The sequence below is a fragment of the Corvus moneduloides genome, chromosome 15 (genome assembly GCF_009650955.1).
Source record: "Corvus moneduloides isolate bCorMon1 chromosome 15, bCorMon1.pri, whole genome shotgun sequence".
Classification (NCBI taxonomy): domain Eukaryota; kingdom Metazoa; phylum Chordata; class Aves; order Passeriformes; family Corvidae; genus Corvus; species Corvus moneduloides.
In genome coordinates this window covers 9,272,952-9,332,983 of record NC_045490.1, presented here as the reverse complement: position 1 = coordinate 9,332,983, position 60,032 = coordinate 9,272,952, and the positions used below count along the sequence as shown (strand labels likewise).

Here is a 60,032-nt window from a genome sequence, read left to right as displayed (position 1 = left end):
TTTCCTGCCAGTGCTGGCCTCGGCAGCTCAACCACATGTCACCCCGGGAATAATTGCTGTTTGAGTACAGTCTGTGGGTGTGCACGAGCCTGAGAAAGCTCTGCCATGGAGTGAGTGTCCTGCTGAACCTCAGCAGGCTGAGGGCAAGAAGGAGGCAGGCTGGGTAGAGACGTCACAGTAATCGGTGGTGTGCAAAAGATTCAGTTTGGATTCATCTGAGCTACTTACGTAAGATGGTTGAATAATAAAAGGAAACAGCTGCAAATTGGGATGAATGTTTCTATCTGGGATAACCTCCCCCCTCTGTTTGAATATTAAAAGTGAAGCCTGGTAGGCTGAGCTTTCTGCTGTCCACGCTATTTCCAAAACATCCAGCAGTATAAGAAAACCCAGGTTTGGGTTGCTTTTGTGGTTTTTCTGGACACATGAGGTTGGGCTTGTGGACTTTTGTCTCGTGCTGTGCCCTGGGATGGGCTGGAGCTGTGGTGTGTCCCTGGCTTGGAGCAGCCACGTCTTTTGATGCCAATGGCCTCATTCAGCTCAGGTGGTGCAGGCACCTGACCCTCAGTAGCTGCACAGAGTGCCCGGGGGTTTGGTGACCTGGAAAAGAGGATGTTAAGGAGTGAGATAATTTTGTGACTATTTATTTAACTTTTGTCTGCAAGTAGATAAATGATATCTCATCTATGAAAGCCACTTATGTCTGACACCTTCTCTGCATGTCTGTAATTTTCATTGCTATATGGCATAACCCCAACACTTAGATGGAGTGGGACTTTTCCAAAGTGTTTTGCTTTGGCACATCTTTTTCCCTCACTGAAGCAGATGGAAATTTTGCTGTTGATTTCAGTATGAACAGAGTTTCAGTCTGGAAAACCCAGCAGTCTCCTGTGGCAATTGGGTCATGGCACGTGATGGGAGCTGTTCTGTGCCTGCCTAGGGAGGGACATATTTAAGGATGAGGCCAGTTCAGACTCACTGCGAGTCCCAATGACTTCAGAGCTGAACCTGGCCAGGAGCACTTCTCACAGCTGAAACCATATTCCTCATAATTTTGGAAAGGAGAATGCTGTGGAAACTTTTTGCCATTTGGAAATTAAGACAGAGCAGCCCCAATCAGCCCCTGATTTCTCATGGAAGTGAGTTCCTAATGCTTGTGTCCCTCCCTGTACCTGCCCTCTCCTACTTCTCTTACCCTCCTGTCACTTGTGAATCTATTGATCAATTTTATACAAATTGAGCAAACAATAAGAAAGCTCTGAGATACTGAAATGTTAAATGTTTATGAGGTCTGTTTATACCGGCTGAGAAACATTACAGCACCAGCTTACGCAGATGATACTCTGGAGTCCCCATATGTGATCAACCCCAGAAAAGACTGCTCCTGTTACACCTTTAAAATCAATCACCAGAAAAAAAGCAGAGAGATGCAGGCTTTATTAGTTTTGCTGTTCACAGACTAAATCACTGTGCTAAACCTCATGAAGAAGTTAATATTCTCAGTTCTAGCTTTCTGCAGGGGTGGGGGCAAGGTGTACAACAGTGGGAATCTGGTTTCTTCTAGGGGCTCTGCCAGATTCCTGGTCTGTAATGCCAGAACCTTTTCCTATGCCAAGCTAGGAAGCTGATGCTTTTGGATGCATACTTTGCAGTAACAGCAATTCCTCACACAAGGGATGCAGCTCCTGGTGAGCCCTTGCCTGCCCCCAGAGCTCTCTTCATGCCCATGGTTCCTGCTGGAAACTTACTGTGAGGACAAGGAAAACCTAGGGCTGAACTTCTGGAGCTCTGTAGCGGGAACCAGCCTTGCCAGCTTTTCCATTATGCTATTATTATATCGTCTCTTATTTCAGTAGATGTGAAACCTAAAAGGTAAAAGGATTCTGTTGGAAATGTGGTATTGGAGGGAAGCCCTTCCCCACCCAGCTCTGCTTACCAGGCCTCGGAGCAGAAGGGATCACAATTCACTTCTGACTCTGTTTTTTCCATGCAGTAATTCCCAAAGAAGTGTCCCTTCTTTAAGATGTCTTTCTTGCTTTTGGAATTTCACTGCTCCTTGCCTCACTCCTGGGACTATGAAACCAGTTTGTGGCTTTTCATTTTCCTAAGTTGAGTTTCAGCCAGTGCTGCTCATGGGGCTTTCCAAAGGTAGCCGAGGTGTGAGTTCTGCTGCGGCTCCATCCCAGCTGCCATAACACCATTCCTTCCCTGTCACTCCCTTTTTCTGGGGTTGGGTGTTTGGAGGACTGAAGGAACGAGAGACGTAGATTGGGAGGAGACCTCAAGCCCATCAGGTCTGTTCACACTTTCCATGAGCTTTCTGGGTTTGCCCAACCAGTCTGGCTCCCAGAACAGCTTTTTCTTCCCCTGTTTCAATAAGCTGGGAGCTGCAGCCATTTCCTTTGATTTTGTTGGAATTATTGTATGTGCTGGGTGCCTCACAGGTGTGTAACAATCCTTAAAGGCCAATTCTTGTGCAGTTTCCTTCACCAGCAGATCTCCACGTGCTCTGCAAAAAGGGTGGACATCGCTGCTCTGGTTTTCAGTAGGGAAACTGAGGGATGGAGAAAAAACATGTTTGTTTCAGAAAACATGTAGATGTGGCACCTGGGGACATGGTTTGGTGGTGGGCTTGGGAGTGCTGGTTAAAGGCTGGACTCAATGATCTCAGAACCTTCCAACCTAAACAATTTTGTGATTCTAGGCAGAGGCTGACCTGGGAAGAAAAGCACGGTCTCCTGCATGCTGATGGCGAACATCTCTCAAGCCACACTGCATGGCGTGTATGAATGTTCCCTGCTGGAATTCACAAGCCTCCTCTGTGTGGCGACATGGAGCTGGCAAGGCTGGCTCGATTCACCTTGTGCCCAGGGCTTGCTGCTCACTGAAGTCCTCAGCCACTTTTTAAATGCTGTCTGTCAGTCTTTCTTCATGGGCCGCCAAGCAGGGGTTTCTCATGTTGGGTCAATTCTTGATTGACAAGGTTTAACGGGACCTGGGTTATCAGCCAGAAATAAGGCTTTGCTTTTAGCAGGAGCAGGTGCCCCATCCATGACTGCAGTGACAGGGACACACAGGACTGGCACAGGCTGGGGATGGTGGTGGGAGGCTGGGCAAAGGCAGCAAAATACAGCCAAAATCCTTGGTCTTTTCACCTGCAGGACTATTAAGGCACAGCCTGAGCCCAGGTTGTGCTGCTCACTGACCTAGGGAAGGACTGATACAGCCACACAGCTGCATGTTCCTCTCATGGGGTTAAGTCAGGATTTTAAACCCCTCATTTCAAGCCATGTGAATATGTAACCTACAGTTACTCTTTTATATCCCAGCTTCTGTCTGTGATATGGGAACATCGTTTATCACTTCCACAGTGCTCTGGTTTTGCATGAACCCCCTGCACTTCAGCTGAGCCTTTTTCTGAGGAACAGGTTACCCAGTCCAGGCTGTCCCTGGGGCTGTGATGGCTCCTGGGGCAGCTCTAGCTCTGCATGTCTCCAGCTCTCCAGCACTAGGGTTTTATTCCATTTGCATTCCTCCCTGACTCAGCCTTTAAAAATCTTCCTTGCTACTGCACTGTGAACGGGTGAGATGACTGCATTTTACTCTAGTTCTCTTTTCATGTTGCATCTTGTTTTCATAACCAAATAAAATATCTGCTGCCACAAGCATCTTCTTTGGGGACACCGTGTTGTGTCCCCTCAGTGATACCCATGCCTTTCTCTGGGTGTGGACAGACAGCTTTGTTGTCCTGGCTTTTGTCTCACCTCCTCAGGCTGACCCCAGTAATGAGAAGTTAATTATTCCCAGAGGCAAAATGTGGGGTCAAAACTGCTGCTCCCCCCAGGTGTGACATGGCCATGACTGTCACCCCACAGAGCCATGGGGCGATGCCAGCAGGCAGGTCTGTGGTGATGCAGCTGGGGCTGCCGTCATCTGGTTTTCCTAAAAGAAATATATATATATGTCTATATAGGTATGTATATTTATATTCCTCAGTGTTTACCCAGGAGCAAGGAGATTTCCACTGCTGGAAATTCAGCTCACGCATTCCCCACTGCAGCAATCCAGCGCCGGTCACAGAGGAGCTGGGAGAGGAATGCTTCTTGCTAAAAATAAACACAGGAAGGCTGACTATCAAGACCTTTTTCTGCCTTTCATTGCCAGCTTAAAAGGCTCCAGCTCACATGATCCTTTCCCGCCAGGTGCTGGCAGCTGAGGGACGCTGCTCTCTGGCTCAGGTCTCTGCTTCCCGTGCTGCTGCAGTGCCATCCCCTGCCATCCCCTCTCCCCTTTGGTGGTCCCTGACATCGGGGATGGATGTAAACACCACTCCCAGTGCTGCTGCGGGGTTCCTTGGGCGAATGGAGCCATGGCAGTGTGTGCCTGTGCTTTGTGCTGCGCCGCAGGCCCCAAGATCAGGAGTGCTGAAGTGATGACACAAAACTGGCAGCTGAAACGTCCTCACTCCAGAGGATCTGGGACCTCTGCGCTGTCTTCCTGCACAGCCAAGGGATTTTTGTTTCATTTTTTACTGTAACTACCTTCTGTGGTCCATAAAGTATATTGTTTTCATTTAATTCTGGGAACATAATGAATTTCTGTGGGCTTGTTTCCTGTTCAGTGTAATATCTTTGCTAGATGTGAGGTTTATTTCACAAGCTAGTTATAAATTCGTTCAGACTCACAATTGTTTCATCTTGGGAGCAATCAATAAAAAGAAACATGAGGGAGATTTTAGACCCTTCACATCCACTGAAATTCAGGGATGTAAATCTGTCATCTGACTTTTTTTTTTCCCTGAGTGCTGAGTAATGTTGGAAAAATGTTAAACCTCATACTAGTACCTCAGTGTGCCTATGGAATGGCCAGAGTGTGAAATTCTCCCTTCTTTACCCCCAAAAGAGTCCTCAGCATAAAAAAGCTCATTGGGTATTGTGAAGAGGCAATGAAAAACTGCCAAAAATGGAGGGTGTAACAGTGTGAGGGTCTGTTCCTTGGAAAACCATCCTTCATGTCATGCCCTTGCCTCAGCGCAGTCTACTCCGCCTTATCACACTATCAAGTGGATAATATTTGTTTTTTCATCAGTTTCCTGACAACCTGGGATAAAAGCTAACCTCCCTGGAGCTAATCTGCAGCTGGCCTTTCTGTGCCTCCTAGCAGAAATACCCAGACTAAAGCTGACATCTGGCTATCAGCAAATAGATTTAGAGGAGCAGATATAGATTTAATTTTCTAGATTTATCCCCTTTATTTTTTTGCCAATAGTGAGAACCTGAGGAGCTGCTGATCACTCTTTTGAAAAGCTTGCCAAAAAAAAAAGCCTAATTTCTCTTCTCACTTGTGCAGGCCAGTTGCAGATTGCTGGTGGTGTCAGTCTGGCATAAATGAAAACAAAATCAGGCGCAGGCTCCCGAGGTCACCAAGAGCCACTTGGGGGACTCCCTGGCATCCTGGTGTTTTTAGACTCAGCCTGGGGATGCTGCTTGTGCCATCAGGTGCTGCTCAAGGGGGAATAAAACTATTGTAATCCAGCCCACTTCTCTTATGGCCATGCAAGTCATTGGTTTTCTCCTCAGCATTATGTTTCTAAAGCAGTTCACAGCCCTTTTATCCATGCAGATGTGTCTTATGTGTCAGTGGGCTGGGCTGGTGCTCGGGTACAACCATCTGGAGGCACATGGGCACTCGGGGCAGGAGCCTGGAGCTGGGAGGCAGCAGAAGCAGCCCCACAAATCTCCTGCAGATTTGCAGCACCCCATTCACTGCCCACAGGCTCCCCTTGTTGCCACAGGACCCACTGTGGTGCTGAGAGTTCCATTTTTCTTGTTGCATTCACACAGAGCTGCTAATAAATCAGAATTGCATTGAGCCTGGGCTGAATTTTATTTTGTTTGAAGGCCAGACCCCAGAAAGCCTTTTTTTTCCCCTGGAGGTTGTTTTGCTCTGGATTTGAGACAGTCATGGAGTGTGAAACAGCTACAACAGCCTGAGAAGTCGCTGTTCCCACTGTCTTGAGATGCTGTGATGACCAAGTGCTCTTCATCCATTCCAGTGCAGACTGAACTAAAGTCACATGGACCATTATTGATGCGGATGATTCGGTGGGTGAGGAGTTAATTTCATTTACAAGAGCAAATTCTACATCTAGTGTATTGCCAGCCCTGAGATGCTTTAATAATAAACCAGGTCTTGCCACTGAATTTAGGAATAATTTAGGACCTGGTGTCGTTACTTAAAAGTAAAAAATTCTTTTAGCAGCAGATGAATGAATTTGTTTTGATTTTGTATGTTTTTACTGCCTACTTCTCAGCTCAGTTTCAACTTCCCAGCCCTAAGGCTTAGTGATGGAGCAGCAATCTAAAGTCACAAGAACCAGGTGAAATGTGGATGTTCAGGGTTCAGTGTCTCTAAAATTTCCCAGCTCAGTTGTGTGGACAGCCTTAGGGGGTTTAGCTGAAATACAAAAAGAAAGGCTAGAGATATAAACCCCAATATTTAGCATCGGCTTTCCACCTCCTCAAGATCTTTCCTCCTCTGTGCTCACTCCTTCAGTGAGGTGCTGGGTGGGCTGAGGCAGAACAAGGCCCAGTGTGACCCCACTGCTGAGAGTGGGGCTCTGAGAAGGTGGAATGGGTGCAAGGGGAAGATGAAGATGGAGCTTCAGGCACAGGGTTTATTCTCCTTTGCCTACAATGTGTGCTCCATCTCCCGTGCTGCTCTGCTCCACCAGTGGAATGAGGGATGTCAGTGAGGCCAGGCTGCTCCTGTGTGTGCAAAGACATGGATTTACACCTCTTGTCTGGAGAGCTGTGGAGCAGACAGCCCCACTGAATGTAGATCCAGAATAACTGGGAGTGAGCCTTGGGTGTGAGCACAGATGTGGAATTCAATTCTTTTTTTCTTTTTGTTTGAAGCATTTATGATCTTGAGAGGAAAACTGACAAAAGACTTGCTCCTGATTTTATTTGTGTTGAGGAGATGTCCCAGCACACAAGCTGTCACGGAAACTCTGAGGAGCATGAAGCAGAGCTGGCTGCTGGGCTGCATCCCAACATCATCCCTGTGGTCACAAGTGGCTCCCACTGGGGACCTGTCCTGCTGTGGATGGGTGGGTGAGGGGCTGCAGCTCCACTCATCCCACCCAGCTGGTGAAAAGGGGCCTTGTGCAGCTGCACGCTCTCCCCTTGGTGCTGCTCCTGCCAGAGAGGTAACAGATTTGCTAGTTTGCTTAGAAGAAGTCCCTGATTAACTGGAGGCAACGGGAACCTCATGTGCCCACACAGGCAGAATTTGTTCTGTAGTAATTTGTGCTCAAATTAAAATCATCAAATAAACAAACTTGTTCCTTTTGGGGAATCCAGAGAAATCAAAAAGCAGTAAGGAAGCTCATTTGGATGAAAATTCAAACCCACCTTTGTGCTCAGCTCTGGCTGTGTTGGCTCCCCCTGTTCCATCTGCCAAAAAGGGTTAGAAATGCAAAGTGGATCCCAGGGCTTTGTTCTTCCCAGCAGTAAAGTCCATGAAATAGGTTTTCACCTGATGTTTTTCTACTTCCATTTCCAGATCTGTTCAAGACACACAGGAGGGAAGGTACATGACAAAATCACTGTGGTAACAGACCTGAGGCTGGTTCAGTTGGATGTTTCAGTGGAAATTTGGACTTGAATCCTTATTTCCCACTCTGATGTAAGCTTGTCTTCTGGTTGAGTTTTCTTTGGCATTTGCAGCCTTTTTTCTTTTTTTTTTTTTTAGTTTTTCTTATATTTTTGGCCTGTTTTGAGGAGGATTCTTTGTAACCTGAAAACCAAATCCCAGCCCACTGTTCTGTGAAGAGGCTCACACTTTGCAATCCAGGGGAGCTGCTGCTCTGCATCACATCTCCTGCCCATGGGCCACCCATGGGCTGCTCCTCCATGAGCATTTAGAGTTTACTCACAGAAAAAGTTCTCCCCACCTGTAATAATTAGCGCTCAATTAATGCCCAGAAGTGCAACGATGGGCACTTTCCCTTGCTATGCCGGTGATGGGTGCTATCCTGTCCCACACACCAGGGTCATGTCTGGCCCTACTGACATCATGGCAAAATCCTCATCCCCTGCGTGTATTTCATCCCCACTTTAATTTCTTACTATTTCTCATCCAATCCATTAATTTATTAATCTTCTTTATTCCCACTTCTCTTCTGCCCCTCAGTATGTTTGTTTTATGCATTTATGCCCCTGATCTGGTTGTGCAAATGACTCTTCTGTTTATAGCAGGTCCACAGTAAACCTGCTATAAACCATCAAACCTCCAGGTGAGGACATAGAAGCTTTGTATGGCAGCAGGAAATTCAGGTTCTTTTTCCCTCTCTCAGTGTCTGCCTCATTTATACCTCCAAATTTGTGATCTTGCCCTGAAAAAATCTGTAATGACTCATTGCCTCTCCTGGATCTACTGTCTATAACACAGTTAGTTATAACCAGTTAATTAACTGGAAAGTCTAATTACTTAAAATTCAGTCCTTTCCTGGGATTTTGCTGTTGCAGGAGAATGCCAAATAATAACTACGCTTTTCAATATACCCCTGTTTTATTTTTCTTGGGGAACATACAAAAGTTATGTGTAAATATTTCTTTCTCCAGCAAGCTCACTTTATTATCCCTTTTCCTTTAGCTTTCATTAAAAACTGCTCCCTCCCCTTCTTTAGTTTGAACATATAAATAAATAATGCTTGATTCAAACAACTTCAGCCATAAAAACCTCCTTGAAAAGAAACTCCGGCAACTACCACATCTGGAATAATAGTCAACATATTTTAGAAAGAGACCTCATTTTTCTCACACAGGATACTAAATCATGATGACTACATGTGCCAAAAATAACACAGTGGGATATGACTATGGGAGGACGTGAACCTATAATGAGGTTCAATAAAGTACTAATCTTATGGGGTAATGCAATCTGGTTTGCTTTTGCTTAAAGAAAAACCTCTCTGTGTGTGTGTGTGTGTGTGTTCATATACACTGGTGTGCCCACAACATTGCTGCCTCCACACCTTTCAGATTTGGGCCATGCATGGGGATGGGCAGCCCCAAGCTTGCAGAAAGGTTGGTGTTGGGGTTCAGGGAGCCCCACAGCCTAGAGCTTCAGGGACAATGGAGCTGGAAAAGGCACTGCCAGGGCATCATGGCAGGGCCTCAGCATTGTTGACACTACCCTGTGTTAACGTGGGCCACCTCTGGAGATGGGGATCTCAGCAATAACACAAGATGCCATGAGGGTTAAGGTTAGGGTTACAGTTGAGAGAGTCAAAGAGCCTACAGCTCCAGGAGCACTGGGGGTGGAAAAGGCATCGCAAGGCTATCCCGGCAGGACCCCATCATTGCTGCTCCTACATCTTTCTGATCTGCGCCAGCTGTGGTGATGGGGACCTGAGCCCCAACGCCAAGCTGCCATTAGGCTTAGGGTTAGGGTTAGGTTCAGAGTGTTTAATCCAGATTCTGGTGTCTTTTCAAGCTCTTTTCACTGTTCTGCAGTGCAAATAAATATTTCAAAGCTCACTAGCTCTTTCCCAAATTAGCCTTATTCCAAGAATGATTCCACCTGCCCTGTCATTTCAGTGGAAGGAAATCCAATGGGACAATGTACTTTTGTAAGAGAGCAAGAGCTTTACCATCTACTGAGCATCTCCAGAGGTGCTCAGTAGTTCAGCACATTTTCTTCAGGTTTGCCATTATCCCTTTTCCTCCAGTTCTTCTCCAGTTAGAAGGGGATGCCCTAACTATGGGACTGGATTTTAAAATAATCCCTGATTATTTTAAATAATAATTGGTAATGGGACACAGATGAAGATGACAACAGGAAGGAGAAATAGAGGAAAAAACTAACCAAAGAACAACTCTGAATTGCAGAAAACTCCTTCTAATGCTGAAAACCCATAGCCTGAAGTTGTTAAAGGGAAAGGGATAAAGTCTATTCCTTCAGGTGTTTTTTCTCTCTGTAGAGGAGGAAGACTGGCAGGAGGGGTTGTGTGCCCACTAAGAGGAGACAGGGTTTTTCCCCTTTTTTCTGGAAACTTATTTCCCTAGTAATATCCTCCACCAGCTTCATCTCCAGCATCCAGGGTCCAGCTGTGCAGTGGGCAGCATCTCTGGCCTGGAAAAGTGGTGCCAAGGTGGTTGCACACAAACCCAGGATAGAGGATCCCACCTTCCTCTTCCTCCCCTTCCCTTGCAGTTCTTGCAATCCCAATGGAGGAGGCACTCTACTTCTTTACTTCCAGCTGACGTGAAAACAGTAAAATAGCTTGGCCAGGGCCCCAGATCTCTGGAGCCTCGTTTAATGCATTAGTGGACATTTTAATCCCACACCATTCTTCCTTCCCTTCTTCAACTTTATCTGCAGGACACTGGTAGAAAATACATTCAGCACTTGGGTTTCTTGTGACACAAGAAGAGCATGACACATGGATACTTTGGCTCAGGGAATGCTGTCCCGGGTGGCTTTTATCAAACATAACATTTCCCCAGACATCTTGATCACCAATACAGTGCCAGCTCCTCTGAGCACCCAATTTACTATGCTGTAAATAAATCTAACTTCAACCGATAGATTTTTTGCCATGTAATCAGTCTGCTTTCATAAAAATTCCCTTCTCTTGCCATTCATTCACATGTGCCTTACAAATGTGCACACTGTATTGAATCAGATGTGTGGGAAATATATATTTTTTCCATATGGATCACAATATGCCATAAAAGGTTTTCCCCTGCCCCCCTCTCCCCTCCTCACAGTCTCTTGAGGACATATATCATAACAATTGAAATCTGATGAGAAAATGAAAAAAATGCTTGGTGTTCGTACCTTCCAAGTAGTTTTCCAGAGTCCTGCTGCTGAAAGGGACATAAATCATCAGCAGCACTCAAATAATGTTGTTACCTGAATATACAAAACAAAACACAACTTGTTTCTTGCTACTGGAAAGAGGAAAGTACTGCAGCCAAAAAAATGCCTTCAAATTGTCAGTCAGGCTATATTTAGCTGGAGAAGTTATCTGTGCTAGAAGGGATGGTAGCCAAAAAAAGGGGTGCAGCCCATTGCAGGCATCTACCTGGCATGAGGAAGGAAAGCTGGAACATTCCGGTGCTTTTCTAACCTGGATGATGTCCAAACGGGTGCTTACCCAAATCAGCAGCACTCAACCCTGGATGGACTTCCAGACATGCTGGTTCACTGGCAGCATCCCATGGGATAAAGCAGGGGCGAGTCCCCTGTCAGTAGCTGCAGAGGGCACACAAGGTACTCGGTCTGCCTGCTGCTGTCGGATTCTCTCTGAACCCTGGCACCAAGGAGAAGGGGACAGAGCAGCCAGCAGGACCCTTCTTCAGACTCATCGAATCTCCAAGGTGACAGCACTGAAGTTTTCCTGCAAGATCCTCCTAGCATTTGTCTGGACTAACCTGTCCTCTTGCCAGAATAAAACTAGTAAACCCAAAAGAAGTGAACCAGTAAGAAGTCTTTCACTAAGATTTCTCTTTTTTTTAAAATGTTATCTTTGTAACTGGAACATCTGAAAATGACAAACTGTCTCTGGATAGCTCTGCAGACAGAAAAATAGATGACAACTGTTATGAAAACATCATCCAAATCACTCACTTCCTGCCCCAAATTTTGAAGATATACTATGAATCAAAAACCAAAATGCCTTGAAAATATCCATCAGGTTACTGTATTTAAGGAATACTTTCCCAGAAACTATGCTCTGATCCAGGATATGCTGTCAGCTGGAAAAGAGGATAAAACCTGGCACTGAGTTATAATTTGTGAGTGACAGCAGCGTGCTCTGTGCAGCACCTCTGCTTTCCATCACACGCAGGTTTAGCATCCCTTGCTCCTGAATCTGTCCCCTCCAGCAAACACAGAGACACTGACTGGTTCAGGGTCTTGTTCTTATTTGGACAAAATCAGCAGCAGGACTGCAAATAAAATTTGTGTCTCCTGATCCCATCCTGCTAACTAGCTGCCTGTTCTTCCTCTGACATGGTGCAGAGCAGAAGAGAGGAAAATCAGTCTCCTTCCAGCAACCTACGGGTACCTCATGGCATCTCCTCTCCCCACTGTGAGCCACCTGCATCACCTTAGGGTGGCTCTTGAGAAGGAACAGGGTTTGTGCACGAGCAGGAGGATAAGGTGGCTTTCCTACGCCGCAGTAACTACTCCCAGCTTTCTGGCTCCATCTTCTGGAAGTGAGACAAAGTAGAGATTTCTCAAAGCCTGAGCTTGTATAAAGAGTTTATAACAACGCCCTACAATCTAGGCCCTGCAATATATCTGGCACAAATAAATCCCTTTCATAACATATGAAACTTGTAATTAATGTCTGCTAAATGCCTCTGCAAGAAAAGGAAAATATGAAAAGAGGACATGGCAGTGTTTAAGTGAAAGCCAAGCTGCAGGCAAGGAGCAGGAGATGAAGAATTTCAGGGCTAAACTGTGTAGAGTGACTATTTTTTTGATCGATCTGACAACAAAGCCTACAAAGAAACAGCGTTTTCTGTATCCTTTTTAAGTCATTCTCCAATTGGTATGGGATGATGGGAGATCCAAAGCATAAAAGTACTGTGGTCACTCAGTGGCCTTTCAGTTAGAAAAAAAAAAAGAAGAGAATGAGAGATTATTTCAGAGAGATTATTTCAGAGCTTGGCTGAGTGTCCTCAGCATGTGCAGGATGGGGCATCCCAAGTGCAAAAATCATCTGCCCAGGGTTTGTGGTGACATTTCCCCACCCAGTGTCGGGATGCTGCCTGAGGGATACAGAATGATCCATCTAGGATGCAGTAGATTTTCCACAGCTTTGTGCTCAGTGTCTGCCAAGCAGACTCCCCCTCCACTGGATGAATTTTGTTTTATGCTGCCAAATTTAGGTTCCTGTGCTTGGGCTCCCTTTGTCCATGGGTGCTGCTGCTGTGGTTATGTCTGGCAGACACTTGCCTGGGATGCTGCAGGTCTGGTGTACACAGACGGCAGTCAAGCACAGGCCCCAGGAGCACAGGTTTAAAAGTTTCTCATTGCTCTTTTTTTCTGGGGGTGCATTTTTCCTGCAAACCCTAAGCCCTGCAGATTCTCTTAGAGGTACTAATTAATTTCCTGTAACTACTGTAATTTCACAAGAGCATCTTTGCCCCTCTCAGAACTGCAGTGCCATACACAACCTGCCTCAGCAAAAAGGAGTTTTTGTAGAGTCACAGAATGCTTTGCATTGGAAGGGACCTTAAAGATCATCTTGTTCCAAGCCCCCTGCCCTGGGCAGGGACACCTTCCACTATCCGAGGTTGCTTCAAGCCCCATCCAACCTGGCCTTGAACACTTCCAGGGATGTGGCAGCCACAGCTTCTCTGGGCAACCTGTGCCAGGGCCTCACCATCTTCACAGGGAAGAATTTCCTTCTAGTGTCCAATATAAACCTACTCTCGGTTTAAAGCCATTCCCCCTTGTCCTATCACTGTCTGCCCGTGTAAAAAGTCACTCTCCATCATTTTGTTAAGTTCCCTTTAGGCACTGGAAGGCTCTAAGTCTCCCTGGAACTTTCTCTTCTCCAGGTTGAACAGCCCCAGCTCTCTCAGTCTGTGTCCAGAGCAGAGCTGCTCCAGCCCTCGGAGCATCTCCATGGCCTCCTCTGGACCTGCCCCACGTCCTTCTCATGCTGAGGACCCCAGGCCTGGATGCCGTATTCTGAACTTTTACTTATCTTCACGGGTAGAAGCCGTTTCTCCTCTCGGCTCCAGTTTAGCGTTGTGCCAGAGGGTGGTGCTCGATACAAGCTCTGCCTCCCTCCTCCCGCTGCCGCGGCGATCCCGGGCTGGACCTCGGGGTGGGGCGGAGGGACCGAGGCGGTTCCGCGGGGATGCGCCCGTTCCACCTTCGGCAGCACAAACAACTGCCCGGGATGAGCCATTTGGGGACTATTCCACCTAAACTCACCCTGACTGGAGATCTCTGAGTTTGGTCTTTAAAATCTTTCTAAAGTTTTTACTTAACTTTCTACAGTTTACTTGTCGTGATCTTCTGCCTCAGGCTAATGAAATTTAAGGATATATTACGTATTAAATATGTTTAGAATTATTATTTCGGGTTTGTAAACTCTTATGTGGTTAAAAAAATAAATAACACAGAATAGTTTGGGTTGAAAGGGAACATAAAGCTCACCTCATTCCAACCCCCCTGTCACAGGCTGGGACACCTGTCACTAGACCAGGTTGCTTGAAGCCGCATCCTGCTTCTGCAGGATCAAAATCTTGAGCAAAGCAGAATAAGTTCAAAGGCAGAAACAATTTTCCAAATTTCTGCTGAGAGAAAGATGGAAGAGGATCTGACTTTTGGGTCCAGCAGCCCTTTATTTCCCTTATCAGCAGCATTTCAGTGTCTCCATGTTCCATCACAGGCAAAAACTTCCTCATGGTCGTGCATCCTCATTATACCCATCAGTGTAATTAAGTAGATTATTAATGGTTATCCTATTTAAAAAGCAATTCTTACAGTGGAAAGATTGATGCCCTGAGCAAGCAGCAAAAGACTTCTATAGCTACAGTGCTGTTGCTTTAACTAGGCATTGATCCTGTGCCACGTGAAGAGAGTGAAGTGAAGAACATGAGCACTTATGCTCACTGGAAAAGCTGGAGAATTTAATTCTGAAATTCCCAGAGATACACCAAAAATGTGCACAATGAATTCCCAGCTGTTTCAAAAGGCTGAGGATACCTAATCCCACAGGCATCTTGTTAGTTTCACCTCCTTTCCCTACTTCCTTGCCTCTCCACATATAAATCTGTGCTTTTGGTGTGTGAGTTATGATTTTTAAGTGCTTATTTTGGCAATGTGTGGTGGTGGGATGTTCCAGCTTTGCCTGGAGGCAGGAGAGGGACTCCCTTGGAGATAGGTATAAATGTGAGAGATTTGGCCAAGAACTTCCCGGTAGAAATCTGCTATTCTCTGAAGCAGAACTCTTTAAGGAAAAAGCCAGGAAGCCAATTTGGACATCTGTATGGTTTTTGACTGAAATAATTGTAACCACGGGATAGTGACCTGAGCAAACAGCAAAGCAAACCGCAGATGATCTGATTAGTTTTCTGCTGTGGACATTTTATCTGTATGTTCAACACAGAATGAAAGACCATTCTTCAAAGCCCCCAGCGTCTTTGGGGAAATCTTCTGTCATTAGTCCCCATGGTGATGTCAGTCAAGCCATACCCCGGCTCCCGGGCAGAGAAATCCATACCTTGTCAAGCCAGCCCCTTATGTAGGCGAGGGTGAGTGGCTTTCCGCAGGATGCTGGCAGCAGATATGATTATACTGCTGAGCAGCATTCTCTTGCTGCTGGAAGGCACTTTGAAAGCCTCTCTATCTCTTTCCTTCCTCGGGGATTGAAGATCTTCCTTCTTCTTCTTCTAATGGCATTCCTAGGCAGATTTGGGAGTTTCTTAGTCTTGGAGGGACATAACTTTGTTGCTCTTAAAATGCAAATGAATTTAAACATTGATTTTGGTCATTATGAATAATAAAAAGAGGTGATAAAGTACAAATACTGCTTTTTTATATGTCTTTTCAGGACTTAAAAATCTGCGTTTGATTATAGCAAAGAGTTTTTAGTGTCTCTTAGGCGTGGCAATGTAACCCAGTCCAATGGGATGTGGTTGGACTCCAAATAGGTTTGTATGTTCTATGGGTACAGAGATTGAAGGTTATTCCCTTCCAGCACATCATGGGATGGTAATGACTCCATTAGGGGTTTAATAAATTTAAATAGCTTTCTAAATTCCCAGCAACCCTTTAGCTATGTGATATATTTTATATTTAACCTAGGCAGCAGTTGCAACATTTAAATGTTTTCAACATGCAGGATCTGAAAATGCTGTGGGATTATTTTGCTCCCCTGTCCTGCTTTTAATCTGCAAACTGTGTCAACGATGGACAAGAGAGAGGGAAAAGACTGGGTTTTATGGGCTGGCAGTCACAGACTACCTGGTATTCTTGGAGAATTAGCAGATCCTCCCCTATAGAGCCTTGCTCTCCCTTGAAGGTCATTATTTTGCTCTTTATCAACATAAGCTTCACTTTTTCCCTCCTAGTTTGCTTTCAGAGGCAATTATTACCAAATATTCAGGTTGGTGCATTTACCAGCTTGTTGTACAGTATCAGCCTCAGCAGTTTTCCACTTCAACTTTGCTCCCTTCATGTCCTCCATCGTGAACCTCAGCTTTGGAGGTCACCCGTTTTTCCTATCCTAGGAAATATTTGAGTGAGAAATGAATTATAGGCTCAAATTTCAGTGCCTTGAGAAGTAATTTGGTTCCAACTCGTCTCCAAAACCATGAGCCCATCTCCTTTGTGTGTGAGGGCAGGCTAGAGTTTGGTGTGGCCCCGGGAAGATCCCATTCTGACGGGCGCCATGACAATAAACATGTTAATTAAATTAATTAATTTAAAGGGGCAAAGGTTCAGTGGGCGGGTGGTGCTTTTGTATTTCCAAACCAGTTAACTCAGCTCAAATTCAAAGCTGACCAAGACAGATCTGCTTTGACTGGCAAACCCCAGTGCTCTGTGGAGCCACAGCCATGCTCTTTGTACGAGCCTGCCCCTGCCAAGCCTCGGTGGCTGGGATGAGGCATGGCCTTAGGTTAGCAGAAATGCAATAAGATATCAAATTAGTTGGGGCTCTCTGTCCTTTTTGAAATCACTGGGAGAATTGTGATGTGCCAGGGTGCAGAGTGCTATTCTTCCTATCTCTTAGCGCCATTGTATGCGGGTGAACAAAGCCAAGAGGTGTAATTTAAAGGTGCTGTGACCTCCCATGAGCAGCTCTCCCCATTGTGAGGCCGGTTTTGTTTTCTGTATGTGTTTTTTTTCTCCACTGAGATCTCCTGATCATAAATATGCATGAATAAAAGAGCCAGGGGAGAGGAGGGGAGGGGGAAGGGGGCTCATAACCAGCTTGGATAAAGTCCTTTTCTAAATTTTCCACTCTCGGCTTCCTGACATCGAATGAAATAAGGGACCACACTGCCGGATTAGCTCAGCCGGAGTTCCTATTTCCAATTGTAAAAGCAGAACCCTGGCATCATAACAATCATTATAATTATCACTTGCAGAGGGGTCTTATCATATAACAGCTTCTTTTTGTTCGGGATGGAGTGGGACCGAAGGAGGCTGGAGGAGATAATTCCAACCACAGGGGTTTGCGTCTTCATTCATCACTTTCCAAACAAGCCAGTGGAAAATTGAAGTCCCTGAGCAATTTACAGATTACAGCTCTCTCCTGGTACAGGGACATGTGTGCACACACACGCACCCGCTCCACACATCCGACAGAGACCAGGTACGCTGTGGGTGACCATCAGAAAGAAGGATAAAAAAATCCCCCCGCCCTCCTTTTCTGCTCCAAACTCGGGCAGAAACGGACGTAACCTTCCCTTTTAAGCCTAGCAACTCCAGCCTGGCCGCACAGCTCCTCCTGGATTAATCTTTCTTTTTTTTGGCTCAGTGAATTGTGGTCAAGGCCATTGTAACGTGAGTGCTGCCGGGGCGCGGATTGGCTGGAGGAGGCTCAGAGAGGCCCCTTTTCACAGGGGACTAATTGCTTTAGACCACCAGTATTTGGGAGCTACAGATGTCTTCCTTAATTTGCCTAGAGAGCACAATCGGCCCCATCTGTTGCATTTTTTTCCCCCCTCTGTCTCTCAAGTCGCCTTCTTCCCCCTGTCTGCAAAGGCCTAAATTGAAAACTCATCAAAAAGTAATACAAGAGCAGTTTGGCTGGGAAGCTGCTGCCGTGGGGCTTTGCCTTTAATAAAGGCCCCCCTGCTACTTTTACACATGGGTTGGGGAGCAGAGAAAGGAGGAGGAGGAAAGCAGAAACAACCTAGAAGGAGAAAAAAAAAGCTAAAAACTAACAGCCAGATGGGGATATTTGGAGGCTGGATAATTTGATGTGTCATGGCTGGAGGAGAACAAGGGGCAGCCCCTTGTTTTCTGTGTGTACACACAACAAAATAGATGACTTCTAGAGATGGGAAGGGAGAGGAGCCAGAGGCCGGCAGGAGATCTGCACATCCTGGTGTCGCTGGTGTGGGGGAGCGGTCAGTGCCCTGCAGTCTGTGACTTTCCCAGTGCACACCTCCAGGAACAGAGGGAGATGGAGAAGGGTCAGGAGAAGGGAAGGAGGAAGAAGAGTGGTGTGCCTTTGCCCTTCTGCAGAGACAGCAAGTTGTCTTGGCCTGGAGTTGTCTTGGACCATTAATAGGCTCTGGACTGGGGATGCTGCTCTGCACCTACCCATACCCAGGAAATCAGAAGAGGGTGTTGCTTTCTTCTTGCTTGGTCAGTGCTTCATGTCAAACTCAACTCTGGGCAGAAAGAGAGGACAAGCCTAAAAAAACCACTTAAAATATTAATTGGAAAGGTTGTGAGGGAAAATATGCCTCGTTTTTCTTCAAAATTCCCACCTTGGCCAGCTCAGGATGCACAGCTTATGAGAGCGTCATAAACCCCCACACTGCTTAATGCAAGTAGAAATGGTGTTTCCTTCTGGCAAATTTGGAGCTGGTGCTCTGAGGGGACATGGTGAAGTCACCAGCCAGCCCTGACCTGGTGTGCGCTTGGTCTCTGCCCCTGCAAAAAGCAGTGGATGTGCTCACAGCCTATCTGGGAGAGAGTAAATGTTACCCCATCAGTGACATGAATCAGGTGGGAATTTAAATCTCCTAGTCCCAGCCCAACAGCATAGCAAAAGGGACACCTGAAAACAACTGCCTGAGCTTGAAGGAACAGCCCATTTCAGCTCACCTGTGATTTATTCCACAGAATCATTGAACCACAGAATGGTTTGGGCTGGAAGGGACGTTAAAGATCATCTAGTCCCAGCACCCCTCCCATGGGCAAACACTAGACCATTTAGCACTGAAGATTTTTCTCTACTTCCTTCTCTTGCCTTAAAATAACTTTTTGGTGAAGTAAGTCTAAGGGAATGTGGCAGGCTGGTTGTTTGCTCTCCCTTATGCTAAAAGAGAAGTCCTCCAGTGATGGAGAAAGCCCCACACCTCCTCCTTCCACCCAGCCAGTGCCTGTGTTGACCGCCCCAGTGCCTTCTTTGCCAGGGATGGCTGCAGCAAAGGCAGGAAACATTTTGGTCTCCCACTGCAGAGGAAGGCAGGGAGCTGCCTGTGCAGGCAGCCCAGTGTGTGGCAGCTGTGCAGGTGAGAGGTGCTTCCTTACTGGGCTCTGTGCTGAAACCTGAGCCCGGGTGCCAGTGCTGTGGCCATCAGCACTTGATCAATCATTCCCATTTCCTGTCTGCTCATCAGGCATCTCCCCCTGAGTCCTTGGAAATGTTTTGTTTAGATGTCCAGTTGGGGAAGAAAAAAATGTCCATTTATCTTGAAGGACCCTTTGAAAACAATGCGAAAGAAATCACCACGGAAGTTTGGTACTACTGCTGGGAGTCCTGCAAGGACCAGCCTGTGGGCTTGGGACATGTGGGATGGACCCAGCAACTCCCACTCTGCTGTAGGATGACTGCCAGCCAGTGCCAACATCTATTCCCAGTTTGCTTACACCATCAGCAGCTTCTTCTTAGCAGAGGTTTCCTAAAAAGAAGGGAAAACAGTGCTAAACTTGCACCTGTGAGGCATGGGAAAAGCTGCTTGCACTGCTGGATAGTGGGATGCACAAAGAACCCCGCAGCCCCTGGGTTGGGCAGAGACGGGGAATGGGAATGGGAAACTATAGCTGGTTTCCATGTTCCATGCACTGCCATTCTGCTCGGGAGTGAGGGGAATACTGAAGGTTTATCTGTCTCAGTGGGGTGAATGAGGTCCCAGGTCCCCTTCAGTGCTGAGGGTTTTTTGGAGAAATACCTACCACAAGCAGCCTTTATTGCTGTCTTCTCTTTGTTTCCTTGTTGCTTTGTTTATTGCTTTCTGCTTTTCCTTTGATACCCCTGTTTAAGAACCATGTGACTATTGCTCCTCCTAAGGAAAAAAAAAGTCAGTTTATCAAACTGGGAAGGTCTTGAAGCATTGGTGGAGAACAAAGGCTGAAGTACTGGGGCTTCAGAGCCCAGGCTGCGTCCCAGGAGAGGAACCTCAGATGGAAAACCCACAAGCACGTCTCTGTGCTGGGGCTGATCACTTCCCGGGACAGCCCTCTCCTTGGGGAGAAGGTGTGAATGGCTTCCTTGAATAAGTCACTGGATAGCCTGGCCAGTCTCGGGCTGACTGCTGCTTCCCGTAGGTTGCTGTCTCGCTACTCAAAAACCAGATACTCTGTTGTGACATTTGCTTTTCCTCTGATGCATGGCAGAGAATAAAACAGCTGTGAGCAGGCCAGCTGTGCCGATGGGGAGCAGCAATGCTGCAGGCTGTGAGGTGAGAGGAGAGAGAGCCAGGCTGATGGACACCCCTCTTTCTGTCTGTGTTTCCTGTAAGGCTTAACATAAGGATCGGCAGTTGAAAACTCTCAGAAGAAATATGGCAATGATAAAAGGGAACTCTGGTTCTTCTTGTTGAGGCAGCCCAGAAACTGTTGAAGAGGCACTGGAAAAGCCATTGAGCTTTTGTCTAATAACTCCTGTGATAATAATTAGCTCAGCCAAAGCAGATTTTAAAGGGGTTTTAAAGTTCTTGTTCAGTGGCTTGAAAGAAAAAAGGCAACCAGAGTCTCCTCTCATCTGAACATCAATGTGAATCCCACAAAATCCCATTATTCCTCTTTTATATCAGCAGTTTGATCAGTTCAGCCTTTTCCCTCCCCAAGGCAACAACTTTCCCCCTTTGTGCCTGTTTCCCCCTCAGAATCTGAGCACCTCACCATGTACACACACCATGCCCAGAGCCTTGTTGTCCCCATCATGCCAGGAAATGAACAGGTGGAGGTAGAGGAGGGGAATCTGTCTGCAAGATCGCCCACATTCACCAGGATATTTATCTTAAAAGCAGAATGAATTTGATACATTTAAAAGTGAAATGCTCTCAGACTTTGCTTTAGCACCTGATGTTTGGTGCTAAAAACTTGATGGTCTAAAACTCACATCTTCATCCAGAGCTCAGTCTGCTTACAGTGGAAGGTAAAATTCTGCTAAAAATCAGTGCTTTGGGTGATTTTTAAAGGGAGCCAGTATGGAGGAATGGAAGAAGAAATGCTGACACCAGCCCAGATCTGTTGAGCAGAGACCTGTCAGTGCTTTGCATCTGCTGGAGACCTTCCACACATCCCCCTTCCCAGGCTGACTGAGATTTAGAGCAGCTCATGGGCAGCTCTAACCTGTGCTCACCAGACTAGGCAGGGAGCTCTGGCTGCATGGCTCCTCCACCCTCGCAGCTGATGCTCTGGAGAAGGCACCTCACTGGGACCTGTATCTACTGGGGACGTGCCAGGTTGGAAGCACTTAAAGACAAGGACTTAGAGGCAACCTGCTGCTCTTTGAACTCCTGAGGGACGCTAAGGCACCTTCCTCAGGAAAAATATGTAAATATGCAAAGATTCACAGCCACCAAAAGCTCTACCAGTACAACCAGGGCTGTGGGGCGTTTCAGCAATATTTGATGCAAGAGGAGGAGTGGGGACAGAGGCTGACCTCCAGCTGGGATATGGAAGCACATCCCCATGGCAGCTGTTTTCCCTTGTGACTGAGTATGATCTGAATACATCCTTCCCATGCAGGTTTTACACCAGACACTTTTTACACTAGACCCTCATTCCAGATTGACACAGCTTTAGACAGAAATATGGAGGCTAAACAGGCCATGAGAAGGGGTGACAGTCTTACATCATGTGCCATGGTGCCCAAAAATTTTTTCTGAGCTGGGAACTGGTGCTCTGTGCTCCCCAGTGTCTGTAGAGACCTGGACAAGCTGCAGTCCTGATGGCCAAGGAGCCTTCCTAGGTTTAATACCAATGCAAAGCACAATGATTTGGAGCTGAGCAATAACCTCTCCAGCAGGGAATACAAACTCTCCCCAGGCTGGAGCAGCTCAGGTTGCAATGCCTCAAGAAACAGTGAGTTCAAATACAAACAAATCGCATTTTCTTCACAAAATTTTCTCTTTGAGTGGACTAGAAATGGCATTGAACTGAAGGCAAGTTTTGCTAGTAAAATATACTAATAAACTGCTTTGGAGACTCATAAACTGTGTTGTGTTTTTTAATGGCAAATAATAAAGGAGTCTAATAAAAGTGTTGGGTTTTTAATGGCAATTTTTTAAGCGGCTGGAGCAGAGATCAGGAGTTCAGCCTCTTTCCTTGTTCTGTTTGTGGTATATTTATCTTCATGAAGAGAATGGTAGCAGGGGGATTTATTTTTCTGAATGAATGTCTCTAAGCCCCTCATACCTCCAGGGCTTATAGTAAGGTTGGATCCAATGACAGGAGAGTCAACATTATAAGCCCTTAGAGAGGGCTGAGTGCCTTGTAGATAGTCTCAAGTGGATGCGCTTTCAGTGTGCCGTTACCCCGGCTTACATTAGCGGCTGAAGAGACTTTGTCTGTCCCCGATGCCCTCGGGTGACCCGCGACCCCTGCGACTTCGCTCTGCCGAGATCTGACGCTCGCGTGAGCCCCCGGCCGAGGAAATGGAGAGGTGCATTGTGCCGCGGAGAAAGAGCAACACAAACACGGGGTGTTCTCAAAGGAAACAAAAACCCAGTGGAAAAAATCCCTCCCCAAACTGGCAGCGAGGGGCAGCCAGGGAGAAAGCGCAGGCACACGCGGTCTGGGCAAAGCCACCCCAGAAAACTCACTGCTGGGGGGTTCTTCAGCTAAGCTGGGACCTTCTGTCATGGAGTCTCTGCTGGATTTAGGAGTGACTGGGCAAGCTGAAGTGGGGTAATGGAAAATGGGTTTCCCTGTGGGTTCTGCATTTCCAAATATAAAAAACCTGTGGGTTTGCATTTGAGGTGTGCTTCCATGACAGAGATTCAGTGCGGAAATTCTGTGCTGTATCCAGATATCCCAAAGGAAAAGAGCAGAGCTCAGCCCTGCTTGTGTCTCTGCAGAACACGCTGAAACTTCATTTGGAGTTTCAAATGTCAAAAAGGGCTTGGAGCAGCCCAAGCCCCCATGCTGTGGAGGATGTCAAGCCCTGACCTGACCTCCTAGAGGGTGCAATCACCAACAGGTGGATCAGACGGCCAGGCTGGCACTGTCACTGGGTCTGGCACTGTCACTGGGTCTGGCACTGTCACTGGGTCTGGCACTGTCCCAGGGGCAGGGGATGGCGGTGGGGGTAGGTAGGATGGCTCAGGGGTTGTAAGCTGTTATGCACAGCCAATGCTTCACTTCTTAAGTGCCCAAGAGAGGCCACCCAGCCCCAAGCAGTGGCTCCCTGCAGGGAGAGATGCTTGTGCAAACAGCCACATCCCTCCGGGACCTTTGTGCCTGTTTGGGGTGTTGAGGGTCACCACCCTGCCTGGCCCCAAACCCATGCCCAGCTGCTGCTTTCTGCCTCACCGAGACAGCGACCTCATATCCTCATACAGCCTCTGACTACTGCACAGAGTGTCAGATCTGCCATAAATCAGGAGCCAGCAGTGATGGCATCGTGTTCCCATCTCCTCTCTTGAAATCTGGGCTTCCTCCACCTGTGTCCTCCATCCCCACTGGCTTTAGCCCCTGCTCAGATTCTGCACTTCGCAGCATCTCTGAGGGAAGCAGGATGTGCTCCATGCACTGCCTCTGTGGCACCGACGGGGACAGGGATGGGGAGGAGATGACAGTGCGACACCTTTTCATCACCTTAGAGAGGTGGGACATGCCCCCTCCCAGCCCACCCAGCGCATCCGAGCCTGGGCCATGCATGAGAGCATTTTCCAGATGCCAGTGTGCGTTTAAAGCTTAAAAAGATGAGCGGAAAAGCCCGTGTCATGGGTGCCTGAGCTAGAAGGAGAATTTCACCGTCGTGAGGGAGTGTATTGTCCCCAGAGCCGGCCAAGTGGATTTGCATGCTTAATTCCCACTAAGCATTTTTGGAGGAGTAATCCGAAAAAAATCTTCAACCTGCTGATAGCATAAATTTAATTGGGTGTCCCTCAGAAAAAGGCAGTGGGACTTCTAGCTCCCAAACGCGCAGACCAGGAGATGTGGTCGCCTGCCGTGACCGGGCTGGGTCCATCCCAGGCCAGAAGCCAGCGCTCACCATGCGCCGCTGGGGAAAGATCAGCGCGGCTGGGCACAGACGGGGAAGAAGAAGACTTTTATCCCATTGTTTTTCCCTGTGATTAATCCATCTAAAGTGCTCCTCTGAGCGTAGCCAAGGGCAGTGTAAGAAAGAAGCAGTTTGAGCTTTGTGGGGCTTTTTTCTTCTCCTTTTCTCCCCCCTTTCCAAGTGTGCTTTACAAACATCCTCTCCGCTCGCCCTCTGTATTTGCAAAACCGTCTCCCTCTGCCCATGGCTCCTGATGAAGTCCTTGCAGAGCTCCTTGTCCACCTCCAGTCTTTTCAGCACGTATTCAAATTAACCCTTTTGTCCCATTCACACCCCCTTTCTTTGGCGGATATTGTGGCTTTGCCAGCAGCGATCCAGCAGCGGCTATTCTAATGTAATTGCATTCTGGCAATGCCTTGAGAACCTGATCAAGATCATCCCGCAAGTTTAATCCCTCCAAATTACAAAATGTTTACTATCAATCACCTTTATGCAGCTTTATTTCGTGGGCTTTCTTCAAGGAGCGAGCGGGATGTGTGTGTTGCCAGAGATGCCCCTTCACGTCTCCAGCTGATCACCTCAATGGGACCAGAGTCAAATGGTCAAGGCCATATGCGTATGAAAGCCCGGGCTGTGCTGCCAGCTATTCTCTCTAGCTCTGCATGGATTTCACACTTTCTATCCTGTTAGGATGCCTACCATTTACTTTAGCGTTGATTTTTTTATTCCACTTCTACGTCCTGTGTCATCTGGGTTTAATCTAGTTAGCAGATTTTATGCCTAAAATTGCATTGTTAAAGGGAATTGTTTAAATGGGGACCGGTGAGGAACCCTGAAACCCTTGAAACCGGGGTGTCCCCCCGCCCAGCGCCGGCCACACATACCTCGACTGCTGCGGCCCTTGGCTTGGTGCGAGGGGCTCGGAGGTGGCTTTGCTTTCTTGAAAGCATCCATTGCTATTTTCAGAAGCACAAACAGATGCAAATGTCTCTGCAAACATTGCACAATGAGATGCAGGGAGAGGACAGCCTTTCAAAACCTCTGAATAGCCCTTCAAAGCAAGCCTAATTAGGGTAAGTAGAGGTAATAGGCCCACTTGCGTTTTTTACACTCGAATTTTTCCTCCCTCAAAGCCTGCAAGGCTCTTTTTCCCCTGTGGCTGGGGGGTGGTGGTGGTATATACCCTCTCCCATTTGTTTGCGCTAATAAATGTAGATATGAAAAGAAGGGGGAGAGGTAGGAAAGGGGGGAGGAGAGAAAAATAAATCATTTGAAAAGTCTCCTCTGTTAGTTTTTTTGGTGGCTTTTCCTGGTGAGATAGATAGTGGCAGAGCACGCAGCATCCTGGCTGGGGCCGGGTGTGGGGCAGGCACCAAAGCAGAGCCTGCAGCTCGTGTCATGTGGAACTTCAGTAAGTGAAAAAGAAAAGCAGAAGGTATGGGCTGAATACTTGGGTAAATCAGTAATAGAGCTAAAGGGCATATGCCTGTAGGGAATATGTTGGCATAAAAGAGCTTTAAGAGGGGCCATTCATACTGACAAAGGGAGATTTGAATTGCTGCCTTCACAATAGCATGAAAGGATGGGCTTGGGGTGTTCTGAAACAAAGTGGAAATCATACTGCCCTGAACGGCTCTAATAAGCTTTTAACTATTTTACATTATGGCATTACCTCTTTTTTTTTTTTTTTTTTTTCCCTTCTTCTTGTGAGCCGAGCGCCAGCCCCACTTAGAAGTGTGATTTATACTTTTTTCTTCATGGTAACTTTGGAGGAAAATAGTTGGGATCTGAAAGGCAGTAATTCAGCTTTTTCAAGACAAGGAGAGAGAAATGCCATCATTTCTGAATGTCCCAGAAATCACACCAGTGCTCCGAGCTCCCTGGCCGCCGCCGGCAGCACCCTCGCACGTCTTGGGCCAGGGATGCCGGCTCATGACACCAACCACCCGTCTAATTGTGCTCCTTAGCAGCCCTGCAATCAGGCAGATATCGCTGTGCACTAACACTCGGTTACTGCACTGTGCAACTCAGGTGGGCTTCACCGTGCACTCCAAAACAATGCAGATATTGCTTGGCAACCCGCCCCAACTTTCACCATCAGCAGAGGTTCGGCATCTCAGCCTGTGTTTGGGGGGACTCGGGGGGGCTGCAGCTCCCACCTCTCGCCTGGGAAGGAGGCAGTTGCCCGGCCTGTGTGTCGGGAGCCGCGCTGGCTTTGTGTGCGCTGGGGCTCCCTCCCCAAGCTCCCCCCAGATGGTGCGATCGCACGACTGCACTGTTAAAATAGAGCTCGTATAGACAATTAGCCAATTACTCACTCTGTCATTGCACTTTCTTCTTGTAACTGAGATGCAAACTGGACTATGTCTTCTTTGGTAGCTTCATTCATTGGCAGCATTATTTAATGACACTTTTGTCAGCTTTGGGTCTGCCCAAAGATTTCTGAACGTAGCTTTATGAACCCAGAAAGGGCGCCCCGTGGAGTGAAAGCGGACTTTGAACCTACAGACGATGCTAAAGACAATGAATTTCCCAAAGTCAGGGAAAGAAATCCAGAGCATGGCTACTACAGGGCATGTGGCTCAGTCCCTCATTGTCAGCAGTAGTGGCTATGGGGAGAATAGCCCAGTAGCCAAAGGGGCTTGAGCATATGGATGCATGGGCCACTTTCTCTGCTTCAATATCTCAGAAAAAATATCTCTGCACGTTCTGCTGGATCTTTTTAAACACACGAAGGTTGGACAGTTGGAACAGCTCTTTTGGACCAGATTACTCAAGATCCTGTCTAAGACTGGCCAAAATTAAGTTTTTTTGCTTTTACAGGTGTTTGACACAGCCACAGGACTAACACAGTGGAAATGGTAAGAGAGAGAGGTTTGGTTTTGCTCCCGGCATTTTTCAGGGAAGAGCAAACACTTACTGCCTAATGAAGGAAACTCCATCATTCTACATATGTTTCTTTGAAATGGGATAATGCTTTTATTATCCATAACTTTTTGGCAGCAAGCATCATTAGTGGCTCTTTCCTCTGAAGTTCAACCCCATACAGGTGCAGGGATGGCTCCCGGGCTATCTTTAAGAAAGAAGGAAGGAAGAGGAGAGAGAGAGGGAGAGAGGAAGGAAGGAAGGAAGGAAGGAAGGAAGGAAGGAAGGAAGGAAGGAAGGAAGGAAGGAAGGAAGGAAGGAAGGAAGGAAGGAAGGAAGGAAGGAAGGAAGGAAGGAAGGAAGGAAGGAAGGAAGGAAAAGAAAGAAAGAAAGAAAGAGAGAAAGAAAGAAAGAAAGAAAGAAAGAAAGAAAGAAAGAAAGAAAGAAAGAAAGAAAGAAAGAAAGAAAGAAGGAAGGAAGGAAAAAGAAAGAAAAAGAAAAAGAAAAAGAAAAAGAAAAAGAAAAAGAAAAAGAAAAAGAAAAAGAAAAAGAAAAAGAAAAAGAAAGAAAGAAAAAGAAAAAGAAAGAAAAAGAAAAAGAAAGAAAGAAAGAAAGAAAGAAAGAAAGAAAGAAAGAAAGAAAGAAAGAAAGAAAAAAAGAAAGAAAAGAACTGCCATCTGTTTCCTTCTTGAGGGTAGAGTTTCTGTGAGATTTATCTTGTGAGTCCTCCAAGCTTGATTAGAGTGAGGCATTCACTGGACATACACACTCACGCTCCAGTCCGGGGTGTACACAGCCACCACCACCTTCCCTCAGCTGACAATTCCCTTCCCTGCATCCCATATGGCTCCCTGCATCTCCCAGCATCCCAACAAGTGCTTCCCGGGAGAGCAGAGCAGGTGACAGCCTTGCTGGTGACAGGTAGCCCAGACCTTCCTTCCCTGGGACCACAGACCTCATTAGCTGCCACTTGATTTATCAAGAGGGCATTATGGCTTTGGAAGCTGGCATCTTTTTGGATTGCAAATAGGAGAGGAGGAAACTGTACCCTGTGAAAAGATTGATTAAATACTAATTAACCTCTTTTCTTAGATAATGAAAGCACTTCAGTGAGCTGGATAAACATGATGCGCATCAGTTGCTCTCCTGGCGAAGCAAGGGGTAATTGAGAGAGCAATATCCATTACTGGTGTTGTGACAGGAAGGGTTTTCCTTTCAGATTACAAAAGACTTGTTGCAGGAGAGATGGTACTCAAATAGGAAGGAACAAAAATGCCATATTCATCAGGAGTTAAATCCCTTCGGTTTGAATACTACTACCAGTGAAGCAGAGAAACTTCTGCATTTATATCTAGGGATTGTCAAGTGAAAAAGTAAAAAAGGCAAATCAAGGTCTTAGGCTTTGAAGGGAGGGATTGACTCAGCTGCTTGTAGTTGCTGGTCTTTATTGGCAAGGTCTGGCTTTTCTAGGGTCTGAGCACAGTAATGTATACATAAATATTGCCTATTTTCTGTGAGTTCCAGAGACCAAACTGGAAATCTACAGGGGAAGAAATGCTTTTTCTGGTCCATGTTAGATTTACGTCTGAAGGCTATGTCCCATTCTTCCACACAGATAGCAGCCTTTCCTAGAATGACATTGCTTCCTCAAACGTGAGTATTTTCAAGGAGATATCCAGGTGGGAAAGGTGTTTAGGGTAGTTTGATCAACTTTTACCTGAAACTAGTGATTTTCATTATTTCTGACCCTGCCTTTGAGACTCTCTTTTCTGTACATTATCCTGAAGGTCAACATGGGGAATCCAACATGAAAGTGATCATGCTGGGAACTTTGTCTTCCTCCATTTGAACATGCGCCTTCTCTGTTTGGCCTCATTTATCTAAACTGAAGTGTTCATCCAGGGCCCCCAGATCTCTTGGTCCCTACAACAGAGTCAGGGACAGACTTCTAAGTCCATGATGTCCCTGGCTATGTGTCTCTTCTCCTGCCACCTCCAATAAGTGGACTAACACCATCTTAGTTTTGGGATTTTGTATTTTCATGTTTGCAAATGTTGTCTTTTTTCAGGCTTGTCATCTCAATGGAAACTGCAAGCTGGAAAAACACGATGTTCTGCCAGGTTTGTGCTGGGCTATAGATGCCAGGTGCTGCCCTAGACAGTCCTGCTGGAGGTGCTCCTGGGTATGATTTTATAAAGATTGCTGACACCTGCCATACAGAGAGGACCAGAACAATTGGTTTGTTTGTAAAAATAAGTCAAATTAACTCCTACAGATGGAACTTAATCCATTATTTGTGCAACAAACCATTAAGGTCCGTAATCACCTTGGACTGACGTTAGACAGCTTTAAATGTTTTCCTAGAAGGCAATTTTGTGAAATCTTCAGGTTAAAGAAAAAGATTATCCTGGAATGTGCAGAATGTAATAATCCAAGAAAGAGACAGTGAAGTCCTGAGGACTCTGCCAAATCCCTGTTTGGGAAATAGAGGCATCAGTCCCCCTGCATCCTTCAATTTGTAACTAAGTACATCTCACAAGCATGAAGGAAGAGTGGAAGGGAGACCATGCACTGACACAGGCTGGTCCTTCCCTGAAGCACAATGAATCTCTTGGATTGAAAGCAAGGGATCAGGGGGCTGAATAGTGCAACAAAATGAATGAAAACAGAGCAGGGATGTTAGTGAGACACCTGAAGCATTTTTTTTCCGATTGTTTCAGGACACCAAATTTCTGGACTTGATTCCAACACTTCCATTTGGCAGAGTGCATACAAGACTGTGCCTGTGGACCCTTATTCATGATTATGCAAAGAATAAAGTTAATCTCTTCTCTAAAAGTCTTGCTTCCACAAGTTTTCACTCTGCAGAGCTGTGCTGTGTGTTCTGTCCTACTGACTTGTGTCAAAGTCCCACCGACCTTTGCCAAAGTCCTACTGGCAGTCAGTGAGTAAAACAAATGGGTAGGAGCTGAGTGAGAAGAGTTTCTTGTACTTGTGGAATTGTATGCATGGCATGGAGAAGGGTGGCATCTCTGTCCCAGCCTCTCTAATGTGATATTTCATTGTCCTTTTCAAACGATCAGAGTTTCCTAAGATTTTCTTTCATAAGCAGTAAGATGCTTTGCACAGCCAAATAGAGGCAAAAGTGGGAGACCTGAATAACAACAAGTGCTGTGCCATCAGCATTTCCACGCTGGCAGAGAAGAGCATTATCCATTGGGAAGAGTCTTTTCACTCTTGTCTAGTGGATCTTAAACTGGAAGACTGACAACTGAAAAATAACAGTGATGATAACAGAGGAGCATTGCTCGGCATGTGGAGCCTTGGTCTGCACCAGCAGTGCCTCACGTGAACCCTTTCCCATCTCTCCTGAGAGAACAGTAACCTCAGCATGGGGGAAACCTCTGTTTCCAGGGCCATGGCTATTTCACCCCTTCAGCTCAGCCTTACACTCCTGATTGCCCTGGGGATTAATAACAGGGCTGGGTCCCACAGGACTTTTAAAGCGATCTGTTGCTTCACCATGGCTCTGTGACACCTGTGGGATCTTCAGTAGTTTTTCACACTGACCATTAGGCCTCTTGGTTGAGGAGGAAGAGAGAACAGGCATTAGTTGTTCATAGGCACTGCTACCGTGCTAGTGGGCATAAACCCGGTTTTAACAAGGTATTTAATTTGTTAATCTAGACTTAAAAAGCTTCTAGCGGTGTTATCTGAAGACTATATAAATAAGAGGCAAATTATCAGCTTAAAGTATTTATGCAGCATTTTTGCATCTCTCTTCTGCTCACATACAGTGCAGACAGTAAATCTGCTTGGTCCTTAGCAGCTCTGCTCCTCCAGATGATTTCTTTTAGTTGCATATGCCACCAACAAAAAAAGCTCCTGAAAATTAGTTCTCACCTGCTTCTGCTCTGATAATCTCTACTTACTATACAAATCAGTCTTAATGGAGCATTTGAGCCCCAGAGATCTGTAATTATAATATTAAGTTTCATGTGGTCAGAGGTGGTAGTGCAGACTGTATTTCACAGACCATGTAGAGAGTAAAATCAAAATCTATGACAGATTGAGGCCCAATAATGAAAATCTTTCTGAGGATGCTCTTGTTCATAACTAAACCCTTAGCATCATTTGAGCCTCACCACAGCAGGGATGACACTAAATAGGGCACCACATGACATTGAAACTACAGAAAATACTTGTTATCTAAAACCTGTACAGAATTTTGGATTTGCAGTTATTTGCTCACTTGTTGAGCACAGGTAATTCACAGAGAATCTCCAGAGCTTCAAAACAGTTGGAAAAGGCTGAAACAGAGTAGTTCCAGCTGCTATGGGCCCTTCTCATCAGAGCACACAAGCAAGTTGGTAGGGGACTGTTTCCTCACAGTAAATCCCAGCAGAGAGAAAGTGGGATAATCCCAGCTGTGTTCCGAGAAAGTCTGTGCTGGATGTCTCCCAGCCAGCAGGGATTCCCTATCAATGGAGCCATCTCAGACTTTCTCTCCTAACTGAAGGGAAATTAAGAGCTACATAAGGACTTGCAGAACCTCCTGGCAGAGGGTCCCTAATGCTTGCATGCCCTGGAGGTGGTTGAATGGCTCCAACAGGGGTAAAGTGTTACCAACACCTATCAGCAGACATATGAAAAAATGCATACACCTACATGCAATGTGGTGCCAAGATTAAAAATCGAGATGCTGTTTCAGTTATTTCTGAAGTCCATAAGGATCTTGCCACTGGTTTCAGTGGGACTGAGATTGTTGCCTGTTTATGGATATTTTTTAACACAGAACTATCTGGTATTTCCAAAAAATTTGCTAATGCTTTCATCAGCCCTAGTATTTAATTCACACAGTTTTCCCCCTGCAGTAATGCAAGGAGATGATTTTAGCGCAATTAAGAATAGCCGCCTGCTTCCAGCTGGGGAAGCCTGTTCCAATTCACCAAACTATTCTTTTGATAAAAGTAAATACAAACCCCCTTGTTGTAAATGGGGGTGCAGGTTGTTGCTGCAGCCTCTGAATATGGGCATTCCATCTGTCCCGGCGGCAGATTTGTTCAACTATGTCTGAACCTATCACCGCTCCAGGGAAAAACTGTTCTCTGACTCATGTTAATGTATGAATCTAATTGTGTCCTCACACACTTTGCAGCTTTCATTGCCCATTAGGAACATTAACATCATACACTGAGTCCTGGTAGATGTATGGTCTTTATATACTGCATAATGTCCACAGATCTCTGCTGGCAGCTAAGAAAACACAAAAGAATAGAGGATATTTTGAAGTTTGGTGGAGTTTTTTTCTTCTTTGAGATTGAAGTCCAGTGTCTTGGGACCCAGTGACTTTAGATGACCTTCCGCCTCCATGGACTGTACTAAATTTCAGCCCCTGGAGGCTCCTGCATACAAAACCTCCTGGCTTTCAAGGGCAGGTGCAAGCAAAGCTTCACTGCGTCACAGATCAAGACCTGTTACTGCCAGAATTAGATTTCACAAATCTCTTTTATTTAACAGGACATCATTAAGGAACTGCCCTATGCTAGTTGATGGTGTCTTTAATTAATATAACTATTATGCTGCTATTAGGATTTCCAAAAAATAACACTTTTCAGCATTTTTAGTTACTGAGAAGCAGAGGTGGGTGTGTGTCTGTATAGACATGCATATGAAAATTGTGTTGAAGAAATATTTGTCTATATTGCAGGCTCAGGCACTCAGGAGGAAATGCTGACACTGAAGTGTCTGTGCAAACAATTCAGCTCTTCTCCTTCTAATTTTTGTGACAATTATATGATCCCAAATTATGTTTTTGATAGTATCTTCCCACAGGAGGGTTAACTTTCAGGCAGAGCTTTTGCCTGTGTGATGAACAGCTTCTCAGTGTTCTCTCTGATGCTTCCAGTGTTTGCTCTATGCCTTTTACCCCACACAGTGTATGATCTTGTCCTAAAGCATTCCTTCCTGGGCTTTTACTGCAGGCCTGAGCATCTGAGTACACTGAAAGCTCTGCGCAATTAAATCCTTAAATTCACTGATGATGTGAGATGGTGGTACCTCAATTTTACAGATGAGAAACTGAGGCACAGAGAAATGAAAGTCAATTCATTCCATAATCCTTGGCTGTCCCATCAGAGATCTGTAGGAACTTGTTTATTTGGGCTTGTACAATACCCTCTATCCATCTTTCCTCACAAACTCCCTGCTAACTGCACACACAGCTCCAATTCACCCATGTTTTGGAGATGGCTGTAGAGGCATGTCTGTGCTGCCTCATTTCCCCCATAAAACAAAACAAAGAGGATAAAACTTGTTTTAAAGGGTCTGTGTGCCCAGTGCAATATGGGAGCATTGAGCAATGCTAAAGAGAAGGGAGGATGAAGTCAGGAAGAGTAGAAGCCCTTCAGCAAGGTAGGATTTTGGGGGTCAGAGGGCTCCTGTTACACCCCATTGCAGGAGAAAGGAAAGTTTGGGATTTTGCAACAGTGGAGCAGATTTCCTGGAGACGAGGGTGCTCTTGACACCCTCAGTCTCTAGGTGAGAGCCAGAGCTGTGCCAGAGCTGGTGCCGAGGCCATGAGATGGCACATTTGGCCACCCTTTTTCCTCTCCCTGCCCGTGAGTGAACTGGGGGAGCCTCCATCCCACCTTGTGACTTGAGGAAAAGAGGTAGCTCATGCCAGTCAAGCTCTGCCAGTGTTGCAGGTTCAGGGAAAGTTACAAGCGCTGTACCCTGTTCAGGGGTGCAGCACCTTCTCCTTGCCCCAAAGCACCTGACACTTTCCAGCTCCTGCTGTGAACCACGGCAAGGAGAGCCTGAAACACCAGCACTGCTCCTGTTCCCTGCTTGCATCTCCTGAGCAGGGCTCTAATCCCTTCTCTAGGAGACTTGGGCGCCAGGTAGCCACATGTGTCCGTGGCCAGTGTGGTGTCGGAAGTGCTGGCTGCTGCCTTGGGGTGATCCCTTCCCTTCCACCCCAGCCTCCTTCTGAGGAGTGAACCCCTCGAGTTCAAGAAACAAAACCCCAGAAGCGCTGCTGAAATTCAGTACAAACGTTAAAAATTTTATTTACAGGGTAAAGTACGATTTCTTAAAAAAACCCAAACCAAAACAAAACCCCCACTTTGATAAGAGGTATAATAATAGAATAAAGCTCTTTATGTACAAAATACAATTTCATATGAATGAACATCTTGAATAAATTAAACCGCTTTCTGGTCCAGCCGCTGAATACCCCGTGTCTGCTCCCACTCAAAAGCAGGCCGGCCGCGCTGGGGGTCAGCATCTATAATGCATGAGCCTCTCCGCTGTCCGCCGGGTGCGGGGTCCCATCGGGGCTGGTGCTGGGACCCCCGGGAGGGGCTGAGCCGCCCCGGGGCAGGGCCGGAGAGACGCGCTGAGCCCCGCGCTGCGCCCCGGGCCGCATCGGCCCCTTAAGCCTTTTCATGGTATTGTCAGGGCGTTCAAACCAAATTTTCATGCTCGTTTTTCTTCGCTGGAGAGCTACAAATTGTAAAATTGACTTTTCACCTCGTCTGCGGCAGCAAATCTGTCGCTTTTCTTCTTTCCCAGTTTTTCGGAGTGGCGCGGGAGGCGAGGCGGGGGTCGGGGGGAAGGGGCCGGGGGGGAAGGAGAGTGATGAAAAGTGCAACGGGACAAGGCCCCCAACCTCTTCCCCCCCCACCTCCGCCGCCAGCCCTGGGCTGGGAGCGCCGGGCGGTGCGCGGGGGGCGCGGGGCGGTGCGCGCTAGCGGAGGGGCGCGCCCGGGCCGGCGGGCAGCCCGCGGAAGCCCCTTAGGCTGTCGGCAGGCGCGTAAGCGCAGTCCTCGGAGGTGGCGGGGCTGCTGGGGCCGGAGGCGGAGGCGCAGAGCGAAGGGGCGGACGGGGAGGCGCTGGACAACCAGGACCCCGCGTCGCTGCCGGGACTGGGGGGCGCGCCGACCCCGCGGAAGGCGGGGGGCGGCGGGAGGCACTGCTCGGCCAGGCGGAGGGTCTCGGAGAGGGCCCAGATGTAGTTGTAGGCGAAGCGCAGGGTCTCGATCTTGGTGAGCTTGGTGTCGTCGGGGAAGGTGGGCAGGACGCTGCGGAGCTCGTCCAGGGCGGCGTTGAGGTGGTGCATGCGGTTCCGCTCCCGGTCGTTGGCCTTGACCCGCCGGCTGCGCTTCAGCGTGTGCAGCAGCGCCTCGGTCCGCGCCCGCGCACGGCCGCGCCGTCTCCGCCGCTCCCGCGGAGCGCCGGGCTCCGCGCCGTCGCCACTGCTGGGCGCCTCGGCGGGCATCCTGCGGGAGAGAAGCCGGACCCCGTCACTGCCACGCGGGGCAGGGGAGGATGGAGGGGGGAGCGAAGGGGAAGGTGCGAAGCGGCCGGGGAAGGGGTGGGGGGGGGGGGGGGGGAAGGAAAAAAATAAATATAACGAAGGGGGTGGCGGTGCGGGTGCTTGGCAGGTGCCGGCGCTCCCGTACTCACATGGAAAGGCACTCCCGGGGATGCGGTTAAGCAATAACGGTATGAAAATACAGAGAGGAAAAAGCCGAGCCGGCCGCTATAGGGGAAGGCAGGGGACTCAGCGCCGAAAAAAAAAAAAAAAAGCGAAAAAAAAAGCCAAAGCCCGGGGAAAGGCGGGGCGGGGGGACACGCGACCGCGCGTGGCTTTGAAGTGCTGCGGGCTGCGATCCGCTCGTGTGAGCGGCGGCTTTGGCACACGACGGCGCGACCGCCCGTTCTTATAGCGGCGGGCGGACAATGGCCCCGTGGCCGCCCCGCGGGGCCGCGCCGAGGCGGCAGGTCGGCCCCGTGCGCCGCGCCCTCCGGAGCGTGCCCGCAATTACCGCGGGCGGCCGCGCATCTGCCGCGCCCCCGGGGGACGGGGGAGAGAGGGGGGGTCCCTCCGCTTTGTCCCCCCTGTGTGCGGGGAGGGAGGTGGCAGGACAAAGCGGGGCAGGGGGGTCGCGGCTCAGCGCGGGGGTGGAGGGGTCACCGTCCCGCTCCGGCCGGAGGGGCTCCAGTGTGAGTTTAAACCGCTGCGAGCAGGAGGTTTGGGGAAAGAAAAAGGTTAATCTGGACTTCCAGGGGATGAGCCGTGGGTTATTCCCCAGCCAGATGCGGATGGAAGATTTCGTCAGGTTTTCGTTGCACCTTGCGGTTTTTCTACATCCACCCGTCAAAGTGAAAATACTCTAGAATGGTAAAACTCAAAGCAGGTATTTCCCTCCTGCGTTTCTGAGGTGAATATCAACATGCACTTCGGCTTTCACGTGCTTCGCTTTGAAAAGGGTTTTGCAGGTGTTCAGAAAGTTAAAAGTTCCAAAGGACATTTATTTTATAAACCGGTGGTTGTAATCACAATATATATACACTGTATATAGATATACACACACTGCATATACAATGTACAGGTACAATTCTTCTCTGTCTGGATAAAAACAAAGAATTGTGCTCTTTTGATCGTAAAGTTTTTGCTGCCTCTGCTAATCCCCATTCAGTGCCAGGGTATCACTATCTAACATTTTGGGAAGCCGCAGTTTTGTAACTGGCTAAAAAGTTCCTCATTCTAACATCTGGCTCTTTGCATCCTGCTCTCCCTACTTCGAAGAAGCCCCATTGTCAGCACTCAGGTACTTGTGTCCCTGGAAGGTTTTCAGTTTCACGGCCCATCAATAGCCATTTTCAGGTGCCTATGCCTAAACTCACATGTATTTACCTGTTTTCCCCTTATGCAAAATGTGGATTGATTCCCCCTCCTTTGATTTTCTCCTATGCCTTTGATCTTCGGTAAACAGGGAATATTGACAGGCTAAATTATTGTCTATCTCTGCGTTTTAAATTCACAGCAACCATTCTTTACTTGAACCTGAGCGAGGAGTTTGCTATCAGTTATTTCTGCTTTGCACCCTCCTCGCTTTGCGATGACCCGCTACACCAGCAAACTGCCACAAACAACCTTCTTTGTGCCAAGACGATCACGCACAGAAGTGAGCAATCCAAAAAGCCCTGGGTGATGAATATTAACGAGTCTCAAACTAGAAGTAGTTTGGCAGCGGCCGAGCTTGCAGGATCAGCTCTCTTTCTGCTTTTTTACATCTTTATACGCTTGCAGACCAGGGGTGTGCAATATACCCACGGACGGCAGGCGACGGGGGCCTGGCTGTTCCCGGGAGGGACTGGGCTCTCTCAATCACCGACCTGCAATCACGCTGATGTTTTTAGGGCCTCTGCATACATAAGTGACTTTCTGCACTAAGCAGTTCCACTTCACTGAGTTACTCATGTCCTTAAGTGACGGCACAATTAGAGGCCTCTGTCAGCAGGCAGAGACCGACAGTGGTGTTGCTAGCACTAACCAGAAAGCCAGAAGGGACCAAAATTTAAAGGTTATGGAAGCATATGGCAAAAAGTGTTCAACTTTTGTTACTGTGCATTTTATATATTGTGATATAAACTCTAGTGTTGTCTGCAACACTTTTATTGTCTTTTGTTTAGGTGTCTTTGGGCAGTCAATAGTTTATTCATTAAAATGTTTATGATTCCCTAGAGTTTCACAGACTTTGGCACAACCGATCACTTGTCTGAAAGTTTGCAGTGAAAGCGCATTATTCATTAGTCCTTATCCATCATTTGCAGTTTGTCATTTGTTATTCTCTTGTTTTAAGAGTTTGTGCTCCAATCAAGGAGGGGAGAGAGCACCATGTGTCTCTGTGATCAGTCACAGCCATGAATAGCCAGGGCTGAAGTGAATGTTTCACAAACAACCCATAGGCTGAAATTTGTTTGCATAATCTATTCACTGTGTACTTATGAATAACGAATGCATTCACAGAACCAGAATTGTTTCAGGAAGCCTTCGCAAACAGAAAGAAGTGCTAAATATCTTGGATAATTTATTCCCGATGAATAATTCAACCAGTTCTATCACAGGCAGTCTACTAATTTTGCAGATAAATTATTCAGCCAACACAGATAATAGCTCTTACACCTATGGGCCTGCTCCTATGGAAGTCGGCTGCTGAAGTTTTGTGAAGTTTTCTGGGATTGGAAAAAAAAATTCCAAAACGAAAGAGGGCCATTGATTTCAAGAAACATGCAGCATGTTGCTAGCATCTCACTGATGGCCTTATCCTGAGTTTTAGCCTTTGATTCTAATTTTTCCACCTTAATGTAAGTGCAGCTGGGTTCAGCTGGACTCATGGATACTATTAATTTCATATTTTGAACTCTAAGGGAGCTTTCAGGAATACTTCATAATTTGCTTTGAGAGACAGCACTTAAAAATAGTGAAAGGGAAAAAGATTCAAGTGGCATTTTTTACTATGAGAAAGCACAGCTGGATCGGCCCATCCTTCCTTACAAGTGATGGCAAACTGCTCACCCAAAATCTGCATTGTTGTGGGTGCATTTCCATGCAGCACATTTATCACTTGTAAGGCCTCGAGCACGAAGCTCATTCCTCTGCCCTCATGTTGAGACATCGTGCGTGGGGTCTCACTCATGGCTGGACTCCAGAAAAAGTAGGAATTGATGAATAAAGGTGGAGGAAGGGTTTTTGGAGAAAATGTGCCACAAGGCTCCCTGCAGCTCTCTGGATGCACTGTTTCCTCCAAGGAAAAAGCCAGTCAATTAGAAGATGCCATTCTCTGGTAAGTATTTGTTGTACCTTAAAAAGGTAAATAAAACTCCATGTCAGAAATCGACCTCACATTTCAAACCCAACCATAATTATGATCATTAGAGCAGTGTTAGCATCACTCTTCAAGCATGGAAATGAGCAGTTCACAGTAAAACTGCTCCTACAGTTGGAGTGCTTCGGAGAAGTCGGAGGTAACAATTTTTTTCAGGTCTTAAGATGATATATCATTACAGTAACTCAGCAAACTCTGTCTTTTGCTACATTATTACAAGAGGGCTTGAACTAATGATGAGTTCTTGGGATGAGTGTCAAAATAACAAATAACCAGGAGAATACTGCTTTTTTTCCTCTCTCATTGTTTGAAAGCATGGCCAGAAAGAGAAGGCAGAGCTGCCTGTGGAGAATGCTTGAACTAAATTCGGAGAGGTGACATGGCTGATGGCAAAGCCATCACCCAGAGCAGAAAGCTAGACCCAGTGCCTTGCAGGAGTAAAGGAAGGATCTTGCTCCCTCACCCCTGGAGATGCCTGGGTGGATGCAGCAGGAATTTTAAAATCAGGTAGAAACCAGGAGATGGTTCAGTGGGGCAGCTTGTCTCCTTGTGCTTGTCTGGACATGGTGCAGAGCACAGTGGCTTCTGGCCAGCCTGGTCCGGGGACAGATGTGCTGTGAGGGCTGCAAGGGTAGGGGTGGACATACAGGGCTGTGCCCCTGGGACCCTTCACCCTCCACCCGGCTGGAGTCACCTTACAGCCCCCGGCCCGAGGCTTACAGGGGGTTCAGGGATTGGTGCTGTGGCTGCTGGCTAATGGACAGCCCTGGAAGCCCAGTATTTGAAAGGGATCTCAGCCTGCAGGGAGGTAGCATTGACCCCTCTTGGAGCAGGAGCCAGTTCACCTGCCAGGGAAACACCTTGGGAGCAGCTCAAGGGCTTTGTCTTTAAAGGATTTGGCCTCATCTCCTACCTGCCTGTGGCCAGTGTGAGGCCTTGTGCCATGTGCCAGGGGCTTCCTGGGGTGGGGGGCATCACAAGGAGTGTCCCCATGCAGCAGTGGGTCCTGGCCCAGAGAGCCAAATCCACTCTGAAATCCTGCACAAGTGCCTGGACTTGCAGTCAGGGCTCAACCCCTCCTGGGGATCTGCAGAAATAGTGGGAATGTTTTATTTTCAGGTTTTAAACATGTGATGTAACATTTTGCTTCTCTTTAGAAGGGGGGGGTGGGGGGGTAGAGTAGGTAAACGATTGTTCCCGGCAAGCACAAATGTATTTTGTTTGTGGTAATTAAAATGTTTTAATGAGACAACCATAAAATCAACCATTAATTATTTTTTTTCAAACACTTCTGCTTCCTTTTGAGCTAGGTCTATTTAGAAATAGTTTAGAGAGTAGCCTGCAGTTTTATTCTTTCTGTGGTATTATACACAGGAGTGGAGAAGTCATTTATAAATAATTACACAATGTTTTGGGTCTTTGGGTTTGTATAATATATCAAAGCGATTAGTACACGCATTGTTCCATTGTAAATGGTTTTTTTCCCTTCCTTTCAGTTTCACTTGCCTTGTCTTCTATCTAAACCTTTTTCGTGAAATCCTTTGTCTTCCTCATTCTTTTAGCTTGTTACAGTGCAGGGACATTCTTCTTATTCAAACACTCACAGCATGAGCAAAGAAAGCTACTTCTGTCGCATCTTAAGTTTTACCATAACTTTCTGGCATTTTCTTTTCTTCCAATTTTCCCAGACTACTGATAGGGTAATGAAGAATTATAACATACATCAATTATTGGTGCTCACAGTGTATTATGCTTCTGAATTCAAGGGGAGATAAAGAGAAAAAAAAAAGCGCCACTTTCTGTGGTTTTGAGACACATGAGAGAGGACTTGGCACAGATTATTTATAACATCTTTCTTAGCATCAATTATGTTTGACTCCTACAACCACTTCCTTGTCCCACTGGTTTTATGGCCAGAAGGAGTCATTTTTGTGTGTGGTAGCTGCGGCATTTCACTTGTTTCTTTTATGAGGAGCCCAAACAATGCATCTTCAGGCCAAACAATCTATCTCCTCGAATAATAGCCCAAATGTCACTCAAGTGCTCAGGCTGGGAAATGTGTGATCATGGTGAAGGGCCACGGGAAGAAAGCGTGGAGATGGAGGGGCCTGTGGGGTCTCTGTGGGGCTCCCCAGCATGGGCACCCCCAGGGAGATGGGCTGGAGCCAGTGTGCAGTGCAGGTGCCTGGGGGTGCGGCTGGCTGCCCGAGGTTTCTACAACCCTAATCTGAGTTGTCCAAGGAAAAGGGCCAAACTCTCCTGGTGTGGTCATGTTGCTGGGCCACGCTCCCTGCCTGGAGCTTCCCCAGCCTCCTGGCTACCACATTAACTGGGAAAAATGAGATTAGGATGTCACGTTCGAGAAATGAGCTCTTTCCCCCCACACCTTTTTTGTGCGAGAGCTTTTTCTTCTCTTCTTTTTCCCCCTCCGCCTTTTCCCTCCCACAATTCTCCCTCTTTTGTTGATTTGTATTTTTCTATTTGAAGCTAGAGTACACATCCTAAAAGAAAGGGACCAAATTCACTGGCTGCCCTGTAGGAGAGGCAAAGATAACCTGAAAGAATTAAGCACTACAATGAGGGGGTGAAAGTGAGCCTGAACTCTTGGAGGGGGGTTGGGGGGTGCCCCCCAGCTCTGGGGATCCCCTTTGGCTCTGAGGATGGAGCCTTGCAGCTGGGGGAGGATGCTCCAGGATCACCGTCAGCCTGCGCGTCCCCACTGGCCCGCTGCGGGGCCCCGGGGGATTTGCTGCCATTTGCATAGCAGGTGTTGGGTCCCGGGCCATTCTTCCTTAAGGGAGTTTTAATACGGGATAAATTACTGGGAATTAGGAGGAGGCAGGCGACAAGAAAAGCACTCATGGAGTCTTCTCCCAACCATGGCAGGGGGATTGGAGAGGATGGCTAAAAAAAGGGGAGAAAACCCAAATGCAGAGGTTCTGCCCTATCCCAGGGAGTTTGGGGTGTGCAGGCATTGGGGGTGACCTCTCCTCAGCTTCTCCTGAAACTGAGGTTTGGACTCAGGAATGCAGTAATCCCAGGACAGAAGTACGATTACTGGCCTGAGGATCTTTGATTGAGTAGGTCTGGAAGGGGAGTTTAAAATGTTAATCCCTGGTATAATCCCTTCTCTGGCATTGTAGGGACAAGGGTTGCACCCGAAGGGAATTGCCTGCTTCCTTCCCCAGGATTCGGGGTGGGAGGGCAAGGCTGGGGAGCAACCCCCCATGGATGTGCCACACAGACACGTGTCCCACATGTGCACCCAGCCACGGACCCACATCTCCCGCACACTCCAATGTGTGCAGAGACAGGCAGTCACACACATGTGCATGCACAGCTCCTGTGGTGATACCGCCTTTCACATCTGTAAGTATCTGTACTTCTGCACACAGAATAGGAGAGGAAGGCTGGGTCACTCGCATTCCCAGGGAGCCTTGATCAAAATTCCCTGTCACACCTCTGTTGCTGCTCTGCCCTGGCACAGAGCATATGTACATAAAAGAAAATTGAGATGCTTCATGTATTTTAAGTGGGGAGCCATTTTGGGGTTCATTCACTTCCAGGCTGTTGGGGCAGGTAGGAAATGTTTTTCTCTAAAGGGACATCAGTATGAAACCATCCAGATGCCTTTCACATCAAAGGAAACTGGATGTATTATATACATAAATAGAGGCAACCTATAGTAAAAGACTGTATCAGTGAGGAAGATGCTGACAATTTCTCAATTAAAAAAAGCCAAAAACCAGGTGAATTCACCCCTAAAGAGATGTGAGGGCTGGGCAGGAACCTAACAGTGCTTGCAGGAGCCCCAGAGCCTGGGCAAAGTGGGGCGGGTGGGAAAGGAGAGGATACAGCTCCAGCCAAACAGTCCTGGGATCAGGGTCCTGCACCCTGACCCCAGGGAGAACCCTTTGGGGTACAGGTCCTGCCACCCTGACCATGAGAGGGACGAGGGTGACACCCCAAGGCTCAGTGCTGCAAAGTCGGCCATACAAGGACAAGGGTTTGCATCTCAGCATATGATACATAATGTGTAGATTTGCTCTGCTTTCTGGAATTTAAAGGAACTCTTTGCACTGACTTAAATGGCCTCTGGTTATCCATTTAACTTACCATTTACCTTAGTATTATATGTGCAATATATCCTTTACAGTTCCCATTTTTCAGGGACAAACCCACAGGTATGAACACCTTAAATTCTAGCCTGAATTCAACCCCTTGTTGGTGAAAGCAGCTGTGAAGGTGACAGAGTCCATCTCGCTCTCCATCATGCTCACAGCCAGGTACCATCTCTCTCAGTAGCTCTTTAGGATAATGCCTCCAGGTATAAAGAGAAGAATAAAAGTACAGTGTTAAACTACAGGTACAACAGCCCTTGAAAACTCTCAGGCAGCATATGGGTCCAAACTGCTGGGTTTGCTGGCACCAGTACAAAATGGTGCAGCTGAAGTGGGCAGAGAGTTAGAAGGAAAAACTCTCCAGGAGGACACTTCAGGTGCTGTGCTTTGTGCCTGGAACGGGACTGTGGAGAATCAGGGGATGCAGCTAAGTCTGACCCACAGTTAAGTGGCAAGAATAGTTTTCGAGGTATATATAAGCCCTTATAATCCCTGAACACTTTTTTGCAAGTGTAGCTCTAAGTTGTAGGCCTGCTAATACATATTTTGGAATGGCTTGAAGGGGTAAAATGATAAGTAAACACAAAGTATTAGTTGTAGTATTCAGGAATTCACTATTCAGGAAATTAGACAATGGAGCAGCATGATTAAGGGAAAGTAAATGTCCTAGGTGAGTTTTTTGTTCCCTTGGGGCTGGATGCACTTCCAATAAGAAGCTCCTCTGAAACAAGTATTTGGCTAATGAGGGGAGACAAGTTTGGCTGACATGTTTCTGCTGGTCTTCTGGTGAGGGGATGCCGCTTTCTCTTCCAATTTAAGCATGTAGCAAATTGCAGTAAAATAGCTAATTATAAATGAAGACGTGAATGCACTTCTTCAGACTACAAACATCTCTTGTTTTTCATCTTCTTAAAACCAAGGCATAAAACCCAAGGCATCTTTTCCTTCACTTCAGGTTTAATGCATGGCAAGTCTTGAGCCCGTTTCCGTTTACTCCAGTGGGAATTAGAGATAATTTCTCTGGAGCTGATGTAGCTTCGCTCCTCCAAAGCAGCTGTTGGAGTCAGTCAGGGGTCTGCACCTCTTACCCCACTGTGCAAACAGAAGGATATCCAATGAGACCGAGAAATTGCTGAGAAATATCTTTTGCTAGACCACTTTTTATTACTTGTCTTGTGGGCCTTGTGTATATACAGCTGGTGCTATCCCAAGGAATCCTTTTTTCCTTTTCTTTATTTTTTTCCCCAGAAATAAATAGGATGTGACTTGGATTTCTTTTTATATCGTTTTCAGTGTTTGGTGTTATTTATCTTCATTAAACTGTTAATGAACCCAGACCTCTACCCCACAGATGACGTGCCAGGTGCCAGGAATTTAGCTCTTTGGCTATGAACTCCACCCACCGTCTTCGCCAGAAAAAAAAAAAAAAAAAAAAAAAAAAAAAGAAAAAGGAAAAACCCAGCCTTCCTGACTTGTAAGTGATGGGAATTGCCGCAAGGTGTCAACCTCCACCAAGCTGCAGCTCGGAGCCGGTTCTGCTCTCCCGGCAGTGGCCAGGATGGATAACCCTGTGCAGAGGCTCTGCTGGAAAACCCGGGCACCTGCTTCAAGTAAGTGGGGAAATATCTCCTATAACACGGCAAAATGATTGTTTTCCTTCCATTCTTTGCTTTAGGGCCATTTTTTTTTTTAAATAATTTTCCGCAACAAGCTTTAGCCAAATTCAGTGTTTCCCTTCATCCTTTTCTCCTGACCCTAAAGAAACATTTCCTAAACATCATGACAAACCCAAGAAGTCTTTTCTTTTTCCCTTAAAGCTGGTATTTTCCCTTTGTAGAGCAGCATTTCAAGGCATCATTATCTAGTGCAGTTGAATTGTTGGGATTTTACCTTCTGTTCAACCCAAACCTCTGTTTCCTCACAAGACCACTCACTTCAGTGTTGGACTCGATGATTCTTGTGGGTCCCTTCCAACTCAGACTATTCTCTGTTTCTGTGTTCCCTTTGGGGATGCAGTGTGTGCTGGTCCTGTTCTCAGCATGGGAGTTCCACACTTCTCAAGTGCCACTACTTTCTGCAAAAGCCCTGTCACAAGCGCCTTCAGACTGAAAGCAATCCCAAGGATTTCTTGCCGTTTTTATTCCTTAACTTCCTGCAGCCTTGGCTGAGCATAATGTAACTCGTCGGCTGGTGGCACTGCTCAGAGCCAGACGTGATGATTTGACACTGGTTGCTACAATGAGGAGGAACTGGATTTTCTTGGCAGAACTGTTTTAGCTGTTGCACAGAAATGGAGAGGGAACACCCTGCCTGTCACTTACACTTTGAATTGGAGAGGTAGCACTTGGCAAACTGGTTCTTGCTGGGGAGAAGTGGTGCTTGACTGGGAACTGCTGGCCCAGGGAAGGCGCTGAGGAGCTCTGGGCTGGTTTGATTTTCCTGATGTGGTTGCAGAAGTGATAAGTCTGGAGAGATAAAAAAGGAAGTCGAAGCAAACCACAAGGAAAAATATAAATTGTGGAATTATGAAGGTAATAGAAATGGAGAAATGTTTTTATGCAACAAAATTGAACGGGCAATAATGAGGTGAAAATGCTGAGGGGTAAAGACAAAAGACATTTCTTCCGGGATTAGAAGTGAGCTCGAAATTGCCAAGGTCTACTGGAAGTGGGGGGTGGTGGTGGAAAGAAGCCTGTTGTAGCATTTCTTTTCCTTTAATAAGCTTCTTTTTCTGGGTGTCCTGAGTGTTCAGATGTAGCACACTTAGTGCCTAGTAACCCAACAAAGCTTTGATTGGTGCTCTGCAGAAAGATTTTCTTTTCCTTGCAGGTTTCTAACCATGAAAAAAATCCTGAGATCAGTTGCTTCAGAATTCTTAATTAAACACAACAAAGAAGGGCAATTAGAGCTGTGCTTTCCTTTTGTCATCCAGCAAATCTTGCAAACCTCAAAACCCTTTTCTTCCTCCAAGATTTATGACAGGAATAAATCATAATTATTCCTGTAATTATCAGTCTTAAGTGAACATGAACAGGATTCTTTTTTTTTCCTTGGAGGAGGTTCTGAAACCCATTCAAGAGGAATTCACTAACCTCTTTTATTGTGCAGGAGGAAAACCAAAAACACAGGCATGGTGATTTTCCAGGCCTTGGCTGCCTGCCTCCTTTCCTGTCACTTCATGTCATGTCATTCCTCCCTCCCAGGTCCCGCGTGCCCGCTCGCAGGGAGTGCTCCTGTTGGGCTGGATGCCCTCCATGTGTGTCGTCAGAGCAGTCACTACCCAAAGAGCTGATAACACAAACAGGCAACAGATGAGAGAAAATCAAAGGGGATTTGAGGACTTCACTGGTTGGCAAGAGGACCAGAAATGCAACCTGTCACTGGGTGTTCAGAGAATACACTCTCATGTGTGTTATATCCCTACAGGCATTTCTTCAAGGGGTCTTGGCTTTGTTTTGGTGGTTGGATGTAGCTGTGCTGGTACCCAGGAAAAGGGAGGAGTTCTCCACTTCAGGCACTGGAGGTGATACTCTGTATGTGTGGGTTTTGTTGCTGGGAGGTCAAAGGGACAGGACCCCAGTGCAACACCAGAGGAATGGCAACCACACGGGGTCCTGGGCTTGCTGGAGAGCAGGTGGCAGGAGGGAGAACCTCTGGGCAAGAAAACTATATTGATCAGAAACGCTTGATGTTTTTAAAGGATTTGGGACAGGTGTTTTGGGAATGAGTCTGCGCTGAGTTGTGCTGCAATCCAGTTCCCCATGCTGGTGTGACGGATATGTCTCCTGTAAACACAGAGAGGCCAGGTGTTCTCTTTTCCCTTAGTGTACATGTTCCAAATTGACAGGATAATACGACTGTGTGCATCTCTAAACAGGCTTCCCCATACACAGCTGCTTTGCTATTTTTTTATTATTTTTTGGGTTGTTTTCTTTAAAAAAAATTTTTCTTTGGAGATGTTTCCTAAACCAGATGCAACAGTTGAAGCTTTTCTTGCAGAGCTGCGGAAGAGCATTCCCAGCAACAGAAGCACAATGAGCAGGCTCCAAACTGATTTATAATGCAGACAGCTGTGAGGCGTCCCCCGGCTGACTGAGAAGGTTTTTGGTCGCCACTAGATGTCCTTTCAGCCCTGCTTTCCCCACTGCTCCTTCAGAAGTGATCTGGGCTGCGATCGGATGGCCAAGGCCAAGCAGCTGCTGGACACCAAAGTGCTGGTGAGAGAAAGGAAGGGACCTGAATCCCAGGCTGCTGGAGTCTCCCAACCATCCTTTTGATCTCACAAGGCTTCATCTCAAGTAGTGCTGGCTCATAGAAACGCTCAAAACCCAACTTCTGGATCTGGACTGGATATTAAATACTTTAATACCTCTAGCATGACTCAGAGACTGTTACTGTAGTTCTGGTGGTCAGCAGAGGTGATGGCCAAGGAAGGTAAAAAGGATGGTGACCCCATTTTATGCAGGTGTTCAGCTTTCTCTCTATGAAATGGTAGCTCAAATACCTTTGTGGGTATAGTCCACAGAGATGCAGGTATGTGTTGTCAGAAAGCACAGCCAACAGTTTGTGACATTTTCCAAGTTGCCTGGATGCCCAGGATTTTGCAAACAATTAATATTTCTGTAAGGTGCATATTGATATCTATGAGCACTGGTGGTCACTCTGAGCACCTGGAGCTGCTTGCAAATGCAGCTGCATCCACCGCCTCTCTCAGGCAATGGCAATGCCTGTTGCCATTCTGGGTAAAGGAATTAGAGGAAATCTTTGCCAGAAAATATGCGCTGTTTACAAGGATATCTGGAGGCTCAAGGGGTGCAGCATTTCTAGGCAAACCAAAGAACTTCCAGGAAACACTTGGCTCTTTGTGGTTTAGGATCAGAGGGAAATCAATGACTAACGGACACAGAGTTTCTGATAGAGCAAACACAGAGTTAGTGAGTGCTGCAAACAGCAGTCCTCAAAAATACGTATATTTCCAGTTGTGGCCATGCACACCCCAACCCACTGAAGGGAACAAACTGAACAACAAATCCCAGCACGAGTGCCAGGCATGGAAGATCTACAGACTGCCCTGGCATGAACTTGGTGCAGACAGGGCTTTCAAGATGGGCTGTCCATCTTCCTGGATCTCAAGCCCAAACTCAGCCCAAACCATCTTATCTTTTCCCAAAGGTGCTGCACAACCAGGAGTGAGGTCTCCAGATGCTGGGCACATCTGGATTTCAGTCCTTCAATCTTGAAAACTAGCTTTGGAGGAAAAATACCCCAAATGTGACTAGAGCTTCATTTGACTTAAGGGGAAGTGTGTTTTGGAGAGTGCAAGCTCTGTCTGGGCTTATATAAAACCTGTTAAATAATGTCAGGTTGCACAGAGGCCCTTTACCCTTGAACAGGCACAACTCCCTGGCTCTGGATCCCAGTGGGATGGTGAATCCTGCGGATGGTGGCTTTTTTATTCACATTTGTTCCTATTCTCTACAAATATGGGCCCAGAAGGGATCCAACTTTGCTGTTTAATTAGCTCGGAGAGCATTTGTGTTGCTGTAACTCTGCCTTCGACTTCCCACTCAGGTCTCTGGGGTGGCCAGTGCAAACCCCCAGCCCCAACAATGACTTTACCATCAATCCCCATGTTTGCTCCCACAGCCCTGCTAAAACTTTGTTGGTGTGGAACCAGCACTTCCACCACATGGACATGGTCAGGAAAGGTCCCCATGTGTGTAACAATCTGGTGTGGCCTCGTGCCTTGATTTAGGGAGCCTGGGGGAGCTGGGGCACAGCAGGACCTGCTGAGAGCCATCTCACACAGACCACCAAGCAACCATTGTTTCTTAATAAACTTTTTTGGCCATTGCTGACCTAGACCATATATGAGCAAGTGAAAAGCAAGTGGTGAAAGGCTCTGTGTAACATTACTAATCCCACATAGTGCTCTCGCTGAAAAGGCCAGGCAGGTCTCCCTGCTATTGTGTCCTCTCACTGCAGCTGCTTGGGTGACCCCTGCACCTTCATTAAAATAAAATCTAATAGCACTGTTTTGGAATGGGTGCAGCCTGCGGGTACCCAATGCCCAGGGGAAGGATGGGGTGTGTGGGCAGGTCTCCTGCGCAGGGCTTGGTGTTCCTGCAGAGTGCCAGGGAGCAGATTTGCAGGCTGGATGGGGAAAGCAGTTGCCTCCTGCCCTTCTTGGAGGCTCTGGGATGGGTTCACACACTTGTGGTGCAGCACTGGTGCTCAGGTAAAGGAACTGTGGGGTCTGCATGTCCTGGTCCTGTACCCCAGGATGAAGTGAGGCTCCTGCTTACCCTGCAACTGTTCAGGCTCTTGGGAAGGTAAATTGGTAACTGAGGAGCAGTCAGGGCCGGCTGGTGTGTGCTCAGACCATACTTCAGCTGCTTCATTTTTGATCTCCGAGCACAAGTGTATGGTCTGCATATGAGGGAGGCTGGACTGAAGGGTCTCCTGTGGCTTCACAACCTGAAATCTGCTGGGGAAAACAAAACCAAACCTTAAGATTGCTGCCAAATCTTGGTGGAGGAGGTACCTACATATACATATGTATATTATATTTATTTAAATGTTTTAGCAGACATGTTTTGGTCTGAAAGAAAGTGGCTGATGCTTTGTGTGTGGCTGTTACCTTCTGATGCAGTATTTCCCTTTACAACTGCATATCAGGGACAGCAGGGGATTCTTCTCTTGTTCCTGGAAAATTAACAACCCTGCCTGGAGTTCCAGGCTTACAGACTTGGGAAAACCAGCTCAGAGTCTGTTTTTTCTCTTTAGGTTTTCAATTCTTGTTTCTGAGAGTTGTTTTATTCAAAGGATTTTAGGTTAAAGGAAATACAAGTATTGAACCAAGCAATTTTTGGTTGGTTTTGTTTGTTTGTTTTTAAATTGGTTTGTGATTTTTGTTGTTTTGGGTGGTATTTTTTTTGCCTCCCATTCCGGTAAGTGGAAAAAAATTGCAATTTGTTTCCTCTGTGCTTAGTTAGTTTTTGTTGGTGCTGGTGGTTTTGATCTGGCAGATGAACCCAGAGCTAAGACATTTGTACATGCTCTGCCCTGCGAGGTATGAGTCAGTGAGTCCTGTGCTTGGGCAGTCAGAGCTGTGCACACCATTCTTCTTATGCAATCCTATCAATATTTCCCAGGAAATACATTGCCCAGTAGTCACTAAATAAGCTGAAACCTTTTTTGAAGTCTGCCGCCCTGTTGAAATCAAATCTTCTCAAGGAAAAACTACTGGTTTTGTTAAAATGTGACTCAAGGAAGGATAGGGGCAGCTTGGCTCTATCACAGGTCTGGGTTTGCCCAGAGGTTGGGTTCAGATGGTCAGCCAGAAACAGGCCCTTTTGTTGATATCCCCAGAGAATTAATTTCTTAAATACCCTGGGATATTTATCAAGATTTTTACTCATAGGTATCTGAAGCTTGAGCTTTGCCCTTGTGCAGAATAGGAAACTTATTTTACATCCTCTTTCTCCTCCAGCTCTGCCAGGTGGTTATCCCAGTAATTGAGGCTATATATATATACACATAATGTTTATATTTTCTTTTCCTATTTTGTCTGTCTGAACGAAAGGAAACCCTTGAGCTGAGGCCAGGTATTGCTCTGGTTCTGCAGGATAAGATTGTTGTCACTGAGATGGTGCCGATGCCGGGAGCAGCCCCATGTGCAGCTGCCCTTGCACAGCTGGGAGCAGGCAGAAAGGCCAGCGGTGCTGTTCAGGGAACACCAGGAGCTTTTAATGCCTTTAAACTCTTGCTGGCCTTACTGTTCCAAGCTGTTGCTTTCCTTTTATCTGGGGAGTGATGTAGGAGCCTTGCTGGGTGCAAAGTCTCTCCCTGTGGGCGAGGGCAGAAACTGGGCAGGAAGAGGAGGTGGTAGCTCACAGGCTTTTGTTGCCTGACTTTTGTTGTACAACTGTCCCTAATCTAACCCAGATCTTGTCCAAACTGCTTTTTATGTGGTTTTATATGAATTGAAGTTGTTGATTTATGTTTACTTAACACAACACTAGACCAGTGGTTACAGGTGAATGGATCACCCTTCTTTATGTCACAGCATTCCTCAGTGTTTGGCTAAAGTCCAAATCCTAAAATGAGAAAGGAAGGTAAATTGTACTGGAATAATGTTTTCTAATACAAGTATCATCAAGATGTCCTATTTCTAATCAGCTTCTCTGACCTACTGTTTTCCTCCCCAAACCAATTCAGCTACCAAATGATTGAAAGTGGCAGGAGTTCTCTGATGGCTTAAGGAAATTTACAAGCAATTGTCAAATTTTTTAAATATTTTTTTAATTATTTTTTTTCATTTGTCTTAGAAAGAAATATGAAATCTGCATGCAACCTTCTAAATATTTCAAACATTTAAATAGCATATGATAATTTAGCAGTACAGTACATTATACAACGAGATAATATAGGGAGACTTCCTATAGTATATTTACAAATGAGAAGGTAGTTTTGTTATATTAAAAAGAGGAATGCACTGCTTAACATTGAAGTATTACATTCAAAATAATGAATATGTTGCATTGTGACTAAAACATACATAGGTATTTATATGTTTGCCCTATCGTATTTTTCATAAAAAGGTACCTTTTAAAGGCTTTTTGTTCTTGTTGCTACAAATCTAGGAAAACATACACAATAGTCTTGAAGCTTAAGATGTCTCAGTACTGAAGCCACATACTTTCTGTAAATGCTTCAGGTGGAAAAAAAATAAACATTTTCTTAGTAATAAAAATGACCTAGGAATGCCTTCTAATGCATGAGAGGTTAAATGGGAGATACAGGACGCTTTGCCTTGCAGCAAGACCTCAAGTCCATTAAAGAAGAGGTACACAAGTGATGCTCACGCTCATTTGACGAGCTGCTGAGGGACCTCACTTCTGCAGGTACAGCCGCGACATTTTAGTGGCATCTTCCCCAGCAAACTCGTCTTTGGTCCCTGCTCTGCCTGACTGAGGTGGAGGCTGCAAACATGAGCAGCAACCCCAGCCCCGAAGCATTCCCACTGCCAGAGGTGAGGGCCATGGCTGTGCGACACCGTCACAAACAGTTCTCTTTGCTAGTGAGCTTATAAAGCTCGATTGCAATCATAGTGAAGTATGAATGAATAATAATTAAAACAAAAAAAAAATCCCAAAAGAACTTCTTTAAAACGAAAAGCATGTGTTTTCCTAATTTCAGTACAGAGCAGACGGGTATGAAATGAGAAGTGCAACAGATGCTTGAGAAATCTGGAAGCCTTTTGCACACGGCTATAAAATGTAAAAACTGACCCTTGGTAAAAAGTGCTTTATAATAATATAGAATTTGTGTCTTATGTCTGCGAGAGAGAAATAATCTTCTGTTGAGCCCAGTCCTATGCCAGCCAAGGGAGTCCACTCCATTCCATGTACCACTTTCTCTTATTCTTCATAAACCCTAAACAAAAGAAGAGCCAAGAGCAGGGTGTTTAAACTAGGAATTAAAAAACTCAATTTCAAATAACAATAATAATAATAATAAAAATACATAATAAACAACCCAAAAATAATAAAACCCCAAGAATCAGATTTTTAGCCTGTGCCTAAGTAATTTGGAAAGTAAGTTATTGACTTCAGCAGTCACCAGACTGCTCCCTCTATCCATAAAGCATCTGGGAGGAGTGTTGGACTTCGACACTATCACATCTTGGAGGCATGTTGGAAGTAACACACTCTGCCACAATTATCTGGATAAATAACATGAAGAAATCCACATCTGCTATTTAGCTTTAAATGCTGGAAAATCCCTATCTCATATACAAATGTTGAAGCTTATAATGAGCTGTATATAGACAATAAGTTCACAATATCTGTTGTTTGCAATAATGACTCTATTTCATTTTTCTATATTATTTCCTGACAGCACAACTTGATGGGCTTGTCTGTCTGTGTGTTTCATGAGGGCACAAGCCTGGGGCTGAGCAACCTTTGTCATCTTAATGATGGCCTTATGTAAAAAAAAAAAACCCAAAAAACCAGGGGAAGAGTGAAAATATGTGGTTATGCAATAGCCAGGGCTTCCCCACGTGCTCTGTTTGTGAAGCAGATGCAGCGAGCTGGCAGGAATTCGGGGAGATGGCCAGGGGCTTGCTGTGCCCTGGCACTGCCTGAGGCACCACCAAGACTCTGCTGGGGATCACTGGCACCCTTGGGCCTGCAGAGAGAGGAGCCTGCTGCTCCCTAGCCTTACTTGAGCTCACTTTTGGGAACCAAATTCCCCACCAGATGAGGAGGATGAGGGTTTGATGAACCTATACTGTGTGTGGAGGCTCTTTCTTGGCCATGGCTGGAGATGTGGCAGGAACTGGGCAGCTCCCCTTAATTACAGATGGGGACATCACCACTGGACATTAGGAATTCACATCTCACTCTCTGTCTTCTGTCTATGACTTAGAAAAAAACCTAACCCTTTTTACAAGGGAGAAGCTGTCAGAGATTTTTTTCAGAAAACTACAATTTTTCTGGGAATGATACACTAGTTAAAATTGGCAAATATCTGCATCATCAAGTATTGATGATGTTGAGGTGGTGTGATTGAAGTGTGGGACATCCCATCTCTCCTGACTGCTTTTCTTGTGACTGTGTGAAAGTAGTTTAGCTTTTCATCTTGTATTTTTACCCGTAGAAGGGAGGTGAGTGTATGTAAATAACTGAGAATGTCAGCTGATGAATATTTTTACCAAAAATAATTACTATTTATAGTCAGAACAGCCTAATGCCAAAATAGAAGCGAGAATTGCATGTGGCAGGAAAGAATTAATATCAAGAACATCCATTTAAAATCGTAATGCTGGTGATGAAATACATCCTCTGTGCTGGATGGAGCATTTGCTAGCGTGTGCATTTTCCTGCCTTTTCTATGTCTGAATGCTGCTGGTTGCCTGACTGCCTCCAAGATCCTTCACCCGTTCAGCAAACTGGCCCTTACCTGCCTTTCTCCTTCCATACTCGGTACCACTTGAGCAGCCTCACGGTGTTCTGGCGCTTGGGGTTGAGGCAGTGCTGCTGCTCCCCCCTCACCCGTGTCCACAGCGTCACACTGCAAGGCAAGGGGACAGGTCATGGAGGCACAGGAATACCCCCCTGTTCCCACTCCAGTCCATGCCAGAGTGGGCCAGGGGGCTCTCACCCAGTGGAGCAGGGTAAGGGTTTTCCAGCTCTGTTCTTTATGGCAGATGTGTTGAGTTTACTGGGATAAGGTCAGATCAGCTGTTCTCCCTCAGTGCAGGGCATCGAGGCTGTAGCAGATGAAGATGTACCCACTGGTTTTAATCAGTGGGTTTGCTCTGCCTATCTGTTAGATATCATCTTTGGAGCCTAATCTGTAATTTGATTAGGACTCATTCAGGCAACCACAAGGACTTTGCATGAAGAGATAGTTCTGATACACTCAACAATACTTCATCCAAGAGAAATTATCAGTACTGTTTCATTGATTTTTTTTTTTCTTAATTCTGTAATATTTTAAATACTTGCACGTGGCAGAGTGCTTGTGTGCTCAACAAGCACTCTGCAATCAGCGAGCCTCAGCATCAGCCCTGGGGGCTTCAGCCTCCTCTGATCCCCACTTGATCCTGCTCTCCTTGCGGCTTTGGTGTCCCCTTATTGTCAGGACCAAGCGTGCAGGGAGCCAAAACATGGCAAAAGTCTTTTCATCATTTGAGGTTACCTCCTGGAGGGCTCAGTGAGGCTGCCTCCGTTGGTCACCTCAGCTGAGGTGACATGAGGGATCTGGGTCCCAACAGGATGGCTTTCCAGAAACATCAAGACTGCCCCACTTTTGTGGGCTCAAAATTGAACAGTTTTCTGGTTTTCTTATTAATTTTGTGATTTTAAAAACCCCAGACAACATCCAGAAACCAACCCACAATGAAAATTTGTATTAGAATTATTAATTTTCTGGAAATACCATCCACAACAGGGATGGTTTAACATAACAGTCGTTGCTTTAACTAAAACCCTATAATGGAATTCATTAAATGTTGCTAGAGACATGAGTATAATGATGGCAGAAACCCAGAAATACCTGTGTATACTGAAGGTCTTCTTTTATGGTTTGGTTCAGAAAGCAAGACAAAATGCCTTGCAGACTTTCCCAGCTCACCCTCCTGGTGCCTCACAAATTAAAACATGCTGCCTTCATGAACTGAACTAAGGGTCTCAGCATGATTCCAATTTCCAGGTTTTACAAGGTGTTCAAATAGGTCTTTCTGTTCAATTAACCTTCCTCCCCACTCCCCTTTTCTGCTCCATCTCCAGCTACAGTCACAAAATTTGCGGTGTAATTTCCAGGTTGTTTTCTGGCAGGATGTGGACTTTTCCCCAATGCATGGGAAAGCAGTGAAAGCCTCAAAGAGCCTTGAATGGCTGCAGGCATCAGAAAGGGAAGGATCAGTGCTAAAAACTATGGACTACCTCTGTTCTAAGGGTGTTCTCAGCCAACTCCTCTGAGAGCAGTATGGGCTTGAGAAGGGGAGTTTTCCTGTAGCTTTGAATGGGGGTGATACGAGTTTTAAGGGATTCGAGAGAGGAGCAAGGTTTCCCCATGCACCTCCCCAGCTGTGCCATCTGCACTGGCTGACCCAGATCTTGGCTTGGGTTTCTCTTCTGACAGACCATAGAGGATATTTCCAGAAAGTGATGGACAAGCTGAGTTGCGGGAGGAGAGGAGCAGGAACACCTCTGAAAAGCAGCAAGCCCTACATTTGCACCAGAAGCAGTGAAGTCTGGATTTACCAGAGCCTGCAGTCTGAGCAGGAAGCGATCCATGATTTGCCTCTCAGGTGAACTGGCTCTGTCCTCAGGCTGAGATGCATTGCTCTGACATCACATGTAAGTTTTCTGCTTTGGTTCTGGAGAATGGACAGGAGAAATGTTCCCAAGGCAGCCCCATGGTCTTCTGCAGTTCTCACACAGTCCCTGATGGGTGCAGGGTTGGGTGGCAGTGTGTTTGGGCACCCTGAGATGACCTGGACCTGCTTTTGAGGATGCTGGTCTGACAGGTAATGGAATGTGCCTAAGAGGTGCTGTGGGAGCTTCTACCTGAGTGAGGAGTTGCCTGGATGGGCTGCAAGAAGAGGTTGAGAGAGATGGAGAAGGGATGAAGCACCAGAATTTACACCCCCAGTAAGATTTCCCCAGTGGGATTTGTCCCTTAGCTGCCCAGGGCTTGGTGGCTGGAGCCCTCACCCTGGTGTCTGAGTGTCCCTGTGCCAAAATTCTCCCCTGTATGTCCATGCCTCTGGGGCTGTGATGAGCACCCCAAGTCAGTCTGTGACCCCAGCACCCTGTGCCCCCACACATCTCATCTGCAGGGATGGAGGGGCTGCACCTCTGCCTACAAATACCCTGTCTCCATGACCACAAGGATCCTGGCTCTGGTCCTTTCATCCCAGGCTGGTGTGGGAACTGCCATCAGTTTACAGCCCCTTGAGAAAGGCACTGCTGTGAGCCTATTTCCCATCAGCTCTTCTCACTCTGATCTATCCCTACCCTCTGGGATGGGGCAAAGCATGGGTGGGGGTGTTTCAGAACATTTCAGGTAGAAAGAGTTAAACTTCCCTCCTATTTTCTTCTGCTTTCTCTCATTCCAGAATACAGACAGATACACTCACAATTACTGCTAGATGTACCATGAATCTTGATAGATTTTGACTAGACTGAGGACTCAGTTTAACTGTCTCTTACCCTGTAGCACAGCTCTGCTGGGGGGTTATGGCCAAAACCTCCCTTAACTGCACCCCCCATACCTACTGCTTCTCTGTCCAACATAATTTATATCACGTTTCTGCTGTATGAGAGCTCTTAAGGAGGGCAGAGGGGACACAGCTTCGACAACTCATTTTAGATGATCACTGCAGCAACAAAAACTCAGTTGCAGGAATTTAGCTCCGCTGTGCTTTGTCCAGAGACCCCTGGATCAATTGCTTCCCAGAATATTAATTTCAATGCTTTCAGTTCAGGCTGCATTAGGGTAGCTGGAAAGGCAGTGATGGCAGCGGGTTTGCCCTGCTGGCCCCATAGACACCCTCAGCAATGAGACAGCGATGGGACAGTTCTGTCCCAGGAGCTGCTGCAAACCCTGGACAACCCTCAGCCTTGAATAGTATTGTTCAACATCTGCCCTAGCAGGCTGGCAAAGCAACTGCTCATACACAGCATTTCAGCTTTCCCAGATTTCTGATTGGAAGTAAAACATTGCATTAATGAGATTTATTTCATACCCCCTGGTCACCATCTGCTTTTGGGCAAATAACTGGAGTGGGATGCGAAGAGTTAATGTTTTTCTATGACATCATTTTACTACTGAAGGGTCAAAGCAAACAGTAAAGCTGTGAGGAGCTGATTCAGGCAGGGTTGTTCTGCAAGAATTTTTCTGTTCAGGTCACCATCAACTTGTTTGGGCTCCAAAGAAGTGGGTCTGATTGTTCACAGTGGTGCTGCCCTAGCTCTGGAGGAAGCCTAAGGAAGCTTGATTCTCCATTCCTCCTCCACAAGCCCTCCACTGAGCCTGGAGGCCAGTTCCATGTGGGAAGTCTGTGGTATCTCCTTGTTTGCGCCAGGTGGATGGGCAAGATTCGGCCCCGTGGGCATTGCAAGGTGCTGGAGGTGGTGTGCAGCCTGCACAGATCCTGCTGTTAAGCAACTGGCAGATGTTCCATGGGGGAGCACAATGCTGGATCAAGTCAGTCCTTGGTGTCCTGGGGCTGTGGCTGATCCTGGGACCCTTTTTCCCCCTCTTAGGTGGCAGGGGGGCTTGGTGCAGTCTTTTTGGATAATCTGCCCTTCTGGTTCTTATCCAGCTGCACATACTGTTTGGATGGTGCTTTGTGGGGGGAATCTTAAGATATCCAAACAGGACAGGAAAAAAGCCAAACCCACCCATGTTTAAAATCTAAAAAATCCTCCTTTTTTTAGCCAGTCACGTCAAAAATCCCTGTACCTGCCTCAGCTTGGTTAACCATTACATCAGTTTGAGATTTCACAGCAGCATTGGTCCCGACTTGCAGGGAGACTGGGAGGAAAGCATTCTCTTACATGCTGACTAATCCCATCAGGTGAAGGGGATTGCTCTGCTACAATGCAGGTTGGGGTAACTCTTCCCTGCAGAAACCACCACAGATCAAACTCTGTTCGTGTTTACTCTGCATGCTCAGAATAATTTGAGTAAATTGTTCTGAGTTTTATATCAGGCAGCTTGGAGTAGAATTTGTCCCTATTTTCACTTGAACTAATGATAATCTTTCTACTGCTACCTGTTCTGGAAATACTTATCTGATTAAAAAAAAGCATTGTGTCAAAAAATGATGCCTGGGGTTTTGGTCAGAATTGTACGGGTTTTTTTCCTCTGATGCAGCAAATGACTGTTCCTAGGAATTAGCATGCCAGGGCATGAGGAAAACAAAGAACAAAGAAGGAACTTGCAGATAAGGTGAAGCAGTTCAGCTGACAGGGAAACAGAAAGCAATAAATGAAGGAAAACTTACATAATCATCTCTTCCACGCAAAATGGGTACCTCGGTTTTATTTCCAGCTTCCGTACATTAGAGAATCTTATTTTAGGACCTTTTCTTGAACATTTGCACTTCACGCCTACAAGAGAAAGCATTTTCTCATGCGCCTGCAAAGCCTCCTGCATACCAAGCATCCCTTCCCCTCCAGCCTGTGTGTATCCAGGAAAACTTCAGTTTGCTCTTTAAAGCCTTGGTGGGAAAAGATGAATTTTGTAATGCTGTTGAGCTTAAAAAGAGGGTTTTTTTTTCTCCTTTGGTATATCCCAGAAAAAGGTAGTGACTCTCTGGGAAATATGTTTTAGAGCATTACATATGTTCTGGGACTTTGTAAAGAGCAGATTTCTTTAAGTGCACCTGCTGTGATTAAGTATAATTGTATTTAACAAAAGGAAATGAAAGAGTCGGAACTTGCTTTAAACTGAGCAAGCAAGTGCATGTCTGGGCTACTTTCTCATTCACTCGTGTCTCACTTGGACTTTGTAGGACTTTGAGTCATTCCTCCTTTCACGGATGCTGTGGTGCAGTCGTAGCCAGACAAAAGCTGAGCATTTTTAACCATCATTTTTGTGCACAGCAGAAAACGCAGACTGTGCCACCACCTTGCATCCAGCTCTGCTCTATTTTCCCTGAAAACCACCCTCAGTTTCAAAGGAGATGTTTGAGCTCTATTCCTGAATAACGAAGAACATGGCGTGACCTGCCCCACTGCGAGCTCCTTGCCTTGCAGTGAAGACACAAACGAAGACACAACTTTATCCCGTGTATTTTACCCCTACTTCACCTTTGAACAACTTGCAGCTCCCTTACTCACAGATTCCATATATCACACCTTTCCACCGTGCAGGGGATAGCTCAGCCCAAGGCAGGGCTATCAAGACAGAAGCACAAATTACAAAAGAGATTTAAGCGGGAATAAGCAGAATAAACCACTTTACCTTCCGCGCTGGCTAAGCACATCGCGATGAAGAACAGAAGCAGAGCTGCTGTCAGGAGCTTCATTGTGAGATAGCAGGTACCCAAGGAGACGCCGGGGGGTTGATGTGTTTGTTCGCTTGGGGTTCGTCCCCCCGATCCCGCTGTCCCGGGGCTGGGTCACCAGGGAGGGGACAGCGGAGCGGCTCCCGGCGGAGCGGCTGCCCGGCGCTGCCTGCGCTCTGCCGCTGCCTTCCCTTCTCCTCCTTTAAAGCGGCTCCCGCTGCCCTCGCTCCCCGCTCATTAATATGCAGAGCAACTCCACTGCTCCCTTCGCTTCCTCAGCCCCGGCGGGGGGGGACGACCGGCACCCCGGGGGGGAGCATCCCCCATCCCCGCCCCGAACATCCCGGAGGGAGCGCAGGCGATGGGGCAGCTGCTTCTGCCCCTGCCCAGCTGGGACGGTCCCCGTCAGAGGAGGTTTGCTGGGGAGGGCGATGTGTGTGTTTGTGTGAATGAGGCTGTTAGCTGGAAAACCATCCGCTTGTGAGCGTTCCAGGGATGCCCGCGCTCCGCGGAAATTCCCATGCACCTTGGAAATAAGATTTGGAGAAGTCTCACCTGGGAAGGGGTGTCACCTTTTGTCACAGACTGCCTTAAATACTATTTTTTCTAGCTTGAGTGGGCTTCTAAATCTAAAGGAAAGTTTAGTGAATGGGAGAAGATAT

General features: G+C 46.7%; 2 protein-coding genes across 2 annotated transcripts; both read right to left on the bottom strand.

The window, feature by feature from the left end:
• Window positions 1-34,790: 34,790 nt before the first annotated feature.
• NEUROG1 (neurogenin 1) lies at window positions 34,791-35,321 on the bottom strand. Its single transcript, XM_032125404.1, has one exon. The coding sequence runs from the start codon at window positions 35,319-35,321 to the stop codon at window positions 34,791-34,793; it is 531 nt and encodes a 176-aa protein (XP_031981295.1).
• A 15,806-nt stretch (window positions 35,322-51,127) lies between these two features.
• On the bottom strand, window positions 51,128-59,810 carry CXCL14 (C-X-C motif chemokine ligand 14). Its single transcript, XM_032125170.1, has 4 exons — window positions 59,328-59,810; window positions 58,366-58,471; window positions 53,808-53,918; window positions 51,128-52,277 (listed from the first exon to the last, which is right to left on the bottom strand). Exons 1-4 carry the CDS (start codon window positions 59,389-59,391, stop codon window positions 52,262-52,264), a joined length of 297 nt encoding a protein of 98 aa, XP_031981061.1. The 5' UTR covers window positions 59,392-59,810; the 3' UTR covers window positions 51,128-52,261.
• Between the last annotated feature and the right edge of the window lie 222 nt (window positions 59,811-60,032).

Coding starts and splice junctions, on each gene's coding strand:
- NEUROG1 (XM_032125404.1), bottom strand. CDS start 35,321: ATGCCCGCCGAGGCGCCCAGCAGTGGCGACGGCGCGGAGCCCGGCGCT.
- CXCL14 (XM_032125170.1), bottom strand. CDS start 59,391: ATGAAGCTCCTGACAGCAGCTCTGCTTCTGTTCTTCATCGCGATGTGC. Junction 58,472..59,327: donor GTGCTTAGCCAGCGCGGAAG/GTAAAGTGGTTT, acceptor TTTCTCTTGTAG/GCGTGAAGTGCAAATGTTCA. Junction 53,919..58,365: donor TGCGTGGAAGAGATGATTAT/GTAAGTTTTCCT, acceptor CTTGCCTTGCAG/TGTGACGCTGTGGACACGGG.